General features: G+C 47.6%; 1 protein-coding gene across 1 annotated transcript; it reads left to right on the forward strand.

The window, feature by feature from the left end:
• Window positions 1-15,005: 15,005 nt before the first annotated feature.
• Window positions 15,006-53,876, forward strand: PRSS56 (serine protease 56; the record flags this gene model as incomplete). The annotated part of the gene is made up of 16 exons (XM_081956288.1): window positions 15,006-15,135; window positions 17,171-17,332; window positions 21,028-21,081; window positions 26,864-27,053; window positions 29,572-29,680; window positions 30,976-31,135; window positions 33,506-33,648; window positions 34,560-34,719; window positions 35,738-35,926; window positions 39,622-39,783; window positions 42,260-42,362; window positions 42,948-43,092; window positions 44,929-45,064; window positions 46,692-46,781; window positions 50,875-50,999; window positions 53,122-53,876. The coding sequence occupies 16 exons, from the start codon at window positions 15,006-15,008 to the stop codon at window positions 53,293-53,295; spliced, it is 2,232 nt and encodes a 743-aa protein (XP_081812414.1). The 3' UTR covers window positions 53,296-53,876.
• Between the last annotated feature and the right edge of the window lie 1,346 nt (window positions 53,877-55,222).

Raw genomic sequence — 55,222 nt, forward strand, 5'->3', positions numbered from 1 at the left:
CCGGAGGCATCCTTGAAGCCTCAGGAACATAAAAAACTGGCCCTATGGGCAAACTGGAAGTTCAGGAACGGACTTCCGACCTCCGGAGCCTTTAGGGAAGCCTCCTGAAGGTCCCTGAAGGAGGTCTAAAGTCAGCCCTACGGACAAACCGGAAGTCACCATTCCCGAACTTCCGGGTTCCCCGTAGGTCCATGTTTCGCCCTCCGGAGCCTTCAGGGAAGCTCCTCCGGATGGCATCCGGGGGAGGGGGAGGCTCTTTTCGCCCTCCCCAGGCTCCTAGAAAGCAGTGGTGGGTTCCGGATCCTGTTCCAACCGGTACGGTAGTAGACCTAAAAGACCGGTAAGGAGCTCGGGCAGGCGGGTGAGCTCTCCGGAGCAGTGTACCGGAATGGTATCCGTTGCTCCGGGCTGGCTCCAGTACGCCCATACCAGGGCATACTGCCTGCAACCCACCACTGCTAGAAAGCCTCTGTAGCCTGGGGATGGTGAAAAAACTGTGCCAAAAATGGGTATGGTGGTGCCGGGCACATAGCCTTATGGGTATGGCATGCCTTCGCCGCCCCTCCCCCCGTGCTCCCCCCCCACTTTTGGCACGGGAGCCAAAAAAGTTTCGCCATCACTGGACTAGGTGGTAATTAATTCGTCTTTGAAGGAGGAGGTCTAATTGAGGTCATAACTCAAGGACTACCTATCAGGTTTGCAGGCCCTTTGCATCTTCAGGTATCAAAGTACAGATCGTCCTCGACTTACAACATTTCGTTTAGTGTCCATTCCAAGTTACAACGGCACTGAAAAAAAGTTATGACAGTTTTCACATTTACGACCCTTCCAGCGTCCCGAAGGTCACTTGAACAAAATTCAGACGCTTGGCCATTGACTCGTATTTATGACGATTGCAGTGTCCCGGGCTCACGTAATCCTCTTTCACGACCTTCAAGTCAACGGGGAAGCCAGATTCACTTAGCAACTGTGTTACTCACTGAACAACTGCAACGGTTCCTTTCACAACTGGTTGCAAAATGGGTGAAATTCACTTAAGTGTTTCGCTTAGCAACAGAAATTTGGGGTTCAGTTGTGGTCGTAAGTCGGGGACTACCTGTAGCGTCCTCAGGGAAGGGCAGGCTATTGATGACCACTAGATGGCAGCCAAGGCACTTGTTACATGCCGGTTTGGCGCCTCCTTGTGGTCATTTGAGCTTTGCAGCCCACATCTGGTGGCTTCCCCTATGTTAGCTAGGCGTTGCGAAGGGCAATGTAGCCAGGCAAGGGTTAATTTCTCCCAACCCCTCCTGCTGCAATGACATCACTTCTGCCATTGATAAGTAGCTGGACCTCTTTATGTGCTGCTTTTAATAAAAAGGCCGGATGCCAAGGGATCATGAGCTCCATAGATCAAGATCGGGAGAGAAAAATTTTAAAAGCGTGTTTTTTTTAAAAAAAGCATGAAAGCCTGTCGAACGGCATTAACCAGGAGTTACCAAAAGGGAGATTGTTCTGCTGGCCCTCTGGGGAAAAGAAACAAGAGGATGGGCTCCTTTCAAACAATACCCAGAATTATGTCAGGGAAACAGTGGCCTGCTGTGTTTGGCCCCCAAATGCTAAAGTCGGTTAGGAGTGATTCTTGGTTAATTCTTTCTCCTTATTCCCGGAGGCTTCGTGGTCGATTAGTGGAGGGCTCAGTCAGTTCTTTGGGGAAACCCGGGAAATGAGTGAATTTGGTAACCAGGTTAAGTGGGTTTTGTGAATGTGTTCTTTGGGAAATTGTCCGCCTGCTGATGGGAAGATCTTTTTTTTTTTTGTCTTCATAGAAAGATAGGAAAGTGACAGCAGAAAGAGCCCTAGTGGCCCATTGAGTTTGCCCTGCCCTCCTTTTTCTTTTCTTTTCCTTCTTTCCTTTCTCTCTCTTTCCCTTTCTTTTTCTTCCTTCCTTCCTTCTTCCTTCCCTCCCTTTACTTTCTTTCTTTCCTACCTTTCTTTCTTTTTTTCCATTTCTTTCTTTCTTTTCCTTCCTGCCTTTTCTTTTTTCTTTTCTTTCTTTTTTCTTTCTTACCTGCATCCTCTCTTTCTTTTCCTTCCTTCCTTTCTCTTTTCCTTTCTTTTATTTCCTTCCTTCTTTCCCTCCCACCTTTTTTTCTTTCCTTCCTTGTTCTCTTTCTTTCATTCCACTTTTTTTTCATTTCCTTCCTGCCTTTTCTTTCTCTTTCTTTCTTTTCTTCTTCTTTCTTTCTCTCTCTTTTCCTTCCTTCTTTTCTTTCTTTCTTTCCCTTTTTTCCTCCTTCCTTCTGCCCTCCCTCTTTATATCTCTCTTTTTTCCCTTTCTTCCCTCCATTCTTTCTCTTTCTTTTCCTTCCTTTTTCTTTTTCTCCCTCCCTTTTCTTCCTTCCTTCCTTCCTTTCTCTTTCTTTCCCTTTCTTTCTTCCTCTCTCTTTCTTTTCCTTCCTTCTTTCTTTTTCTTTCTTTTTCTTTCCTTCTTATTTTTTTACTATTATTTTAAAGTTTTATTTATTTTTATTTCTATTATTTTATTTCAATTTTTTAAATTAAGGGATCAGATCATTCCTCTCGAATCAGAAATTACATCATTCCTCTCCCATCCGGAGTTAGAAACGTCCTTTTCAGCAGATTCTCAAATCAGTCTAGCTGAGTCACCAAGTTCTGTGCCAATTATTCCTGTGGATCAGGTCAGAACTCGGAATGCAGAGAGTGGAACATTTAAATGTTCAACAAAGATGATTAGGGGACTGTAGACTAAAACATAGGAAGAACAGTTGCAGGAACTGGGTATGTCTAGTTTAATGGAAAGAAGGACCAGGGGAGACAGGATAGCATTGTTCCAATATCTCAGGGGTTGCCACAAAGAAGAGGGAGTCAAGCTATTCTCCAAAGCACCTGAGGGTAGAACAAGAAGCAATGGATGGAAACTAATCAAGGAGAGAAGCAACCTGGAATTAAGGAGAAACTTCCTGACAGTGAGAACAATTAATCAGTGGAACAGAAGTTGCCTCCAGAAGTTGTGAATGCCCCAACACTGGAAGTATTTAAGAAGATGTTGGATAGCCATTTGTCTGAAATGGTATAAGGTTTCCTGCCTAGGCAGGGGGATGGACTAGAAGACCTCCAAAGTCCCTTCCAACTCTGCCATTGTATTGTATAAGAAGCAATGGGTGGAAACTAATCAAGGAGAGAAGCAACTTAGAACTGAGGAGAAACGTCCTGACAGTGAGAACAATTAATCAGTGGAACAGAAATTGCCTCCAGAAGTTGTGAATGCCCCAACACTGGAAGTATTTAAGAAGATGTTGGATAGCCATTTGTCTGAAACGGTATAAGGTTTCCTGCCTAGGCAGTGGGTTGGACTAGAAGACCTCCAAGGTCCCTTCCAACTCTGCTATTGTATTGTACTGTACTGTATTGTAATTGTTTAGAGTACCATAAACGCAGAGATACCTCCTCTCTGTTTGGCTGGGGAATTCTGGGAGTTGAAGTCCACACCCCTCAAAGCCTCTGAGGTTGAGAAAGACGGCCCTGCACACTGGGCCTCTGCAGCTCCCAGAATTCCATAGTAGAAATTGCTCCAGAGGATTGTGGGGGATGCAGTCCTGCAGGCTGCTAACCAGGCAACAGTTTGGGGATGCACAGTAGAGCAGCTTCCTCTCCAGGACCTTCTCCAGAATATGGCAGAGTCAGAGCGCCACCTTGAGGAATGCCCTGAAATGATTTCAGCATGATCCCAAAGAGGTTGTCCTCAACTTACAACAGTTCACTTAATGACCGCTCAAAGGTATAACGTCACTGAAAAAAGGACCGTTTTTCACACGGCCATTGCAGCATCCCCATGTTCACGTTTGACGCTTGGCAGTTGTCTCATATTTATGACGGTTGCAGTGTCCCCGGCATCACGTGATCCTCTTTTGCGACCTTCAGACAAGCAAACTCAATGGGGAAGCTGGGCTCACATCACAACGTAACAATTGCAGCGCTTCACTTAGCAGCCGTGGCAGGAAAAGTCGTAAGATGGGGCAAAACTCATTTAACAAATGTCTCACTTTGCAACATGAATTTGGTGCTCAATGGTGGTCGTACCTTGAGGACTACCTGCACTCACCGTATTGCACCAGTGTTTTTCCAACTTTTAAGATGTGGGGATTTCAATTCCCAGAATCCTCCATCCGGCTTGCTGGTGATTACATAATTCGGGGACTCTGTGACCTTTATCAATACATGTTGGTCAGTTTTAACACGTGACCACAGAGATACTGTGACAGTCGTAAGAGCGAGGACCAAACGGAAGTCACTTTGTGTAATGCTGTTATAACTTCAAATGGTCACTGAACGAATGGTTCTAAATTGAGGATTTCCTGTATTGTTGACACCCATTTGCGGGTTGCCCCAAAGAAGAGGGAGTCAAACTATTCTCCAAGGCACCTGAGGGCAGAACAAGAAGCAATGGGTGGAAACTAATCAAGGAGAGAAGCCACTTAGAACTGAGGAGGAATTTCCTGACAGTGAGAACAATTAATCAATGGAACTCCTTGCCTCCAGAAGTTGTGAATGCCCCAACACTGGAAGTCTTTAAGAAGATGTTGGATAGCCATCTGTCTGAAACGGTATAAGGTTTCCTATCTAGGCAGGGGATTGGACTAGAAGACCTCCAAGGTCCCTTCCAACTCTGCTATTGTATATATTTATATTATATTATATTATATTATATTATATTATATTATATTATATTATATTATATTATATTATATTATATATTATTATATATATATTATATATTATTATTATATTATATTATATTATATTATAGTATATTATAGTATAGTATATTATATTAGTATAGTATAGTATAGTATTGTATAGTATAGTATTGTATTGTATATTATACTATACTACACTACACTACACTACACTATACTATATTACACAAATACACACTCACATACTGTATGTAATATCACAATATTATGCTGATGCGGAAAATGCATGATTTCACAGACAGGTTAAGGGTGTTGTGTGAACCATGAGGCTGTGTATTGCACCAAGGTCAGGAGCATGAAAACGCACGTTCCTTATGCCATGTCAGACAAGGGACTCACTGTCTAGTCTTTTCTTAAAAACCTCCAGTGTTGGGGCATTCACAACTTCTGGAGGCAATTTCTGTTCCACTGATTCATTGTTCTAACTCTCAGGAAGTTTCTCCTCAGTTCTAAGTTGCTTCTCTCCTTGATTAGTTTCCACCCATTGCTTCTTGTTCTGCCCTCAGGTGCTTTGGAGAATAGCTTGACTCCCTCTTCTTTGTGGCAACCCCTGAGATATTGGAAGACTGCTATCATGTCTCCCCTAGTCCTTCTTTTCATTAAACTAGACATACCCAGTTCCTGCAACTGTTCTTCATATGTTTTAGTCTTCAGTTCGCTATTCCAGGATCTGTATATAATAGGAATAGGAACGGAATAGTAATTGGAATAATAGGAATGGAATGCGCATGCAACCCCAAAATGCAATGCAAGCGCCCCCCTGCGCATGCAACTAACCCCCCCCCCCTGATTTGTCTTCCAGGTTGGTGCAGGTGGCTTTACAGGCTCAAAATGGGGCATGGTGGGGGAGGGGCACGCACAGGGCACCAAAATGCAGCATGCACCCCACCTCCCCATTCATACACAGCAGAGACCCGAAGACCAGCTGGCCAGCATGAGGCATGCATGCATGCGTATTGGAGCTGGGCTGGGGCAACGGCTGGCGTGCCCGCACAGAGGGCTGTGCATGCCACCTGTGGCATGCGTGCCATAGGTTGCCATCACAGCCCTATACCATCTCAGTTAAATGCTTGTCCAGTCTCTTCTTTAAAACCTCCAGTGATGGAGTGCCCATGATTTCTGGTGGCAAGCTGTTCCACTGATTAATTGTTCTCACTGTCAGGAAGTTTCTCCTCAGTTCTAAGTTGCTTCTCTCCTTGATTAGTTTCCACCCATTGCTTCTTGTTCTACCCTCAGGTGCCTTGGAGAATAGTTTGACTCCCTCTTCTTTGTGGCAACCCCTGATATTGAAAGACTGCGATCATGTCTCCCCTGGTCCTTCTTTTCTTTAGATTAGCCAAACCCAAATCCTGCAGGAATCAAATTCACGTAATCAAAATTAGATGCTTGCCAAATGACTCATATGTAAGACGGTTGCAGTGTCCCTGAGTCATGTCAAAGTCAACAGAAGCCAGATTCGCTTAATGGCCTCGTGATTCACTTAACAACTGCCGTGATTCCCTTAACAACTGTGTGTGTGTGTGGGGGGGGAATGCCGGAACTCATTTAACAACTGCCTTGCTTAGCAATGGAAATGTTGGGTTCGATGCTCTGTGGAGATTCTCAGTCCTCCAGGTCACGATTGTCCCAAAGGTGCCTTTTTCTTTGAGAGGCAACTGGACTTTGTGGTTTTTCGCTTGAAAACATTTCGCTTCTCATCCAAGAAGCTTCTTCTGCTCTGGCTGGATGGTGGTGAATGGAAGAATTGATACTCCTTGCAGAAAGCTGGTCATTTGCATCCTTTTAAAGCAGGGGTGTCAAACACAAGGCCCACGGGCCAGATCCGGCCCACGATGTGGTCAGATCCGGCACACGGCTGTCCTGGAAAATGTAAGGGGCCGGCCCTCGTCACTTCAGTCCATTCTACCCAATGGGAAAAGGAAACATTCCAGCAGTTTGGGGAGTGGCATCAAGCTGGCCACACCCACCCAGTCAGCCACAGTGAGTGGTGTCAAGCTGGCCACACCCACCCAGTCGGCCACACCCACCCAGTCAGCCACACCCAGTGAGTTGTCAAGGTGGCCACACCCACCCAGTCGACCACACCCACCCAATTGGCCATGCCCACCCAGTCAGCCACACCCAGTGAGTGGTGTCAAGGTGGCCACACCCACCCAGTCGGCCATGCCCACCCAGTCATCCACACCCAGTGAGTAGTCAAGCTGGCCATGCCCACCCAATCAGCCACACCCATCCAGTTGGCCATGCCCACCCAGTCAGCCACACCCAGTGAGTGGCATCAAGCTGGCCACGCCCACCCAGTTGGCCACACCCACCCAGTTGGTCATGCCTGCCCAGGCCCCCAAAGTCAACCATAGCCCTGATGCGGCTCTCAATGAAATTGAGTTTGACACCCCTGTTTTAGAGGGTCGCTGAAGCACTTCCTCAGGGTTACCTGAGTAACTGGAAGTTGGATTCAATTATGGTCATAAGTGGACGATTACCTCTAGGACATTTGTAAGTGTCAATTTACTATTTAGATCAAGATTAAGCTTCAAGCCATGCTCAGAAGACTCAAAGGAACCCCATGCAGGGATAGAATTCTGCCGGTTTGGGCTGGTTTGGGCCGGTTCGGACCAGTTTGGGTGAACTGGATGTTAATTTTAATCTCGTTTGCCGAACCGGTACTTCTGATGACCGGCTGGCTCTGCCCCACCCCTCCCTGCCCTCCCCAAGAGTCTCCCTGTGGCCCCCTTTGGATGCCAGGTAAGTGCAGGCCCCATGCGGAGGCTCTGAGAGGGCGAAAAATGGGCCTACTGGAAGTACCAGAAGTCTGGAAACGGGCCTATTTCCTGCCTCTGGAACTTGGGGGTGGCCGTTTTTGCCCTCCCGGAGGCTCAAAGAAAGCCTCCGGAACCTGGGGAGGGTGAAAACGCCTCCCCCCCCACCGTGGTGCAGGAAGCTGACTAGGCCAGGGGTCAGCAATCTTAAACACTCAATGAGCCATAAACGGCCTAACCAGAAGCTCTCCGTTCAGTTCTGGAGCTGACCGGAAGTCCGGTTCCCCCACCATAGAGTCTACTCCTAGCACAGCATCCTTTTTCCTCTACCTGTCCTAACCGAAAGCCCTATCAATGGTGGAGCCGACCGGAAGTCCGGTTCCCCCACCATAGAGTCTCCTCCTAGCACAGCATCCTTTTTCCTCTACCTGTCCTAACCGAAAGCCCTATCAATGGTGGAGCCGACCGGAAGTCCTGTTCCCCCACCATAGAGTCTCCTCCTAGCACAGCATCCTTTTTCCTCTACCTGTCCTAACCGAAAGCCCTATCAATGGTGGAGCCGACCGGAAGTCCGGTTCCCCCACCATAGAGTCTCCTCCTAGCACAGCATCCTTTTTCCTCTACCTGTCCTAACCGAAAGCCCTATCGATGGTGGAGCCGACCGGAAGTCCTGTTCCCCCACCATAGAGTCTCCTCCTAGCACAGCATCCTTTTTCCTCTACCTGTCCTAACCGAAAGCCCTATCAATGGTGGAGCCGACCAGAAGTCCGGTTCCCCCACCATAGAGTCTCCTCCTAGCACAGCTTCCTTTTTCCTCTACCTGTCCTAACCGAAAGCCCTATCGATGGTGGAGCCGACCGGAAGTCCTGTTCCCCCACCATAGAGTCTCCTCCTAGCACAGCATCCTTTTTCCTCTACCTGTCCTAACCGAAAGCCCTATCAATGGTGGAGCCGACCAGAAGTCCGGTTCCCCCACCATAGAGTCTCCTCCTAGCACAGCTTCCTTTTTCCTCTACTTGTCCTAACCGAAAGCCCTATCGATTGTGGAGCCGACGGGCGAGAGGGAGCCGCAGCAGAGGGATGAAAGAGCCACATGCGGCTCCAGAGCTGCAGATTGCTGACCCCTGGACTAGGCCATGCCCCCATGGCCACACCCACCCAGCAACAGGGGCAAGGTGCCTCTACTTTCCTATCCTCATTTCGCTGCAGCAGCTCCCATTATAGGCTTAAAAGCGGCTTAACGCTTTTTTTTTTTTTTTGCTTCCCGGGTGGGGAATTCTTCAATATTGTAATCTGGAGCCAGGCTCAGCAGTCTAGTGCTTCACATCAAATCAAAACCGTGTTCCCACTTGAGATAAACTGAATGGGCTAATGCAGGGACGGGAAAGTGGGAGAGAAGACACAGAAAGAGAGAAGAGGGAAGAGGGATAGAGGAGAGAGAGAAGCGAGGAGAGAGAGAAAGAGAAGAGAGAGGGGAGAGAAAAAGAGGAGAGAGGAGAGAGAGAAGTGAGAAGGAGAGAGAGAAAGAGAAGAGAGAGGAGAGAAAATGAGGAGAGGAGAGAGAGAAGAGAGAAAGAAAAAGAGTGAGAGAACAGAGAAAAAAGAGAGAGGAGGGAGGGAGGAGAAAGAGAAAAAAGAGAAGAGGAAGAAAAGAGAGAGATGAGAGAAAGAGAAGAGTGGGAGAAAAGAGAGAGAGAGAGGAGAGAGAGAAGAGGGATAAAAGAGATAAAGAGAACAGAGAGGAGAGAGAAAAGAGAGAGAGGAGAGAGAAAAGGGAGAAAAGAGAAAGGGAAGGGAAGAGAGAGATGAGAGAAAGAGGAGGGAGAGAGGGAGCGAGAAAGAGAGAGAAAAGAGGAGGGAGAGGAGAAAGAGAGGAAAGAGAAGAGAGAGAAAAGAGAAAGAGGGGAAGAGAGAGAAAAGAGAAAGGGGAAGAGAGAGAGAGGACAGAAAGGGAAAGGAGAGAAAAGAGAAAGAGAGGAGAGGAAGAAGAGAGATAAAGAGAAGAGAGGGAGAAAAGAGTAAGGGAAGGGAAGAGAGGGAGGAGAGAAAATAGGAGAGAGAAAAGAGAAGAGAGAAAGAGCTGAGAGAGAGAAGAGGGAGAAAAGAAATAAAGAGGAGAGAGAGGAGTGACAAAAGAGTGAGAGAAGAGAGGAGAGGGAGAAAAGAGAAAGAGAAGGGGAGGAAGAGAGAGAGAGAAAGAGAGACAGAAAGGGAGGGAGAGAAAGATACTAGAGGTGCTTCTCTCTGAAGTTCAGATTGTAGCTCTTCATTCCCTTTCCGCACTCAAAACTTTGGTGAACTCCAGCAAATTATCGCTGCCCTTCAGACCACCCCTTCCCCCCCTTCTCCCCCCCCCATTCCTCCTTTCAAGCGATCCTCGTTCACCCGCTCTTGCTTGGAGACGCCTGAAAGAAACGCCGCTCGCTCAGCGTCTCCCCTCTCCTGAAGTGGCGGAGCTCGAGAGGGGGGTTTGCTGTGGAAGGGGGCCCCGCTGGGGTGAGGGCGCCCGCCCCACTCCTGGGCCCGTCGCCTCCCTCCCTGCTGCCAATTGTCCCTTCTCTCCCAGGGCCCTTAATTGTCGCATGGAGCGTTTTTGACAATTGCCGCTTCTCCAGTGGATCAAAAGGCCGTAATTGCAAGGAGCACGGGCTCTAAAGAGCTGGCACTAGCGGGGCAGACAAAGGCGAAGATGAAAAGCAGCGGTCTCTTCTCTCTTCTGTCACACGCATGCACAGCCCCCCCCCTCAGCCCAGAGCAACTGCCAAGAGGGGAGACCCCTTTCCCCAAAAGCAAAGTGTAGGCGCCACGTTCACACAACGCCTGGGTCCCGACAATCAAATTATTCTAAATTATTATCAAATTGTGACCCAACAGTCTAGAGAAAAGAGAACAGAGAGAAAAGAGAGAGAGAGAGGAGGGAGGGAAGAGAAAGAGAAAGAGAGGAGAGAAAAAGACAGGAGAGGGAGAAAAGAGAGGAGAGAGAGGAGAGGTAGAAAAGAGATATAGAGAAGAGAGAGGAGAGAAAAAAAAGAGAGAGAAGAGAGGAGACGGAGAAAAGAGAAAAAGAAGGGAAGAAAGAGATGAAAGAAAGAGAGGGGGAGAGAGGGGGTGATAAAGAGAGAGAGAGAAGAGAGGGGACAGAAAGAAAAAAGAGAAGAGTGAGAGAACAGAGAGGAAAGAGAGAGAGGAGAGAGAAGAGGGAGAAGAGAGAAAAAGGGAAGAGAAAACAAAGAGGGAGAAAAGAAAGTGAGAGAAGAGAAAAGAGAGAGCAGTCTTCCAGTATTTGGGGGGGGGGGGGGGTTGTCCCAGAGATGAGGGGAGGGGGTCAACTCAGTGCTGGGCTCCTACTAGTTCGGCCCGGTTCAGTCAAACCAGTAATGGTTTGGCAGTCTGGGTCACTGGAACCGGCACCAACCCAGGCTGGCCACGCCCCCGAACTGGTTCTCCGGTTGGTATCGTTGGCGCCGCCATTTTGTTTTTCAGCTGCACATGCAGCAAAGCGCGCACACGAGCGAACTGGCAGTAGTGCTGGCCGGACCCCACCCCTGGGTCAACTTATTCTCCAAAGCACCTGAGGGCAGGACAGGAAGCAATGGATGGAAACTAATCAAGGAGAGAAGCAACTTAGAACTAAGCAGGGGGTGGACTCGAAGAACTTTAAGGTCCCGTCCAATGCGGTTATTCTGCTATTCTAATGAGAAACTTCCTAACACCGAGGACAATTAACCAGTGGAACAGCTTGCCACCAGAAGTTGTGGATGTTCCAACACTGGAAGTTTTTGCGAAGAGATTGGACAGCCATTTGTCTGGAATGGTATATAGGTGTCTTGCTTGAGCAGGGGGCTGGACTAGAAGACCTCCAAGGTCCCTTCCAGTTCTATTCTATTCTAAATATAGATTCTAAAATTGTGAATGCTCCTTCACTGGAAGTTTTCAAGAAGGGACTGGAGAGCCATTTGTTTCAAATTGCATAGGGTCTCCTGCTTGAGCAGGGGGTTGGACTAGATGATCTCCAGGGTCCCTTCCAGCTCTATTCTGATTATCCCGTCAGCACGCAAGGCTTGTTCAGGCTTGTTAGGCTCGGACAAAAAGTGAAATTAAAAACAACCAAGGTTAATCCTAACCAAGCCTAGTTTATAACCCTAAGTTAAGGCCAACATTTCCATCGCTAAGCGAGATAGGGGTCAACTGACTTTTTGCCCCATTTTATGACCTTTCTGGCCACCGTTGGGAAGCGAATCGCTGCACATTTCAATCCGTAACCTGGTTGCTAAGTGAATCTGGGCTCCCCCCAATTGACTTTGCTTGTCAGAAGGTTGCAAAAGGTGATCACGTGACCTTGGGACACAGCGACGGTCATAAGTATGAACCGGTTGCCAAGTGTCTGAATTTTGATCACGTGAGGATGCAGGGAAGGTCGTCAATGGTGAAAAATGGTCATAAGTCACTTTTTTTCAGTGCCGTCGTAACTTTGAACGGTCATACGTCACCTCAGGACTGAGCATGAATCAGTTGCCAAGCATATGATCATGTATTAGCATGTGATCATGTAACTCTGGGGATGTTGGAAAAGTTGTAAGTGTGAAAACCCATCATAAGTCACTTTTGTCAGGGCAGTTGTAACTTTGAACGGTCACTAACTGAATGGTTTTAAGTTGGGGACTACCTGTAGAAATTGAATAAGCCAACAAATCTATCTTATCTATATATATATAAAAGCCAAGTACCACCACTCATCACGAAATCTCCAGAACCGTAAAGCCCACAAACGTGAAATTTGGCACATATTTTCCTCTTGGCTTCTAGGTGCTCGCTAAGAAAGGATTTTTCAAAATGACTATCAGATCATTAGTATTTCTTATACAGTAATTAACATGCTCTGATGCTAAGGCATTCTACTCCCCCTCCCCATCTGAAAAGAACTCTGTTCCAACTGCCAGTTGCCTCACATTCCGTTACCTCAGTTCAAACTGGCAGGCGTTCCACTCCTTCACTCAGGAGTGATCTGGGGCTCCTTACAGGACTAAACGTCGGTACCTCACCAAAATATCTACGCCTTCCACCTATGGAACTGCTTCCGGACTAAAGGCGGCGGGAACGATATTTCCTTATGTGTTTCAATCACCGTCCACCACGGAGCCAACGGATTGAACTGGAGTGAACCAGATTTCTCTTGCATTGCCCGATCACATGGTTTCGTCGCGAAGCACAAGTATCCAGCTAGTAAGAAATAAATGAATATTAAATAAACCTCCGTAATGTAATTCGTATTGAGTATTTAGTTTATTTTGCAATGGGATGTAAAGAAGGCTTGAAGGGCAGCAGAGCCAGGAAGATGGCGGCTGCAGGTCAGGTGACTTTTCTAAGGGAGGGAGGGGCCTTAGAATGGGTGGGGCATGAACCTTTCAAGCTACTCCTCCACGGCTTCTCCCATGAGGATATGCTGGGAAAATAAGGGGAGCATTATTTTCTATGGTCTTTCAACCTATATTTTATTCTTTCTTTTGCTGACTGTTCCCTCACTATAGTCCTCAACTTACAACAGTTTGTTTAGTGACCGTTGAAAGTTAGAATACTAAGAAATGTAACTTGGGACCTTTTTCAAAGTGACGACTTTTGCAACCTCAGATCGTATGATCAAAATTCGAACGCTTGGCAACTGACTCCTATTTATGACGGTTGCAGGTCCTGGGGTCACGCAATACCCTTTTGCGACCTTCCGACAAGCAAAGCGAATAGGGAAGCCAGATCCTATTAACAACCAGGTTACCAATTTATCAACCGCAGCGACTCACTTAACAACAGTGGCAAGGAAAGTTGTAAAATGGGTCAACACTCACTTAACAAATGTCCCACTGAACAACATAAATTTTGGCCTCGTAAGTCGAGGATTACCTGTATCCCAGCACTACACACCCCGCGGTTAAAGAAACACCCACTATGCAAAGCTAACCGAAGCTCAGCTTGTTGTGTGAATGTGTTAAATGGGCTGTTTCCTGATCTCAGTTTTAGGTTTCCTGTGAATCTGCAAAAAAGGGAGAACTGAATTCTTTGACCAGGTTAGGAGTGGTGTTTGAAGGCCTTGAAAGCTCAAACTGCCCAAGGAGCTGCTGATTCTGTTCTATAGAGGAATTATCTATCTGTCTTCTGCACCTTTAGAATTATCTGGTTTGGCTCTGCAACCCAACAAGACAGACAGAGACTTCAGAGGAGAATCAGAACTGCAGAAAAAACAATTACTGCCAACCTGCCTTCCACTGAGGACCTGGACACTGGACGAGTCAAAAAAGAGGGTCATGAAAATACCTACAGACCCTTCACATCCTGGACCTAAATTGTTTCAACTCCTACCCTCAAAACGACCCTATAGAGCACTGCACACCAAGACAACTAGACACAAGGACAGTTTTTTCCCCAAACGCCATCACTCTGCTAAACAAATAATTCCCTCAACACTGTCAAGCTATTTACTAAGATTGTATTACTATTCTTCTTCTTCCTCCTAGTACCTGTTTCCTCTCACTTATGACTGTATGATTATAACTTCGTTGCTTGTAGCCTTAAGATTTATATTTGTATTGTTTCCTGATTGCTTATTTGTACCCCGTGACTATCATTAAGTGTTGTACCTTATGATTCTTGATGAATGTATCTTGTCTTTTTATGTACACTGAGAGCATCTGTACCAAAGACAAATTCCTTTTGTGTGTCCAATCACACTTGGCTAATAAAGAATTCTATTCTATTCTATTCTATTCTATTCTATTCTATTCTATTCTATTCTATTCTTCATTCAAATGTTCTATTCTATTCTACTCTACTCTAATTCTAATTCTAGCTCTAATCTATTTTCCACTCCATTCCAATTTCTATTCATTTCTATTCCTTATTCTATTCTATTCGTTCTGTTCTGTTCCTATTCCTACTCTACTCTATTCTAAACTAAACCCGGGTCTCGAACCCCGGAGCCCCTGTGCCTGGAACCCTCCATCTTCCAGGGTCCACGCATCCCCCCACCCCAATAAAAGGCACCAACTGGGGCAGAGGCCCCCCAAGCCTTGCGTGCCGAAACGGAGGTCGGCTTTGAAGCAAGCGGGTCGGCTGAGCGGCCGTGTGAACCCATTTCACCCCCCCTCCCCATGCTGGCTCTTTCGCGGACCCCCGGAATCCCCCCTCCCCTCCGCCACCGAGGGCAGCTGCCCCCATTGAAAGCGATCAAGGGCGGCGGCCGCCTCTGATCTGGCGGCGGGGCCGCCTTTGATGGGCCCGGGGGGACAATGGGTCCCATTCAGCGGCGGGCAGCAGCGCCCGGCTCCCGTCCAGGGAACTAATGAAGCGCAGCCGGGGCTGCCCCTCCGCGCGCTGGGAAAAGGCAGGCGCCCCCCGCGCTCCCCCGGGGATATATAGAGCCGCTCCCGTCGCCCCGGGAAGGCAGGCAGGCAGGCGGGGAGCCCAAGCCCTGGTCCTCCTTCGGCCGCCCCGGGACATGGAGCAGCCGCCCCTGCGCCGCCTCCTCTTCCTCCTCCTTCTCCTGCTGCTGCTGCCCCGCCGGGCGGACCCGGCACCCGCCGCCCCCGGCAAGGAGCTCTTCCCCCTGCCCGCCAGCGTCTTGCGAGGTAAGAGTGGCTGGAAGGCAGCTAGTCCTCATTGAGGCCACCTGCATGCCCCCCCCAAAAAAAGCTCTTCCCCCTGCCCACCAGAGTCTTGGGAAGTAAGAGTGGTTGGAAGGCAGCTACTCCTCATTGAGGCCACCTGCATGCCCCCCCCCCCCCCAAAGCTCTTCCCCCTGCCTACCACTGTCTTAGAATAGAAGGACAGGAATAGGAATAGGAATACAGCTGGAAGGGACCTTGGAGGTCTTTTAGTTCAGCCCTTGTGAGGCAAGAGTGACAGACAACCTTCTAGTCCTCATTGAGGACAATTCACGCAGCTTCCTGCCCAGGAAGAGCTCTTCCCACTGCCCACCAGACTCTTGCAAAGTAAGAGTGGCTGAAAGGCATCCAGTCCTCATTGAGACCACCTGCATTCCCCCTCCCCTGAGCTCTTCTCCCTGTCTGCTAGTATCTTGCGAGGTAAGAACTGGAGCAGCCTTCTAGTCCTCATTGAGGCAGATCCACGAGGCTCCCCTCCCTGCAATGAGCTTTGCCCCATGCCTGCCAGTGCCTTGCTAGGTAAGAGTGGCTGGAAGGCTTCTAGTTCCCATTGAGGCCACCTACATGCCCCCCCCCCCCAAAAGCTCTTCCCCCTGCCCACCAGAGTCTTGCAAAGTAAGAGTGACTAGATTGCTAGAAGGTGTCCAGTCCTCATTGAGGCCAATCCTACAGCTCTCTCTCCCTGACAAGGAGCTCTTCCCCTTCTCACCAGCCTCTTGTGAGGTAAGAGCAGCCTTCTAGTCCTCACTGAGGCCAAACCATGTGATTCTCCCCCCAAGAAGTTTTTCTCCCTGCCTATCAGCATCTTGCCAGACAAGAGTAGTCCTCATTGAGGCCAATCTGTATGGGTTTCCCCATACACACACCAGTGAGTTTCCCCTACCTGCAAGGTAAGAGCAGCTGGCAGCCTTGTAGTCCTCATTAAGGCCAACCCTTGCGGCTCCCACTTCAGCTAGGACCATTTCCCCCTGGCCCATCAGTGTCTTGTGAGGTAAGAGCAACTGGCAGGCTTCTAGTCCTCATGAAGGCCAATCTGGGCTGGCCCTTTAGACCAGCTTCTGGGACCAATGTCCTCCAGCTGTCATTTAGGCAAGATCAGTCCTGTCTTCAGTAGAGCAAAGTGACCTGGGTTGTGGGATTTTATTAACAAAAAACCCAAATTTCCCTTCTTTTTATTGGTTTGTTGCAAGTTTTTTTTAAAAGAAGAAAGATTAAGTGGATTCTAAGTGTGTTTGCCAAAGAATTACAATCAGGGCGCCAAAAGGAGCTGAGAGGTCCAGAGGAACTATCTCATTTAGCCCCCTGCCTTAAACCCAACATTTGTAACCTGGGAAATGTGGGAGGTTTTTTATTTATTTAATTATTTTGTTTTGTTTATACAAACATAACATCTTTGCAACACGTTATACTTTTTACAGGTGTGCTGTGTTCCTTTTATCTGTACATATAAATCATGACTAGCCAATCATAGCATAATACCCATATTGCGTAATATTCAGGAAATGTGGTTTTAGCTAGACCAGACTTTCCCACCCTTATGTTCTGACCGAGGCTTCCCCAGAGCCTGAAGCAAACTCCTGGTCCCGACAAAAAACCCTTTTATTAGTTTACTGTGAATTCTCCTCATTCACATCCAGCAAAGTCTTTCAAGGGAGGATTTATGGTCACAGACCTTCTCTGGCTTGGAAGCTGCCAGGCTCTCCAAAACTCTGCAGAACTTGGCAAGGAGCCTCGGAGAGTCACAAACCAATTAAGCGAACTAATGGTCTCCTGCAAACTCCACTCCCCTTTCGCCCCTCTTCTATTTCCTCTGGGAGGGGCCATTCACCGTCCACCTGTGGCCTTGCTGGCTGGGGAATTCTGGGAGCTGAAGTCCGCCCGTCTTAAAAGTGGCCAAATTAGGAGAGGCCCGGCTGTAGGATATATTTCCCCCTTTGAGCTGGTGGGCAGGGAAGCTGGTGGCGCCCCACACACTGCTGCTTTGTCCCCCTCTCCCCAGTGTTGTCCAACCGCGGGACCTTGGTGCTCGAAGCTGCCATGAAAGCCGCCCTGCTTTCGCTGGAGGAGGCCCTGTTGGAGCACAGCTGGCGTCTGCAGGAGTGCAAGGGGTGCGGATCCTGCCTCTCGGGGGACTGCGGGAATTGGAGCAGGCCTTGTACCCGTAAGCTGAGAGTTCCTTCCTTCCTCTCTTCCTCCCTCCCTTCTTCCTCTCATTTCCTTCCTTTCTTCAATTCTTCCTTCTTCCCTTCTTTCTTTCCTTTCCTTTCTCCCTCCCTCCTTTCTTTCCTCTTATTTCTCTTCCTTCCTTCAATCCTTCCTTCCTCCCGTCTTTCTTTCCTCTCATTTCCTCCCTCCCTCCTTTCCTCTCCTTTCCGTCCTTCCTTCAATTCTTCCTTCCTCTCTTCTTTCCACTCATTTCCTTCCTTCTTTCCTTTAATTCTTCCTCCCTCCCTCCCTCCTTCCTTTCTTCTCATTTACTTACAATATAATAGCAGAGTTGGAAGGGACCTTTGAGGTCTTCTAGTCCAACCCCCTGCCTAGGCAGGAAACCCTATACCGTTTCAGACAAATAGCTATCCAACACCTTCTTAAAGACTTCCAGTGTTGGGGCATTCACAACTTCTGGAGGCAACTTCTGTTCCACTGATTAATTGTTCTAACTGTCAGGAAGTTTCTCCTCAGTTCTAAGTTGCTTCTCTCCTTGATTAGTTTCCACCCGTTGCTTCTTGTTCTGCCCTCAGGTGCCTTGGAGAATAGTTTGACTCCCTCTTCTTTGTGGCAACCCCTGAGATATTGGAACAATGCTATCATGTCTCCCCTGGTCCTTCTTTCTCTTAAGCTAGACATCCCCAGTTCCTGCAACCGTTCTTCATATGTTTTAGTCTCCAGTCCCCTAATCCTCTTTGTTACTCTTCTCTGCACTCTTTCTAGAGTCTCCACATCTTTTCTACATCGTGGCAACCAGAACTGAATGCAGGATTCCAAGTGTGGCCTTACCAAGGCCTTATAAAGTGGTATTAACCCTTCACGTGATCTTGATTCTCTCCCTCTGTTGATGCAGCCTAGAACTGCGTTGGCTTTTTTGGCAGCTGCTGCACACGGCTGGCTCCTATTTAAAGGGTTGTCCATTGGGACTCCAAGATCCCTTTCACAGTTACTACTGTTGAGCAAGCTACCACCTATACTGTACCTGTGCATTTCGTTTTACTTGCCTAAATGTAGAACCTTACTCTTTTCACCATTGAATTTCATTTTATTAGATTAGTGCCCAATGTTCAAGCTTGTCAAGATCCTTCTGTATCTTTAGCCTGTCTTCTGGAGTGTTGGCTATTCCTGCCAGCTTGGTGTCATCTGCAAATTTGATGAGTTCCCCATTTATCATTGATGAAGATGTTGAAGAGTCCTGGGCCTAAAACAGAGCCTTGGGGTACTCCACTGCATACCTCCCTCCATGTAGATGCAGTTCCATTGAGGACTACACGTTGAGTGTGATTGGTCAGCCAGTTACGAATCCATCTGGTGGTGATGCTGTCTAACCCACATTCTGTCTAACCCACTTGAATTTCTAATTCACCCTGTTTATTCCTCCCTTCAATTCTTCCTCTCTTCTTTCTTTCCTCTCATTTACTTCATCCCTTCAATTTTTCCTCCCTTCTTTCTTTCCTCTCCTTTCCCTTCCTTCAATCCTTCCCCCCTCCTTTCTTTCCTCTTATTTACTTCCTCCCTCCTTCCTTTCTTTCCTCTCATTTTCCTTTCTTCAATCCCGCTTCCCCCCCTTCTTTCTTTCCTCTCCTTTCCTTCCTCCCTCTCTCCCTCATTTCTTTCCTCTCCTCCCTCCTTCCCTCCCTGTGTTTTAATGCTGCCCCGTGCCACAAAGACTGCTGGCTGTGTGCCATCAAAGCACAACCCAGCTAACAAGAGTCCATCGCGGCATCGCAAGAGAACGTCATGGGTTCTGGGGAGCCTTCTGGTCCTCCTCCCATTCACAGCAGGGTGCAGGGATGTTCTGCGTTCTGATGACGCCAAGACTTTCTGGCACGCTTCCAATTTTGCAGATTTTCAGAAAGGCCAAAGAGCCGATGCCAGCCCTCCGGCTTCTCCATGGCACGCGGCCCCAAGCGTAGCAGCCACTTCCCCTCTAAGACCTCAAATTCTTGCCCAAAACACTCCCTGTCCCTGCTGAGACATGTACACTCAACAGGCCAATTTGCTCCTTTTGTGAGTGCAAGATCTTTCCCTGCCCTGGGACTGTGCCAGGGGAGGAGGGGCGTGCAAATCCCACCTCCCCTCGAGCCAGCCAGCAATGTGGACTGATTCCCCATGGATAAAAGTACAGGTGTGGACTCTCACAGGATGGGCAGCAACTATCTAATAAAATGAAATTCAATGGTGAAAAAAGTTAGTAAGGGTTTACATTTAGGCAAGAGAAACGAAATGCACAGATACAGTATAGGTGGTACCTTCTTCAATAGTAGTAACCGTGAGAGGGATCTTGGAGTCCTAGTGGACAACCATTTAAATATGAGCCAGCCGTGTGCAGCAGCTGCCAAAAAAGCCAACACAGTCCTAGGTTGCATCAACAGAGGGATAGAATCAAGATCACGTGAAGGGTTAATACCACTTTATAATGCCTTGGTAAGGCCACACTTGGAATACGGCATTCAGTTCTGGTCGCCACGATGTAAAAAATATGTGGAGACTCTAGAAAGAGTGCAGAGAAGAGCAACAAAGAGGATTAGGGGACTGGAGACTAAAACATATGAAGAACGGTTGCAGGAACTGGGGATGTTTAGCTTAAGAGAAAGAAGGACCAGGGGAGACATGATAGCAGTCTTCCAATATCTCAGGGGTTGCCCCAAAGAAGAGGGAGTCAAACTATTCTCCAAAGCACCTGAGGGCAGGACAAGAAGCAATGGGTGGAAACTAATCAAGTAGAGAAGCAATTTAGAACTAAAGACAAATGTTCTGACAGTGAGAACAATTCATCAGTGGAACAGAAATTGCCTCCAGAAGTTGTGAATGCTCCAACACTGGAAATTTTTAAAGAAGATGTTGGATAGCCATTTGTCTGAAGTGGTGTAGGGTTTCCTGCCTAGGCAGGGGGTTGGACTAGAAGACCTCCAAGGTCCCTCCCAACTCTGCTATTGTAAATTGAACTGTACCGTACCGGTAGGAACCCACCTTTGGTATGTACCCCAAGACCCTCAGTTCCTCTCTTAAAATTATTTCCATTTAACGAATGCAATATTCCAGGGAAATTAAATTAAAGCCAGTTTAGGTTTCCCTCTGAATGTCCTCTTTTCCAACCTTACCCCTTTGCTCTCACTCCCCAGCAATAATTAATCCAGGGAGTCCTCGACTTACGACCACAATTGAGCCTGAAATTTCTTTGGCTGAGTGAAACATTGGCTCAGTGAATTTGGATCCATTTTACGACCCTTCTCGCCGCAGCTGTTAAGCGCATCCCTGCAGCTGTTAAGTTTGTCACACGGTCGCTAAGTGAATCTGGCTTCCCCACTGACTTTGCTTGTCCGAAGGTCGCAGAAGCGGGTCACGTCGCCCGGGGGGACACTGCAACCGTCATAAATACAATTCAGTTGCCGAGCGTCTGAATTTTCGATCACATGATCACGGGGATGATGCAACGGTCATAAGTGTGGAAAAACGGTCCTAAGTCACTCTTTTCAGTGCTTTTGTGACTTTGAATGGCTACTAAATGAACTGCTCTAAATGGAGGATTACCTGTACATAAAAATTGTGGTTTGTGCATTCTTGTCCCGGAATTAAAAGCCGATTGCGTAGGAGGGCTGCAAGGAGACGTTGTTGATTTTGTGTTGTTTCCTTATTCACTTGCAGAGCTGGGAAATGATGTGGAGGATTCGAACTCGGTGGCCGATCAGCCTATTCCAGGTTAGAGCATCTTTGGCACGAATGACACCTGTCCTCAGAGTACAGGTATACCTCGACGTACGACCGCAACGGAGCCCAGAATGTCCCCGCTGCTAAGCGAGACACTCGCTCAGTGAGTTTTGCCCCATTTTACCACCTTTCTGGCCACCATTGTTAAGCGAATCGCTTACGGTGGATAAGCGAATAACCCGGTTGATAAATGAATCTGGCTTCGCCATTGACTTTGCTTGTCCGAAGGTCGCAAAAGGGGATCACGGCACGACCCCGGGATGCTGCAATGGTCGCAAGTCTGAATCAGTTGCCAAGCCCCTTTATTTTGATCACATGACACCCGGGACATAGGAACTGTCATAACTATGAATCAATTGGCAAGCATCTAAATTTCGATCCCATGCTGCAAAGGTTGTGGAAAACGGCCGCAAACCACTTTTTCCCAGTGTCGTCGTAACTTTGGACGATCGCCAAAGGAACTGTTGTAAGTCGAGGACTACCAGTAATAGGGAGTATCGCCCAGTGGGTGGAGGGGCATACGAGCATCCCGCGTCATTCGTCTGCTTGTGTGCGTGTGAGGTTGGATCCCATGCGGTGCGATGGCACCATTTCCCTTTCGCAACCTCGAGCCCTCAGCGGGGATCTGGAGAAACAGACCGGGCTGATGCGCCAGTTTTGCTTCCCCGCTGTTTTCGTTTTAGGAGCGAGGTCAGCGTTGGGTCTGAAGGGGCCGCCAAGCTGAAGGGCTGACCTCACGGGACAGTCCAGTTACCCTCTTAATGGGGATTAAGCTTGACAGAGGAGGGCAGCAGAAGGAGCCTGGCGCTCAGACACCGTCCGGCTGTTCTACAGCTTTCCGTCTCGGAGCCAAACATTTACTATCTTTAGTATTTACTAAAAGCAGCGTCTGGAACAGGGATGGGCGATTAATTTTCCTCACATAGGAACAAAGAAGGAGGTGACTGGATGGAGTCACCAAAGCACTCGGCGTGAGCTAAAATGGACTCCGGAGGATGGTAGAGGACAGGAAGGCCTAGAACAGTGGTGGGTTGCAGGCGGTATGCCCCGGTACGGGTGTATTGGTGCCTGCCGGGAGCACCGGGTATCGTTTTGGTACAGTGCTCCAGAGGGCCCACTCGCCCACCCTTGTTCCTCACCTGCCGAGAAGCTGGAGCATCGCGGAGGTGTTGCAGAGCGTTGCAGGAGGTAAGGATGCATATGCGTGCTGCGTGCATTCATGTGGTTGCTGGGCCCCGTTGCACCGTACCGGTTGCAACAGGTTCCGGAACCCACCACTGGCCTAGAGGAAGGTTGTCCATGGGGTTGCGATGGGTCGGACACGACTTTGCAACTAACAACAACAAGGCAACAGGAATAACTTTCAGGCTTGTCTACAGGCATGTTCTGACCCAGCTCCCCAAACATGACCAACCTTCTGAAGTGAACTCAAAGATTCCTTTATTAGGAGTGCCGGCAGCCCCGGCAAAAAGTTTTCCTCTCACCGCAGGCTAAGAAGTTTGTCCGGCATGGGAGATGAATAGTTGTCTGTCCCATCTATTCATTGCCATCTCCTGCATTTTATTCCCAGAGCTAGGTTTTTTTTTTTTTTGCTATTTTGTCCCAAGGACCGGCCCATAGATTTCCACTGCTCTCCTCTCCTCTCCTCTGCTGTCTGTGGATCCAAGCATCAGGCACTGGACCCAGCTGTTCCTCCTCTTCCTCCTCAGCCACCTCCAGACCTGGGGGCTGTTGACTCTCCGTCTGAGGGCTGACGGACGGCCCAGGCTCCCCCCCTTCTCTCTCTCTCTCTCTCTCTCTCTTTCCATTCCCTCTTCCCCCTCAGAGCTCTCAGGTTGCCCTGATGTTGACCCTGACCCCCATTCCACTTCCTCCTCCTCTGATTCGGCTGCTGGAGGGGCGGTGGTCAACAGGGCACAACAGGGTATTCCTCAACTAGCGACCACAATTGAGCCCGGTGTTTCTATGGCTCAGTGAGATATCTGAGGGGATGTTGAAATAGCCGTAAGTGTGAAAAAAACCCGGTTGTAAGTTCCTTTTCCCAAGGCCGTTGTAACTTTGAATGGTCACTAAGTGAAGGGTTGTAAGTTTTCGATGATCTGTAAAGCAAAATATTGTGAAACGGATTACGGACAGGCGGTTGGATCTGTCCCTCTGCAAACTTAATGCTGAGAGTCCTCGACTTAGGACTGCAATTGAGCCTCCAGTTTTCTGTGGCTAAGTGAGACATTCGTAAAGTGAGCTTTGCCCCATTTTACGACCTTTCTGGCCACAGTTGTTAGGTGAATCGGTGCAATTGTTCAATGAGTAACACCGTTGTTAAGTGAATCTGGCTTCCCCGTTGAGTTTTGCTTGTCAGAAGGTCGCAAAAGGGGATCACGTGACCTCGGGAAACAGTCGTAAGTGTGAAACAATTGCCAAGCGTATGGATTTTGATCTCAGGATCGTGGGGCTCCTACTAAGGCCGTAAGTGTGAAAAATGATCACAAGTCGCTTTTTTCAGTGTTGTCGTATCTTTGGTCACTAAATGAACTGTTGTAAGTCGAGGACTACCTGCAATGCAGTTGTAAAGGCAGTCCTCGACTTACAACCATTTATTTAGTGACCAAAGTTACAATGGGAATGAAAAAAATAACTTCTTTCACATTTACGACTGTCGCAAAATCCTCCGAGCCATGGGCTCAAAATTCCGACACTTGACAACTGTCTCATATTTACGACGGTTGCAGTGTCCCAGGGCCGTGTGATCCCCTTTTGTGATCTTCTGACAAGCCAAGGGGAAGCCAGATTCACTTAACAACTAGGTCACCAACTTAACACCTGCAGCGATTCACTGTACGACGATGGCAAGAAAGGTCATAAAACAGGGAAAAATTCGCTCAACAACTCTCTTAGCAACAGAAATTATGGGCGGTCATAAGTCGAGGACTGCCTGTATAAAGCCTTACTGGGATCTGTAGATGCGTATGTATTTATTTATTTTTCAAATGTCTACCTGCACACTTCCAATCTAGGAATAGTCCTCAACATCACCACAATTCTGCCCAATTGTGAGACATTTGTTCAGTGAGCTTTGCCCCATTTTACGACCTTTCTCGCCACGGTTGTTAAACGAATCAATGCATTTCTTAAAGTAGCAACACGGTTGTTAAGTGAATCTTCTTTCCCCGTTGACTTGGCTTGTCAGAAGGTCGTAACTCTGAGTCAGTTGCCAGGCACCCGAATTTTGATCACGGGACCATGGGGAATGCCGTGTGACGTAACGGCCGTAAGTGTGAAAAATCATCCTAAGTCCCCTTTTTTCCAGGGGTGTCGTTGAGATCGGGGTAGATTGGGGTAGATTGGGGTGGATTGGGGTGGATTGTAGGGATGATGATACCGAAATATAATTTTATCATCTTTTATTTATCTCTCTATATTAAATTATTGTATTTTGTCCCAATTTCATTTAAAACTGCATTTTATTCCCATTTCATTTGAAATTGTTTTCATCACTTTTTTAGTAATAACTAGCCAATAAGCCGCCGTTGCCTGGGTATTTATTTATAGGGGTAAAATGTCCAGGCCGAACGTAATTTTTAACGTTGGATTTTCCCCCTTACCAGAGGGAGCCCCCTTGTGGAGTACTGTGAAGCTGTTACCATGGCAACTCCACAGCGCTGCACAATAGAAGCCATTTTAAGGCAGTACGGTAGAAGCCATTTTAAGGCATGACAGGCTGTATCTTAACAGAACACACACCCTGAGGGGTGTTAGGGGTTTCTTACCCCCACAGTATTTGTTTCCAGAGAGTAAGTCATCTGTGTACCGAGTTTGGTTAAAATTGCTCGAGGCGTTCCAGAGTTATGCTCGTACACACATACACACCCACCCACATGCACGCACAGAGCCATCTCTCTCTCTCTCTCTCTCTCTCTCTCTCTCTCTCTCTCTCTCTCTCTCTCTGCTGGCTGGGGGATTCTGGGAACTGTAGTCCACCCATCTTAAAATAATTGTGGGAATCATCTCAAAATAATTGTGGGAATTGTAGTCCACACATCTTAAAATAATTGTGGGAATCATCTCAAAAAAATAATTGTGGGAATTGTAGTCCACCCATCTTAAAATAATTAAGCTTGGGAAATACTGCTCTAATCTTAATTCATTCCTATTACTTACTGGTTGTACAGGTAGTCCTCGATCTATAACAGTTCATTTAGTGACCGTTCAAAGTTACCACAGCGCTGAAAAAAGTAACTTATGACCGTTTTTCACACTTACAACCGTTGTGGCATCGAGTGATCAACAGTCAGACCAGGGTTGGGCTGTTGCCGGTATTACTGCCGTTTCGGTGCGCACTCCGCGTGTCTGCGCATTTGCACAAAAACAGGTCTGTGCATGCTCAAAATTTGTGCAATGAAAATAGTTCTGCGCATGCAAGGAACTGAAAATCAAGATGGCGCCGCTGTAGGAGAAACCGTTCGGGGGCATGGCAGGCCTGGGTCGCTGCCTGTACCACCGACCCAGGCCAATAAACCCACCACTCAGTCAGACGCTTGGCAATTGGTTCATATTTACGACCGCTGCAGTGTCCCGGGGTGATGTGATCCACTTTTGCGACCTTCCGACAAGCAAAGTCCAAGGATTCGCTTAACAACCGTGTTATTAATTTAACATGTGCAGGGATTCAGCTGTGGCCAGAAAGGTCGTAAAAATGGGGCGAAACCCGCTTAACAAAGGCCTCGCTTAAGAACAGAAACGTTGGCCTCCATGGCGGTCTTAACTCGAGGAAGCCAGATTCACTTAACGACTGTGTTGTTCACTTCCCCACCGCTCTGATTATTCACTTTACAACCCGTGGCGAGAAAGGTCGTAACCTGGGGCAAATCTCATTTCACACGCGTTCCGCTCAGCAACATACACTTGAGGCTCAATTGTGGTCATAAGGCAGGGGTGTCCAAACTTGGGAACTTTAAGACTTGTGGACTTCAACTCCCAGAATTCCCCAGCCAGCATGGCTGGCTGGGGAATTCTGGGAGTTGAAGTCCACAAGTCTTAAAGTTCCCAAGTTTGGACACCCCTGTCATAAGGGGAGGACTACCTGTATTCTGCAAGGCCGGAACATGGGTTAATTCTGACACCCAGTCCAAGGGGTTGTGTGAATGAATGTGAATGTTTAGCTTGGGGATCTGAAAGCTGATTCTGACATCCTTTCACCCAGTGATGGCTAGCCTTTTGGTTGTTGCGTGCCGAAAGCACGCCCGTGTGCACCCACAACCATAATGCAATGTACGTGTGACACCCCCATGTCCCTTCCCCCTTGCGCATGCCTACACAACCAACCGTGCCCCCCCTCGCGGCCTTTTTTGGGCCTAGTAGGCCTCCCTAAAGGCTCCCGGGAGCAAAAATGTGCCGTGGGGGGTACATGCTCCCCCCTGTCCCCCCACATTCCCTCACACACACACCCACTCATGCGCAAGAGTGTCCTCCATGCACCCCTTTCCCGCACATGTGCAGCAGAGACCTAAAAATCCCGCCTGGCGCATTGAGGTGAGTTCCGGCTGCTGCTACTGCCGGTTGGTTGAGGTTGGCACTGCCGAGAAAAAACACTTTGGGGGCATGGCAGGCCGAACCGGTAGGAACCTGCCTCTGGGGCACATGCGCGGTGGAGCTGAGCTGGGGTGACTGCTCGTATGGCCGCAGAGAGGGCTGTGGGTGCTACCTGTGGCCCGCATGCCATAGGTTTCGCCATCGCGGCTTTAGCTGGTTACTGGAATCTAACCTTTTCTCGCAGAATCCTGTGGGCGCCGCACGGTCCCTGCCCCCAACGCGACTCTGCCGAAGGGGAAGATCGTGGGGGGCCGCCGTGCGAAGCCGGGGGCCTGGCCGTGGCTGGTGTCGGTGCTGCTGAACGGAGAGCTGATGTGCAGCGGGGTATTGGTGGGCAGCGCTTGGATTGTGACGGCTGCCCACTGCTTCACCGGGTAAGGACAAGGGCTCCCGTCTCTACGGAAAGGGTCGGGGAGGTCATCCAGCCTGACCCACGCCTAGACCGGCTCCATAAAAGTCTCTCCGACTTCTCTTTGAAGACCTCTAGTGAAGCACTCATTGCTTTCATGTGGCTGGCTGTTCCACTGGCTCCTTCCGTCGCTTGCCTCTATTTCTTATTCTGTTCTCCCCTTCTTCTCTCTTCCCTTCCTTCCCTTATGTGGTGTTATAAGGCCTTGGGAAGGCCACACTTGGAATACGGCATCCAGTTTTGGTCGCCACGATGTAGAAAAGATGTGGAGACTCTAGAAAGAGTGCAGAGAAGAACAACAAAGAGGGTTAGGGGACTGGAGGCTAAAACATATGAAGAACGGTTGCAGGAACTGGGTATGTCTAGTTTAATGAAAAGAAGGACTAGGGGAGACATGATAGCAGCCTTCCAATATCTCAGGGGTTGCCAGAAAGAAGAGGGAGTCAAACTATTCTCCAAGGCACCTGAGGGTAGAACAAGAAGCAATGGGTGGAAACTAATCAAGGAGAGAAGCAACTTAGAACTGAGGAGAAATTTCCTGAGGAGAATTCTGGGAGTTGAAATCCACCAGGCTTAAAGTTGCCAAGGTTGGAGTCCCCTGCTCCAAAGCACCTGAAGGCAGGACAAGAAGCGATGGGTGGAAATTAATCAAGAAGAGAACCAACCTAGAACTAGGGAGGAATTTCGTGACAGTAAAGGCAGTTAATCAGTGGAACTACTTGCCACCAGAAGCTGTGGGTGTTCAATAAGGCTTTTAAAGAAGAGATTGGACAACCACTTGTCTGAGATAGTGTAGGGCAGTGGCTGCGAACCTTTTCAGCACCGAGTAGTTAAACGGAAATGTGTGTACATGTGCGGGGAACCGGAAGAGCAGCTGCCCCATGCACGCATGGGGGAGTGCCAGAAACCAGAAGCTCAGTTTCCTGGCGCGCACATGCAAGGCCAGCAACCGGGTCTTCCAGTTTCTAACATGCATGCATGCGCAAAGACCCGCTGGCCGGCGGGCACATGCACGCCGAGGAGCTGCTCTTTAGTTTCTGGCGCTCCCATGTGCACGCCAGAACCCAGAAGAGCAATTGGGCGGCGGCTGGTGTGCCCGGAGAGATGGCTCTGTGTGCCACTTTCAGCACACCTGCCATAGGTTCGCCAGCACAGGTGTAAGCTTTCCTGCTTGAGCAGGGGGTTAGACTAGAAGACCTCTAAGGTCCCTTCTGTTAACCGAAGACCACCCAACTTTTAATTCCTGGGGAATTCTGGGGGTTGAAGTCCACAAGTCTTAAAATGGCCAAATGTGGAGGCCCTCTAGTTTAGGGGAATATAATGACTGTAGGCTGATGACTTACTTAACGGCGACCTCAGCTTTGCCTGCTTCTTCTCCTACACCTTGTGGCATTTCCTCGTGGTGCTCATCCAAATAGTAAACAGGGCCCAACCTGTTTCACCTGCAAGAGCAGGTGTTAATTTGGAGCAGGGGGCATCTCTCAGAGACCCTAAGGCAGGGGTGTCCAAACTTGGGAACTTTAAGACTTGTGGACTTCAACTCCCAGAATTCCCCAGCCAGGCTGGCTGGGGAATTCTGGGAGTTGAAGTCCACAAGTCTTAAAGTTCCCAAGTTTGGACACCCCTGCCCTAAGGCCATGATGGCACGGGTGCTAGAGGTGGTACCCAGAGCCTTCTCTGTGTGCCATTGCCAGTTGCTCTTCTGTTTTCCGGCGTGCGCTGGCTGTCAGAGTGCCAGAAAATGGCCTAAAAACAGCCAAAAAACAGGGCTTGCTTTGGGTCATTTCTGTGCTGTTTTCAGGCTATTTTTGGCCATTTTTCAGGCTGTTTTTCCATGCTCCGGCAGAAAAAGCAAAAATGACCTGAGAATGGCCTAAAATGGGCCAAAACCAGCCAAAAAACTGGCATGCGCACCAGCCAGCTGGTGTTCCTGTTTCTGGCACTCCATCATAGGTGCCGAAAACTGCCCTAAGCTCAGAGTATTCTATAGGGAGAGAAATACAGGTAGTCCTCGACTTACAACAGTTCATTTAGTGACATTACAATGGGATGGAAGAAAGGGACTTATGACTGTTTCTCACACTTAGGACTGTTGCAGCACCCTTCCGCGGTCATGGGATCAAAATTCAGATGTGGTTCACATTTACGACGATTGCAGTTTCCGAAAGTCAGGCGATGACTTTTTTTTTTTGCAGCCTTGTGTTAAAGCAAAGTCAAGATTCACTTTAACGACCCTGTTTACTGACTTGACCACTGGAGTGATTCGCTTAACAACGGTGGCAAGAAAGGTCGTAAAAAGGGGGACAAAAACTCACTTCACACATGTCTCGCTTAGGAACAAAAAGCTGGGGATCCATTGTGGTCGTACGTCGAGGACTACCTGTATCCCTGTTAACACCTGCGTCAGGGTGGAGAAGTAAGGGAAGGAGCAGGGTTATGGGGTGCCGCATTTGACAATTTCCGGGTTTATCTCCTGCCGGTAGAAGCCGAAATGAACTGGCCTGGTCCGTGGTCCTGGGGGACTATGATCTAAGCAAGCGGGATGAAGGTGAACAGGTGGCGCCCGTCAGACGCATCCTACTACACCCCAAGGTGAGCCTGCTGTCTGCTCCTGGCCATCATTTGCAGTGGAGTGGAGTACAGAACAGAACAGAACAGAACAGAAATTATAGCACAGAAACTATAGAATAGAGTAGAGAAAATAAGCAGAATAGAATAGAAATTATACAATAGAGAAAATGAGTAGGATAGAATAGAATACAATAGAGAAAATGAATACAACGAGAAGAGAAGAGAAATTATAGAACAGAAATTATAGAATAGAGAAAATAAGTAGAATAGAATAGAAATGATAGAATAGAGAAAATGAGTAGGATAGACTACAGTACAATACAATAGAATACAATAGAGAAAATGAATAGAACTAGAACAGAATAGAATAGAAATAGAATAGAGTAGAGAAAATAAGTAGAATGTAATAGAATAGTAATGATAGAATAGAGAAAATGAGTAGGATAGAATAGAACAGAATAGAATAGAATACAGAAAATGAATGGAACTAGAACAGAATAGAATAGAAATTATAGAATAGAGTAGAGAAAATAAGTAGAATAGAATAGAATAGAATAGAAATTATAGAATAGAGAAAATAAGTAGAATAGAATAGTAATGATGGAATAGAGAAAATGAGTAGGATAGAATAGAATACAATACAGTAGAATACAATACAATACAGCACAATAGAGAAAATGAATATAGTAGATTAGAATGGAAATTATAGAATAGAGTAGAGAAAATAAATAGAATAGAATAGAACAGAAATTATAGAATAGAGAAAATAAGTAAAACAGAATAGAATAGAAATTATAGAATAGAGTAGAGAAAATAAGTAGAGTAGAATAGAATAGAAATGATAGAATAGAGAAAATGAGTAGGATAGACTAGAATAGAATACAATACAGAAAACAAATAGAACTAGAACAGAATAGAATAGAAATTATAGAATAGAGTAGAGAAAATAAGTAGAACAGAATAGAACATTAGAATACAATACAATACAATACAATGGGTGAAAATGAGTGGAACAGAACAGAATACAATACAATAACTTTATTGTCACTTTGAATGTACTCTAATCAGCATACATTAAAAATGAAATTTTGTTGCATGCAGCTCACCACCTCCAATTTTACACTACATAAACATGGCAAGATAAATAAATAAATACAAAATTATGCAGATCTCTTATATGACACAGAGAAACCTACCCAGTCTAGTTCGGATGTCTCCAGGCACATGGCGAGAAAGACCCCGCTCCCAACCCTGATCCCCGTGGCTGCTTGATGCTCTTTCCCCCCCATAGCAACGACCGGTTTCTCTTTCCGTAGTTCGACCCAAAGACCTTCCAGGCGGATGTGGCTTTGCTGGAACTGAGCGCTCATGTGCGCCCCTCGGCCTGGGTGACACCTGTGTGCCTCCCGGAAGGGGCCGCGGCGATGAGCCATGAGGTCGTCTGCTACATCATCGGCTGGGGCTCGCTCTATGAAGGTAAGGCTGGGGCTGGGGGACTCGGAGGTCGAGACCTCTGCTCCCTTTGAGATGGCTTGAATTAAGGCTACAAAGCCTGGCAGCGTTTGTGTCCCGACAAAAAACCCCTTTCATTAATTTGCTGTGGATTTTGCTCATTCATACCCAGCAAAGTCTTTCAAAAGGAGGATTTACAGTCACAGACCTTCTCTGGCTTGGAGAGCTGCCAGGCTGAGATCTGCAGAACTTGGCAAGGAGCCTCGGAGAGTCAGGAACCAATGAAGCGAACTCATGGTCTCCTGCAAACTCCACTCCCCTGTCGCTCCTCTTTTATTTCCTCTGGGAGGGGCCATTCATCGTCCCCTTGTAGCTTTACTCCCAAGTCGACCCCTGTTCTTTAGCTCTTCCCTTCGTCTGGCAACTCTGCGCTTGAGCATTTCAGGAACAGGCTCCAGCTGTTCTTCTGCCTCACTGATGTCTGACTCCGAAGGCAGCTGATAACTGGCATACGGCCCTGGCCCCCTCTCTGCCTCCGACACAGAGCCCTCACCAGAGCCTTCCCCAGACTCCAGGACTGGCCCATCTTCCTCCCCAACCTCCTCGCTGTCCGAATCTGCTGCCAGCTCTGCTAGCCACTAGCGGGCCACAACAGGCAGGCCAGGGAATTACAGGTAGTCCTCGGTTTACGACCACAATTGAGCCCCACATTTCTGTTGCTAAGCAAGACGGTGATGAAGTGAGTTTGGCTCCAATCTACACCCTTTCCCCCACCATTGTTAAGTGAAGCGTTGCAGTCAGGAACATGGTTGTTAAGTGAATCTGGCTTCCCCATTGACTTTGCTTAGCAGACGGTCACAAAAAGGGGACCCCGGGACATTGCAACCGTCATCAATACAAGTCAGTTGCCAAGAGTCTAACTTTTGATGACGTGACCATGGGGATGTTCCAAGGGTCGTAAGTGTGAAAAACGGTCACAAGTCTCTTTTGTCATTTCCGTTGTAATTTCTAACGGTCGCTGAATGAACCATTGTAAGTTGAGGGCTACTTACAAAATCCAAAACTTTGGAAAAGTTGATTGATTGATTGATTATCTGCCATCAAGTCACTTTTAGTTCCTAGCGGTTACATGTTTATTTATTAAAAGTAGTCCTTGACTTACAACCAGTTATTTAGGGACCAGTACAGTGGTGGGTTCCGGGTCCCGTTCCAACCAGTACGGTTGGAAGCGGCCTGGTGGCATCCACATGGATGCGCTCATGTGTCTTACCGCCTCTGCAATTCTCCAGCTGCTCAGTGGAGCGTCGCGCAGGCGCTGTATGTGGAAGCCTTAAAAGATAAGTAAGAAGCTCGGACGGGCAGGTGGGCCCTCCGGAGCACCGTACCAGAACGGTATCCGGTGCTCCGGGCAGGCTCTGGTATGCCTGTACTGCCTGCAACCCACCACTGGACCATTAGAATGGCATGTTCTGACTGAGGCTTCCCCGCAAAGCCCAAGGCAGAGTCCTGGTCACAAGAAAACCTTTTTTATTAAAGGAATGTAAATTCCCCTCCTTCACCTTCAACAAGGCCTGGCAAACAGTCTTTCAAAGGCGTATTTATGACCACAGACGTTATCTAGCTTGGAAAACTGCCATGTCAATATTGTCCAAATGAGGTGCTGTGCAAGGAAAGGCTGGGCACAGAGCCTCTGAGATTCACGGACAGATCTTCACACTCCCGAAACGAATCTAACGAACGAATTGTTTCCTGCAAAAGCCCCCTCCCCTCTCGCTCCTCTTTTATTTCCTATGGGAGGGTCCAATCACCTTCCACCTGTGACTTTACTCCCAAGTCTATCCTGATTTTTGAGTTGTTCTTTTCTTCTGGCAGCTCTGCGCATGCGCACACTGGGAACAGGCTCCAGCTGTTCCTCTGCCTCACTGCTGTCTGACTCCGAAGGCAGCTGAGAACTGCCAGACGGCCTCGGCCCCATTTCTGCCTCCGACGCAGCGCCCTCGTCCGAGCCTTCCCCAGCCTCCAGGGGAGGCCCATGCTCCTCCCCAACCTCCTCACTGCCCAACTCTGCTGCCAGCTCCACTGGCCACTGGCAGACCACAACACAGCATTAAAAAAAAAACATGATCATTTTTCACACTTATGACCGTTGCGGCATTCCTATGATCAAACTTCCGAGGCTCGGCCAATGAATCGTATATATGAGAGTTGCAACGTCTCCGGCTGCTCATAAAATCCGGATCTGGATCAAAGGAGGAAGGGAAGAGCTGAAATTGTCCTCTTGCAGCGTCTCATCTGGGGCCCAGTTGACCTTTTGCCTGCCAAGGGGGAGAGAATCAGCAGGGAGGGTCCCTGGGTGGTGGCGGCCATTCATACATCCGTCTGCTTCTCTCCTAGACGGGCCGCCTGCTGAAGTCGTCATGGAAGCTCAGGTACCGATCCTGGCCCAAGACCTGTGCCGAGGGGCTCTTGGGAGCCAGCGGGTGAGCAATGCCATGTTCTGCGCTGGGTACCTCTCTGGCGGCATCGACTCCTGTCAGGTGAGGGTCCGAGAGGGAGAGGGGCCTGCAGGGAAGAGATGGGACGGTCACTCCCTGCCCGGTGAGGGGCTGATGGAGACAGTGGCAAAGGTGATGGGCTAGGACGGGTTAGCAAACTAGGCTCTGGAGCCGACTGGCTCAGGAATTCTGGGAATTGAAATCCACAGCTCATGAAGGGGCCATACCGGTAGTTGCCCAACCTTGGTCTAGGACAGTGATGGCGAACCTATGACACGCGTGCCACAGGTAGCACGCGGAGCCATTTGTCAGCTGAGTTCACCCTTTTTTAAAGCCATTTTTCGCTCTCCCCAGGCTCCAGAGGCTTTATAGGAGCCTGGGGAGGGCGAAAAGAGCCTCCCCGCCCCCCCCGGAGGCCCTCCGGAGGCTTCATGAGCTTCCCTGAAGCCTCCGGAGTGCAAAAAAACGGCTCTATGGGCAAACCGGAAGTTCAGGAACGGACGTCCGGTTTGCTCAGAGGTTCATTTTGATGGCTTCAGGGAAGCGTCCTGAAGGTCCCTGAAGCCTCCGGAGGGCTTCGGGGGGAGGGGAGGCTGTTTTTGCCCTCTCAAGGCTCCTATAAAGCCTCTGGAGCCTGGGGAGAGCGAAAAAAGCATGCAAAAAATGGGGTGCTGCGCATGTAGTGTGCGCATGCACACTGGGGGAGGGTTGCACATTGCATTATGGGTGCGGCAAGCCCGCACACGACCCCCCCTGTGTTCCCTCCACTTATGGCACGCGAGCCAAAAAAGGTTCGCCATCGCTGATCTAGGATCTGAGTCTCTATGACCCTCTCCTAGACTATTCTCAGCCATGATGTTCTGACAGCATTCATTTGTACAATTTGAGATTAATTCTTGGGGTGCAGTCCTGTTCTACTTCCGCTTTGGACATGCAATTTTTTCTGCTTTCAGGGGGACTCCGGAGGGCCTCTGATGTGCTGGGACCCTTCACTGGAGCGCTACATCTTGCACGGAATCACCTCCTGGGGCTCCGGCTGCGGAGAGCGTGGCAAACCGGGAGTGTACACTCGCATCACTGCCTTTGCAGGCTGGATCCGACAACAGATGGAGAGTGAGTGCCCAGGGGGGGGCTGCCTTTCTCCAACTTCACCAATAGGGGGCAGAGTAGAACAAAGGGCTGGATCGAAGCGTAGACTTCAAGTCCCAGAATCCCCCAGCATAACAGAATAACTGGAGTTGGAAGGGGTCTTGGAGGTCTTCTAGTCCAACCCCCTGCCTAGGCAGGAAACCCTATACCATTTCAGACAAATGGCTGTCCAATCTCTTCTTAAAGACTTCCAGTGTTGGGACATTCACAACTTCTGGAGGCAATTTCTGTTCCACTGATGAATTGTTCTCACTGTCAGGAAGTTTCTCCTTAGATCTAAGTTGCTTCTCTCCTTGATTAGTTTCCATCCATTGCTTCTTGTCCTGCCCTCAGGTGTCTTGGAGAATAGCTTGACTCCCTCTTCTTTGTGGCAACCCCTGAGATATTGGAACAATGCTATCATGTCTCCCCTAGTCCTTCTTTCTCTTAAGCTAGACATACCTAGTTCCTGCAACCGTTCTTCATATGTTTTAGTCTCCAGTCCCCTAATCATCTTTGTTGCTCTTCTCTGGACTCTTTCTAGAGTCTCCACATCTTTTCCATATCGTGGCGACCAAAACTGAATGCAGTATTCCAAGTGTGGCCTTACCAAGGCATTATAAAGTGGTATTAACTCTTCACGTGATCTTGATTCTATCCCTCTGTTGATGCAGCCTAGAACAGTGTTGGGTTTTTTGGCAGCTGCTGCACAAGGCTGCATTTAAGTACAATACAATACAATGCAATACAATAGTAGAGTTGGAAGGGACCTTGGAGGTCTTCTAGTCCAACCCCCTGCCTAGGCAGGAAACCTTATACCGTTTCAGACAAATGGCTATCCAACATCTTCTTAAAGACTTCCAGTGTTGGGGCATTCACAACTTCTGGAGGCAATTTCTGTTCCACTGATTAATTGTTCTGTCAGGAAATTCCTCCTCAGTTCTAAGTTGCTTCTCTCCTTGATTAGTTTCCAAATGGTTGTCTGCCCCTTCCTCCCACTCAGGATCTCCCTCCAGTCGGGAGCCCAGCTGTTCGGAGTGGCTGTCTGCCTCGGGGAAGCCGGGAGACCAACAGCTGGCAGAAACCCGTCGCTTATGTGCCTTCTATGCGCAGCCCTGCGCCCGATTACCCAGCCCAGCAGCTTGTGCTCAGGCCGCTGAGGAGAAGTGCAAGGGGAAGAGAGAGCAATGTGGTAAGTGGCATGTGGCCCCTGAAGAAACTTACACAGGTACTCCTCGACTTACAACCACAATTGAGGCGCAAACTTTCCGTTGCTAAGTCAGAGGATTGTTAAGGGGAGTTTGGCTCTATTTTACAAGCTTACTTGCCGCACTGGGTTAAGCGAATCACTGCAGTTGTTAAGTGAATCATCTGGTCGTTAAGCGAATCTGGCTCCCCTCATTGACTATGCTTGTCGGAAACCGGCTGGGAAGGTGACAAATGATGATCACATGACCCTGGGACGATGCAGCCGTCATAAATACACGCCAATTCCCAAGTGTCCAAATTTTAACCAGGGGTACGCTGCAACAGTTGTAAGTGTGAGAACTGGTCACAAGTCACTATTTTCGGTGCTGTTGTAATTTGGAACGGTTATTAAACAAAGGGTTGTAAGTCGAGGATTGCCTGTTCACCAGTCGTATGTCATGATGGTCATAAAATGAGCCACTCATATGACCAACCTGTAGGAGATAAGCAGACTGAGCCTGAAGGAGGGGTCAAACGTGTCATAAGTCACGAGTCCCTGAGCACCCACAAGAGATCTAAATCCAGCCCTCCTTGAATTCCTTTCTTATCTCTCGCTCATTTCCCTTGACTGTTAGTTGGTCAGATTCTTGTAGAGAGTTTAAGCTCACAAGAAATCTTTATACAATACTCACTTGTATTGCCTGAATCTCCTGATTTTCCCGGTGCTTGACATTAATCCAAGAATCTGACCGACTAACAGTCACGGGAAATGAGCGGGAGATAAGAAAGGAATTCAAGGTGGGCTGGACTTAAGTCAGGTGAGCAGGGACTCGTGACTTATGACACATTTGACCCCTCCCTCAGACTCCGCCTGTTCCTCCCCTACACAACCCCATTTTATGACGGTTTTTTAAGTCCAGGACTACCAAGGAGCAGGGTGACTCAAGTGGTTGGAACTCTGGGCAGGAGGTTAGCAAGCAGAGATGGTATTCAGCCGGTTCTGACCGGTTCGGTGAACCGGTAGCGAACATTGCAAGGTGTATATGCAGTGTCTCGACGCTCCGGAGACCGGTATTTATGCTTGGGTGGTTTAGGGGTGGGGAATTTTGAGGAGGGTGGGCTGCATGCGGGAATTATCCTGTGTGTTGGGCCTGGTTCTGGGTGTTAAGTGAATTTCGTTGTATGAGTATACTGTGTCTGTACGTACAATGACAATAAAGTAAATCTAAATTTTGAGTAGTTCGGAGAACCGGCAAATACCACCTCTGGCCGGCCCCCATCTATTTGCTGCCTCTCAAGTCTGAATCACAGCTGATTGGCTTAGTGGGTTAGTGGGGTGGGGAGGAAATGGGGATTTTGCAGTATCCTTCCCAGTGGTGGGATTCCAATTATTTGACTACCGGTTTTCTGGGCGTGGCTTTGTGGGTGTGGTGTGGCTTTGTGGGCGTGGCTTTGTGGGTGTGGCAGGGGAAGGATACTGCAAAATCCCCATTCCCTCCCCATCCCGCTTACCTGCTTTCCAGCTCTGTTTTCCTGCTCAGGGCAACAAAAGAAGATCAGCTGGGAGGCAGCGGGGGAGTGGCCAGCCTATTTGCCGGTTCTCCGAACTACTCAAAATTTCTGCTACCGGTTCTCCAGAACCTGTCAGAACTGGCTGAATACCATCTCTGATCCTTCCCCTGCCACGCCCATCAAGCCACGCCCATCAAGCCACGCCCATCAAGCCACGCCCAAAGAACCGATAGTAAAAAAGTTTTCAAGCCCACGTTTGAGACCCAGGAGCTGCCATGGGCCAGGGTTGAACTCTCATCCTTCCCTCCAGCTTCTTGGGGGACACGGAAAGAGCCCCCAACTGGGGGTCCCCAGGGCAGCGGTGATGTCACCGACTAATCCTTTTGACCTGGAAGCTTCGGTGCTTCTGACTCAAATTCCAAAAATAAAAAGTCCAAGGACTACCTGTAATCATAGAGTTGGAGGCAGTGCTGAAATTCAATTTTTTTTACTACTGGTTCTGTGGGCGTGTCTTGGTGGGCGTGGCAGGGGAAGGTTACTGCAAAATCCCCATTCCCTCCTGATCAGCTGGGACTCAGGAAGCAGAGAATAGATGGGGCGGGGCCAGCCAGAAATGGTATTTGCCGGTTCTCCGAACTACTCAAAATTTCCGCTACTGGTTCTCCAGAACCTTTCAGAATCTGCTGGATTTCACCCCTGGTTGGAGGAGACTTTAAAGGTCATCTAGTCCAGCCTGGGATCTGGTACTGGCCATCTACGGGGGAGATAAAGATGACGGATTAAAACCCCACTGTGGGGTTTGTTGGTTTTTTTTTGAGCTTTCATGGCTTCGATTTTGTGATTGGGGAAAGGAGGATTACAGGAAACAGTTTGAATTTTTCTTTTTTTTTAGGACTAACCTCCCTTTTCTTCTACTGTACAGGTAGTTTTCTGTTCTTTTCTGCACAGTGAAACCGTGATTTTCAGGGTGGTAATTTGCCATCAGGGATACGGCAAAATGGGGAAATAATGAGTTTTGTACGCGACGTTTATTCTTACGTTTATCATTTTGGCGTGTTGGGAAAATGAGTGGTTCTGTATGAAATCCATTAGCCGCTTTTTACGTAAGGGTTTTGGATAATAAGCTAATTTCCCCATAAATGCGACTCTCCTTCCTTGTTTTGAGCCCCTCGGAAACACCTGAATCAGGCACTCAGGCTACTATTCCTGCTATTTAGCCTCTTTTTTTAAATTGGCTGATTTTAATAGCATTAGTCTGAATAAGGCAAGAATCCCTCTTTCTCGGTTGCAAGGAATAGAAGCTCTCGTCTTTCTTAATAAGGATGGGATTACAATAGAAGGAGATGAGGAACAAGAACCCACCTTCTTCCATCCATGGCATTTAGTTTAAAAAAAACAGGTTATGAAGCTTGGAAGGGAAGGAAAAGAAAGGAAAGGAAAGGAAAAGGGAAGGAGGGAAGGGAAGGAGGGAAGGGAAGGGAAGGAAGGAAGGAAGGAAAGAAGGGAAGGGAGGGAGGGGAGGGGAGGAAAGGAAAGAAGGGAAGGGAAGGGAAAGGGAAGTAGGGAAGGGGTGAGGGGAGGAAAGGAAAGAAGGGAAAGGAAGGAGGGGAGGGGAGGAGGGGTGGAAAAGAAAGAAGGGAAGGGAAGAAGGGAAGGAAAGGATAGAAGGGAAAGGAAGAAAGAAGGGAAGGAAAGGAAAAGGGAAGGAGGGGAGGAGGGGAGGAAAAGAAAGAAGGGAAGGAAAGAAGGGAAGGAAAGAAAAGAAGGGAAGGGTAGTAAGAAGACAAGGGAAGGAAAGGAAAAGGGAAGAAGGGAAGGGAAGGAGGGGAGGAAAAGAAAGAAGGGAAGGGAAGAAAAGAAGGGAAGGGTAGTAAGAAGAGAAGGGAAGGAAAGGAAAAGGGAAGAAGGGAAGGGAAGGAGGGGAGGAAAAGAAAGAAGGGAAGGGAAGAAAAGAAGGGAAGGGTAGTAAGAAGAGAAGGGAAGGAAAGGAAAAGGGAAGAAGGGAAGGGAAAGAGGGGAGGGGAGGGAAGGAAAGAAGCCAAAAGGAGGGGAAGGGAAAGGAAAGGAAGTGTGAAAAATTGTCATGTCACATTTTCCAGTGCCGTCGTACCTTCAAACAGTCATTAAACGAACTGTTGTAAATCAAGGACTACCTGTATAACAACCATAACCATCCTATCTCCCCAGAACTTCGTTCCTACCTCCAGACGCTGCTGGATTTCCTGCGCCAGGCCGAAGAGTTCTTCCGTACCCAGGTCGACTTTTCCTTCTTCACACATTCTGTCCCCCAGTTTGTGGAACAAATTTACGGGTATCTCTTCTCCCCTCGAGGGCACCTGGACGCCCAAGGTACTCGATGGGCCTCCCCTGGTGAATTTTGGGCAGCAGAGTAAGGGGAAATGTAGTTGTGCCTGTGGCTGACCCTGTTCTGACGGAGGCTTCCCGAGAGCATGAAGCAAACTCCTTGTCCTGACAAAAAACCTCTTTTATTGATTGACTGTGAATTCTGCTCATTCACATCCAGCAAAGTCTTTCCAGGGAGGATTTATGGTCACAGACCTTATCTGGCTTGGAGAGCTGCCAGGCCGATATCTGCAGAACTTGGCAAGGAGTCTCAGAGAGTCACAAACCAATGAAGCGAACTCATGGTCTCCTGCAAACTCCACTCCCCTGTTGCTCCTCTGTTATTTCCTCTGGGAGGGGCCATTCATCGTCCACCTGTGGCCTTACTCCCAAGTCGACCCCTGTTCTTTAGTTGCTCCCTTCGTCTGGCAACTCTGCGCATGCGCACACTGGGAACAGGCTCCAGCTGTTCTTCTGCCTCACTGCTGTCTGACTCTGAAGGCAGCTGATAACTGGCATATGGCCCTGGCCCCCTCTCTGCCTCCGACACAGAGCCCTCATCAGAGCCTTCCCCAGACTCCAGGACTGGCCCATCTTCCTCCCCAACCTCCCCACTGTACGAATCTGCCGCCAGCTCTGCTGGCCGCTGGTGGGCCACAACAGGCCAAGTTTAATAGTAACCAAGTTTAGCGTGTTGTGTGAATGCAGTGGTACTTTACCTGGCTTGAGGAAATGTGTCATGGAAACGGGACTGCATTTAAATAATTCAAATTATGACCTTTCTTGCCACACTTGTTAAGTGAATCAAATGCCGTTGTTAGGTTAGTTATTGCGGTTATTGAGTGAATCGGGCTTCCCCCCCTTGACTTTGCTGGTCAGACGGTCGCAAGAGGGGATTGCGTGACCCCAGGACACTTCAACCGTCATAAATACGAGGCAGTTGCCAAGTGTTTGAATTTTGATCGTGTGACCACGGGGTCCTTATTCACTTTTTTCAGCGCTGTTGTAACTTTGAAAGATCTCCAAATGAATGCAAGTCGAGGACTATTGGTAATAGGAAATATCGCCCAGTGGGTGGAAGGCATGCGAGAATCCCGCATCCCTCTGTATCTTTGAACGGTCGCTAAATGCATATGGAGGACTGCCTGCATTTAAAAAACCCGACTCTTTTGTACATTTTTCCGAATAGCTTTCAATGCTTTGAATGATATTTCCCCACCGTGATGGATCTTGAAGATGGGTGAACTTCAACTCAGCTGGCTGGGGAATTCTGGGAGGTGAAGTCCACCCATCTTCAAGTTGCCAAGGGTTGTGGCCCACCAGTGGCCAGGTTCACTTAACAACCGTGTTAACTAACCTAAGCACGGCAGCCGATTCACTTAACAAGGGTGGCAAGAAAGGTCATAAAACAGGGCAAAACTCTAATTCAACACCTCTCAATTGATTAAGAATTTCATCCTTTTTTTTTTCTTGCTTGCAGGTCAGCCTGCAAAAAAAGTTGGGTACTTTTGTCGTTAAGAGAGCTCTGAATATGAAATTTGGTCTCATTTTATTTTCGTGAAATCTGGGAGAATGGGAGGCTCAGAAAAATCAAAATTTTTTGGTTGGGCAAAAAAGTTTTTTTTTTTTAGTGCATCTTCCCAGCCGCCATCTTAACTTTTCTGACCCTAACCCTAACCCTCCCTGGCTATCTTTGCTGAAAACTAATTTGAATTATTTAAATGCAGTCCTGCTCCCATGACACATTTCCTCAAGCCAGATAAAGTACCGCTGCATTCACACAAGTTAAACTTGGTTACTATTAAACTTGGCCCGTGACAGCGGCCAGCAGAGCTGACAGCACTGTCAGACAGTGTGGAGGTTGAGGAGGAACATGGGCCAGTCCTGGGGGCTGAGAAAGGCTCATATGAGGGCTCTGCGTCGGAGGCAGAGAGGGAGAACTAGACAGCAGTGAGGCAGAGGAACAGCTGGAGCCTGTTCCCAGCGTGCCCATGCGCAGAGCTGCCAGAAGACAAGAACAACTAAGAAAGCAGGGTTGACTTAAGTGTAAAACCACACCTTGGAGGTGATTGGCCCCTCCCAGAGGAAACAAAAGAGGAACGAAGGGGGAGGGGGCTTTTGCAGGAAGCCATTCATTCATTCGATCGTGTCAAGAGTGCAAAGTTCTGTTTGTGACTATAAGAGATTCTGTGCCAAGTTTTGCCTTAGTTATCTGGCAGCTCTCCAAGCGAGATAAGGTGCGTGTGGATAAACATTCCTCTGAAAGACTTGCTTGCCAAAGCCTTGCTGACTGTGAATGATTCATGTAAATAAAAGAGGTTTTGTCGGGACCAAGATTTTGCTTCTTGCTTTCGAAGGAAGCCTGGGTCAGATCACCAAGATTGAGAAACACTGGCTAAAATCTAGACCAATCTGCTCCAGTTTTCAAATCTTGAGATGGCACCTTTTTTCCACCCAAACTGACACTTGTGTTACTTTAAAGACCAGGTTGCCAATCCAGAAGCTGGAATTGCAAGAGGAAAAGGAAATCCTTTGTCCCAGTTCCGGAAAATGCAAAAGCGTGAGGCCCAGACTTTTATTCAAAGGTAAGGCGTCTTTCTTGGGTGTGTCTATACAACTAGGGACACCTGTCGGTTGAGAAGCAAGGGTGAAATGCTACCGGTTCGAACCAATTCACCTGAACCGGTAGCAAAGATGCCAGCTGTATGCTCGAACCGGTCGTAAATAAAATGCTACCGGTTTCGGCCGAACCAGTTTTTTTCCGACGATCAGCTGTGCCGCGCGATTTATATTAGCTAAAAAGCAGGATTTCCCGCTTCCTAGCTAATCTAATTTGTGTGGCACAGCGGATTCCCCCTCCCCTTCGCTTACCTCGCTGTTCGCTTACTAGCTTGGCAGGTGCGCTCGGTTGTAAGAAAAGCGAATGGCGAACCTATAGTAGAAAGAGTGGCAGAAGCTGGGGGTGGCGTTAAAAGAGGAATTAGCGTAGAATTCAGCGATTCACTAAACGATGGTGTAAAGAAAGGTCATGAAATGGGGAAAATGTACTTAACGGTCTGCTCGGCAATGGAAATTTTGGAGCTCAGTTGTGGATGTAAGTTGAGGACTATCTCTTCTGTTGATGGAAGATAGAAAGCAAGATCCTGACCCCCTTTTCCTCAATTTTACAGCCATCCTCCGCCCCATCTCCCTTCCTTTGCCTCCTTATTCCAAGGCACCGGGCCCAAACTGGCTGACTGGGTGCAGGAGCTGAGCACCCCAGCTGAGCGTTTTGCAGCTGCACCTGTTGGACAGGAGACCCGGCATTTCCTACAGGTATGGGAAAACTAAGATCATGGCATCTGGCCCTCTCAATTCCTGGCAAATAGATGGGGGGAAGAAATGGAGGGAGTAACAGATTTTATTTTCCTGGGCTCCAAGATCACCGCAGATGGAGACATGCAGCCAAGGAATTAAGAGACGCTTGCTCCTGGGGAGCAAAGCTATGGCAAATCTAGGCAGCATCCTAAAAAGCAGAGACATCACCCTGCCAACACAAGTGTGTATAGTCAAGGCTACGGTTTTCCCACTTGCAATGGATGGCTGTGAAGGTTGGACCATAAGGAAGGCTGAGCGCCAAAGAATGGAGGCCTTTGAACTCTGGTGCTGGAGAAGACTTCTGCATTGAGTCCCTTGGACTGCAAGGCCATCCAACCGGTCAGTCCTATAAGAGATCAACCCTGGCTGCTCTTTAGAAGGCCAGATCCTGAAGAGGAAACTCAAAGACTTTGGACACCTAATGAGAAGGAAGAAGGACTCCCTGGAGAAGAGCCTCATGCTGGGAACGATGGAGGGCAAAAGAAGAAGAAGGGGACGACAGAGAAGGAGGTGGCTGGATGGAATTACCAAAGAGCTATCTATCTATCTATCTATCTATCTATCTATCTATCTATCTATCTATCTATCTATCTATCATCTATCTACAGTATCTATCTATCATCTATCTATCTATCTATCTATCTATCTATCTATCTATCTATCATCTATCTATCATCTATCTATCTATCTATCTATCTATCTATCTATCTATCTATCTATCTATCTATCTATCTATCTATCTATCTATCTATCTATCTACAGTATCTATCTATCTATCTATCTATCTATCTATCTATCTATCTATCTATCTATCTATCTATCAATGATCTTCTAAAACTCACCTAATGAGAAGGACGGACTCCCTGGAGAAGAGCCTCATGCTGGGAACGATGGAGGGCAAAAGAAGAAGAAGGGGACGGCAGAGAAATGGCGTTGGTACTTACCTGATACGCCTCTTCTAATAAAGTGGAGATAGCATCCATACATGGCTGACATTGTCTGCCTTCTGATTGGACTGAGTCTGATAAAAGTTAGTTAAGACACGCCCCTTGTTGCTAGCCTTCCCCAGCTTTTCGACTCAGTCCACTTCATGGACGGTCGTGTCATCGTGTATCTCCTGAGCACTTTGCTGATTTCATGATTGGTTGAAGAATTGATTGATACTGACTTCTTTCCTTATACTGTGAGTGGGACTGGCTGGATGGAGTCCCCGAAGCAGTCGGCGTGAGCTTCAATGGACTCCAGAGGAAGGTAGAGGACAGGAAGGCCTGGAGGAACGTTGTCCATGGGGTCGCAATGGTTCGGACATGACTTAACAATTAAGTCACATCAATTAACAATTAACAACAACAAGGGGAATCGGAGCCACAGAAGCAAAGATGGTGGGCATTGTGCCTTGAAAACAAGAGGGAAAAATAGATTGCAACTCAAACGACTGGAAGAGCAGGGCTTGTTGAAGCATTTAAACTTATGTGCCACTTCACAGTGCTTTCGCAGCCCTCTCTAAGCAATTTACAGAGTAAGCCTATTGCCCCCAACAACCTAGGTCAAGTCTCCACTCAGACCGATTGACAGCTGCATCAATACCCTCACCTATGACGTGGCCCAACTATTTATTCCCCAGCCAGGGGAATAAGCTGAAGAAGCTCCTTGGATGAGAGGCGAAACGTCTTCAAAGCAAAAACAAAAAGACCCGTTGCTTCTTGAAAAGAAAAAGAAGAAGAAGAAGAAGAAGCTTTGGGACTTTTTTCAGGTCTGACCTCTGAGTCTCACATTTCCTTTTCCTTCCCACAGCTGACAGAAGAAGAGGTGGATGAACTGCGACTCCAAGGCCAGATGTTCCTTCGGCAGCTGCAGAAAGAACTGCACCGGGATGTTTTCCCAGATGTGCCCTCACCCGAGAGAGAGGCCCCCACGCTTGGGTTGAATGGTACGTGGCTGAGATGGGAGCGGGGGGTGGGGATGGGAGAACAGGAGACAGATGGTGTTGTGGCCCACCAGCTGCCAGCAGAGCTGGAGGCAAACTCGGACGATGAGGAGGTTGAGGAAGAACTTGGGCCAGTTCTGAAGTCTGGGGAAGGCTCTGATGCATGCTCTGTGTCGGACGCAGAGATAGAGCCAGGGCTGTCCGACATTTCCCAACCATCAGAGAGGCAGTTGCCTTTGGAGCTGAGATAAGTGAGGAGAACAGCTGGGCCCTGTTCCAGATGCATGTATGCGCAGAGCGATTAGCCGTGAGCAACAGAGCATTGTGTTGATTTGGGAAGCAAAGCACCCGTGGATGCCGAATGGCCCCTCCCTGGCTGGGGAATAAATAGAAAGAAAGGGGAGTGGTGGTCGTAGGAGACAACAGTTCGTATTTCTGAAGATTTTGCTCATTGTGTTTCGTGCCACAAAGGCTGCTTGCCACAACTTAATTTGCAGCCTTTCAGGCCTGGCAATTATCACAAGGAACTGATAAGATCTGTTACTGCAGTTAACCCTTTGAAGGACTCTTGCCTGGACTTTTCGGTGTGTGAATGGTAAATAAAGAGGTTTTTTTTTTCGTGACCAGGAGTCTGTTTCTTGCTTCTGCTAAGGCGGTGTCAGAACAGGTGGGTTATGCCGTGGCTTGAAAATTTGAGGAAAGAAACCAACTGCACACCTTGATTTGACCAAGCAGTGAGCAGGATTTCCTTTAAAAAAAAAAAATTACTGGTAGTCCTCGACTTACGACCTCCCTTGACCCCAAATTTTCTGTCGCTAAGCAAGACAAATGAGTTGCGTCCTGTTCTTTTGCCCCCGTTGTTCGCTACAGTTGTTGACACAAATCTTGCGATCGTTTAACACAAATCTGCTTGCGGCTTGGATATATTTGGGAAAGTTCTGAGGCTGGGTGGTGGGGAACATTAATAAACTCTCTCAAACTCATTATGTTCAGATATTAGCAGCTGCAATTGATCTATTTACTTATTTATTTTTATTTAATTTGTTGAACATGTACTAGATAGCAGGTATAAGTATAAAGATGAACAAGGAATGAATACAAGTAAATGGGCATAGTAGGAGACGCACGCCCCCTTTACGGACCTCTTAGGAATGGGGTGAGGTCCACGGTAGACAATTTAACGTTGAAGCTGTGGGGGTTTGAGGATGTAACAACGGAGTCAGGTAGAGCATTCCAGGCGTTGAGCACTCTGTGGCTGAAGTCGTATTTTCTGCAATCGAGTTTACCTTGAGTTTGTATCTATTGTTTGACCATGTATTAGTGCGGTTGAAGCTGAAGGAGTCGTTGACAGGTAGGACGTTGTAGCAGACAATTTTGTGTACTACACTTAGGTCAGACCGTAGGCGGCGTAGTTCCAGGTTGTCCAGGCCCAAAATTTCAAGCCTGGTGGCATAAGGGATTCTGTTGTGAGCAGAGGAGTGGAGGACTCTTCTCGTGAAATACCTCTGGACTCGCTCTCAATTGCGTTAATGTCCGATATGCAGTGCAGATGTCCAGAATTCATTCCTAGAGGGTTAAACTTTGGGACAACAGACCAAATTTATCTCTTTCCTTCTTCGCTTTGTGACAGATTCTCTGGTGAGCGAGACCCATTCTCAGAGGGAGAAACGCAGCTTGGGCATTGACCCCATGGAAGAAAAGGAGAATCAACTGCCCAGTGGTATCTATTTTTTATAAATAATAATGATGATGATGATGATGATGATGATGATGATAATAATAATAAAAGAAGTAAAAACTATTGTCAGGAGAGAGTACACCAACAGAGTTAGGAAAATTTTGAAATCTAAATTAAATGGTGGAAATACAATCAAGGCCATAAATACCTGGGCAATACCAGTTATAAGATACACAGCTGGTATAGTTAACTGGACACAAGCTGATTTGGACATTTTGGACCAAAAAAACAGGAAACTAATGACAATGCACTACAGTTTACATCCACGCGGTGACACTGATAGACTATACCTGCCCCGAAAATCAGGTGGCAGAGGATTATTACAAGTGAAGCAAATAGTTGAAGAAGAAAAACATTCACTGGCTGATTATTTAAAAGAAAGTCAAGAACATCTATTAATCGAAGTAAAGAACAAAAATCTACTGAAGGCCCAACAGACGAAACAAGAATACAGAAAAGATGTGATAAAATCAAGAATGGAGAGTTGGCAGAACAAAGCATTACATGGTCAATTTCTGGAAAAAATAAAAGATAAAGTGGACAGTGAAAAAACGTGGTTATGGTTAACAACAGGTACATTGAACAAAGAAACAGAGTCACTAATCCTGGCTGCGCAAGAACAAGCTATCCGAACAAATGCCATTAAGGCCAAAATCGAAAAATCCTCTGATGATGCCAAATGCAGACTCTGCAAAGAAGTTGATGAAACTGTTGATCACATACTCAACTGCTGTAAAAAAATCGCGCAGACTGATTATAAATTGCGGCACAATTCAGTAGCACAAATGATCCACTGGAATTTGTGCAAAAATTATAATATTAAAACAAGAACAAACTGGTGGGAACATAAGCCTGAAAAAGTCACCGAAAATCAGATGGTCAAGATCCTATGAGATTTTCGCATACAAACAGACAAAATACTGGCGCATAACACACCAGACATCACACTGGTTGAGAAAAATAGGGTTACAATCATAGACATCGCAATACCAGGTGATAGCAGGGTCAACGAGAAGGAATATGAAAAAATCGCGAAATACCAGGACTTAAAAATCGAAATCCAACGATTATGGCACAAACCAGCAGTGGTAATTCCAGTGGTCATCGGCACACTGGGTGCTATTCCAAAAGCACTGGAATTACATTTAAAACAGTTAAAACTTGACAAAATCACCATCAGTCAAATGCAGAAAGCTGCACTGCTTGGATCTGCACGGATATTACGAAAATACGTTATGACGTCCTAGGCCCCTGGGTGGGGCCCGACTAGTAATCAATGCCAAATCCGGCGGATCAGAGTGCAAAGGTGTTCCCCCCTGCCCCCCGCCGCAAAAGGCAACTGGACTTTCTTGGTTTTCTCCTTGAAGATGTTTCACGTCTCCTCCAAGAAGCTTCTTCAGTTTCTGACTGAAGGGTGGAGGTGGAAGGATTTTTATTCCTTGCAGCCCTCTGGTCATTAGTAGTCTCTCTGAGAGTCCTTGAGGTTTATCTCTGTCACCTGAATAAAAGTAGTCCTCCACTTATGGACTCAGTTGACCCCAAAATTTCTGTTACTAAGTGAGGCTTTTGTTAAGTGAACTTTGCCCCGTTTTACGACCTTTCTTGCCACCGTCGTTAAGTGAACCACTGCAGTTGTTAAGTTGGTAAAACAATTGTTGAGGGAACCTGGCTTGACTTGGCTTATCAGAAGGTCACAAAAAGGGTCACAAAAAGGGATACCGCAACCGTCATGAATATGAGTCACTTGCCAAGCGTCTGAATTCTAATCATGTGAACATGGGGATGCTGCAGAGGTCATAAGTGTGAACATTGGCCATAAGTCATTTAATCAGTGCTGTTGGAACTTCAAATGGTCACTAAATGGACTGTTGTAAGTCGAGGACTACCTGTATTGCAAATGGGGGTGGAACCTTCTTGGAACTAAGAAAAGTTCAGTTGCTCTTTGAAAAAAAAAAGGAGCACTTTTGGGTCAACTATGAACAAGATGAGTGAGAATCTCCATAAATGATCACAGCACAAAGGATAACCAATAGAAATGGTACCTGCAACATTAAAAGTATTTAATGCAAAACAGCAACAACATTAAAATTAAAGCAAACCAAAAAGAAAAGGAAAGGAAAGGAAAAAAGAAAGGAGAAAAGAAAGGAAAGAGAAAGGAAAAAAGGATAGGAAAGGAGAGGAAAGGGGGGGAAGGAAGGAAGGAAGGAAAGGAAAAGAAAGGAGGGAATGGGAATGGGGGAAGGAAAGGAAAGAAGGAAAGGAGAGGAAAGGAAAGGAAAAGAGAAAAGAAAGGAAAGAAGAAAAGGAAAAGTAAGGAGAAAAGAGGAAAGGGGAAAGGAAAGGAGAAAAGAAAGGAAAGAAGAAGGGAAAGGGGAAAAGAAAGGAAAGAGGGAAAGGAATGGAAAAGAAAGGAGAAAAGAAAGGGGAAAGGAAAAAAAGGAAGGAAGGAAGGAAAGGGGGGAAGGAAGGAAGGAAAGGAAAGAAGGAAAGGAAAAGAAAGGAAAGGAGAAAAGAAAAATACCACCATGTTTTAAGGATTCTAACAGAATTTAACAAACTGCTACCCTAAATATTTAATAATATATGTTAAATAATTTGCTGCCCCTGCTGTACAAAAGACACCTTATTCCACCGTATTATTGTAAAATATATAGAGATAAAAAGGAAATTATCTAATAATACCACCGTATCATTGTGAAATATCAAAGCAGAAGATATTGCTTTCTTCTTTCATAAGATGAATATGAATTTTGCTTTTTCTGAAATGGGAGAATGGCACGTTTCTAAAAGCCTATCTCTAATGTATGAGAATGGCAGGTTTTGTGTTTGTTGTGTTGTATTTGTTGTGATTGTATTTCTTGTGGTTTGTTGCATTGAACAGCAGATCCAAGGGTTGTTCCTGGGAGAGATTAATCAGTCAGTCAGTCAGTCAGTCAGTCAATCAATCAATCAATCAATCAATCAATCAATCAATCAGAATAGAGCTGGAAAGGAACCTTGGAGGTCTTCTAGTCCATCCCCCTTCTCAAGCAGGAGACCCTCTACCATTGCAGACAAATGGCTGCCCATTCTCTCCTTAAAAACTTCCAGTGTTGGAACATTCACAACTTCAATCAATCAACCAACCAACCAATCAATCAGAATAGAGCTGGAAAACAATCAGTTTGTTATGTTGTATTTGTGTTTCTTGTGGTTTGTTGTGTTGAACCCAGCAGATCCACTCTCCCCTTAAAAACGTCCAGTATTGGAACATTCACAACTTTAATCAATCAATCAATCAATCAATCAATCAATCAATCAATCAGAATAGAGCTGGAAATCAATCAGTTTGTTGTGTTGTATTTGTTGTGTTTGTGTCTCTCGGGGTTTGTTTTATTGAACCCAGCAGATCCAAGGGTGGGGGCAAAGGGATGTTCCTGGGAGAGATCAATCAATCAGCAGTCAGTCAGCCAATCAATCAATCAATCAATCAATCAATCAAACAAACAGAATAGAGCTGGAAAGCGACCATGGAGATCTTCTAGTCCAGATTGATTGCTTGGTTGGCTTCTTAGAAACCTCCAGTGATGAAGCTCTCATAACATCTGGAGGGAAGCTGTTCCACTATTCCAGGGGTGTCCAAACTTGGCAACTTTAAGACTTGTGGACTTCAACTCCCAGAATTCCCCAGCCAGATGGCTGGGGAATTCTGGGAGTTGAAGTCCACAAATCTTAAAGTTGCCAAGTTTGGACACCCCTGCACTATTCAAACCAGTGGTGGGTTCCTACCGGTTTGGTCTGGTTCGGCTGAACCGTTAGCGGCATTCCGGCCTGAGTCGCAGAACCGGCAGCGACTCAGGCTGGCCATGCCTCCGAACCGGTTCCCCGATCGCCGGAGTCTCTGCCGCCATCTTGTTTTGGAGTTCTGCGCATGTGCCGAACAATTTCTATTGAACTGTGCAGGCGCCCTCAGTGTGAATCCAGTGCGCACATGAAGCGCGCCCACGAGCAGTAACGCTGGCTAGAACCCACCTCCGGTTCAGACATTGCTTTTTCCCCTCTGAGAGATTCACCCCACAACTTTCTTCTCCCCCAGCCCCAGCTATAGATTCCAGCTGCCGGGGAGTGAATGAATCTGCCCAGCGGTTACATTCCATGCGGGAAGACTTCCGTTGGATCCTGCAAGTACCTGACCAGGATCTCATCATGAACTTCCAGAAGGTGAGGCTATCGGTCACCCCTCTGCCCTCCCCATCCACCACCAAGAAGGAGGGGGGGTGATACACTTATGATCCCAGTGGAGCCCATAATTTCTGTGGCTAAGCGAGACAATTCTTTCTTTAAGATAATTTTTATCAAACAGTTGTATTTTTTTAAAAAAAAGACAATTTTGTAATTGCAATTTCCTCCTGTACAACATTTCCACCTCGGTGTACATCCATTGTAAATACACTTCTCCCTCCTTCTTTCAGTTTCTCTTTGTCTGTACGTAGGATACTATAATATATCGTATTTTTCGGAGTATAAGACGCACCCTTTTTCCTCAAAAAAGAGGCTGAGAATTTGGGTGCGTCTTATACACCGAATACAGCATTTTTTTGCCTCCCGAAGCCCCGCCCCTTCACCAAAATGGCCATGCATAGCCTTTGGGAGGCTTTCAGAGTGCTCCTGGGGGCTCTGGAGGGCAGAAATGAGCAAAAAATGGGCCGTTTTTTGCCCCCCCAGCCCCCAGCAGCATCTGTAAGCCTCCATAAGGCTACGCATGCAATTTTTTTGACACAAAACGGGCCTGTTTTTGTGAAAAACAGGCCGTTTTTTGCCCGTTTTTGGCCCCCCACCCCCCAGGATTTCTGGAGGCAAGCTGTTCCACTGGCTAATCGTCTTCACTGTTAGGAAGTGTGTCCTTAATTCCAGGTTGCTTCTGTCCTTGGTTAGTTTCCAACCATTGTTTCTTGCCTTGCCTTAAGGTACTTTGGAGAATAACGTGACCTCCTCTTCTGTGGGGCAGCCCCTCAAATACTGGAATTCTTTTCTCTAAACTAGCCAAACCCAAATCCTGCAACCGTTCTTCATGTGTTTTACTCCCTTTAATCATCTTAGTTGCTTTTCTCTGCACTTTTTCCAAAGTCTCAACATCTTTTTTGTAACGTGGTGAGCAGAACTGGTTGCAATATTCCAGGTGTGGCCTTACTAAGATTTCATAAAGCAGTACGAATACTTCATGTGATTTTGTCAGAGTTGTTTTGTTGACAACAGCACATCCAGCAAGCACACAAGTAAATGAACCTCAGCAGGATTCAATTCTATATAAGAAACTTCTTTATATACAACACCAAATAGTAGAATTCAGCATACAAAATCAGGAACACTGAAGCAATATTCATAGAAGCAAGTTGTTACAGAGTAGAGAGATACAGAGGCCTATATCCGTGATGGCGAACCTATGGCACGCGTGCCACAGGTGGCATCTGGAGCCATTTGTCAGGGCACGCGAGGCGTTGCCCTGTCAGCTCCACTGTGCTGGCCAGCTGGCTTCGGCCTTCTTTTGAGGCCATTTTTCGCCCTCCGAAGGTTTCCTTGAAGCCTCCAGGGGAGCAAAAAAACAGCCCTACAGGCAAACCAGAAGTTCGGGAACGTACTTCCGGTTTGCGCGTAGTGTCCTTTTTTGCCCTCCGGAGCCTTTAGGAAAGCCTCCGGAGGGCTAAAACCAGCCCTATGAGCAAATTGGAGGTACGAACTTCTGGTTTGCCCGTAGGCCCGATTTTTTGCACTCCAGAGGCTTCAGGGAAGCTCCTGAAACCTCCGGAGGGCCTCTGTGGCAGCGGGGGAGGCTGTTTTCACCCTCCCCAGGCTCCTATAAAGCCTCTGGAGCCTGCGGAGGGTGAAAAAAGCATGGCAAAAATGGGGGGGGGCGCGCTGGTTGCGCGTGTATGCGCGCTGGGGTCGTGAGCATAGCATTATGGGTGTGGCACTCCCGTGCATGCCCCCCCTGTGCTCGCCCCGCTTTTGGCACACGAGCCAAAAAAGGTTCACCATTACTGGCCTATATATTGTACAGAAGCTGAGGTAAAGTTACAGAGGCCAAACCAGCTCTTGTATACAGTTCAGCAAATGTAAGCCACACCCAGACACCAAACTGTATCTTATGGCCCCATACAAACAAATACTATGTTTCGCTATTCAAACAGTCCCCATTGGCTGACTTGTTACCATGTCTATTCCAGTCTATGAAGATACTCTGACAGATTTTGATTCTATGCCTCTGTTTGTACAACCCAGGATTGTACTAGATTTTTTTTTAGTTACTGGCTTCCTGTTCTCTCTTCACCCATGTTCCCCCCAGATCCTGGTGGACTTGTCCTCCAAGAACGCCAAGGGCCTCTACCGAGCTCACATCCAAGCCATTGTTGGTCAGAAGGCCACCAGCTTCTCTGGCCTGGTGGGCCTGGAGCAGGACTCTCTCTACCGGAGCATGCCTGAAATCATCGCTCTCGCCTTGGGGACTCTGAAGACCTGAGGGCACTGCCAGGAAGGCCAAACCAGGGGACGTTCGGCCAAGCAAGCCCGGAAGGCAGAAGGCCATGGTGGACATTCGGGGGAACAAGGCTGACTCCTGAGGAGACCTGGCTGCTGGAAGTGGAGGGGTCTAGAACAGGGGTTGGCAAGCTTAAACATTCAAAGAGCCACAAAGGTTCTAACCAGAAGCCCCCCATTCAATTCTGGAGCCAACCGGAAGTCCGGTTCCTCCATCATAGAGTCTCCTACTAGCACAGCACCCTTTTTCCTCTAGCTGTCCTAACTGAAAGCCCTTTCAATTGTAGAGCTGGAAAACCCGCTCCTTGCCATAGAGTCTCCTCCTGGCGTGCTGTGCTCCCCCCCGACTCCTCTCAAAATTATGGCACCGACCGGCGACAAGGAGCCACAGCAGAAGGATGAAAGAGCCAACCCCCTGGTCTAGGGATACCTGCCTGTTCTTCAGGATGGGACCTCGGATGTTCTCTTCAGGATGGGACCTCAGCATGTTAGTTGGGGTGGTAACCAAGAACTTCCTTCCAATGCCTTTAGATCAGTGTCTGTCAGCCTTGAGAACTTTAAGATATGTGGACTTGAACTCAGAGTCGCTGGGAGAAATACATTTCATAAATTATTATTATTATTATTAACAACTGCCAGATGTCTATGGAGATTCTCAGTCATCCAAATCCTGGTTGTCCCAAAGGTGCTTTTTTTCCCCCCAAGAGGCAACTGGACTTTCTGGTTTTTCCTTTGAAGACATTTCACTTCTCCTCTAAGAAGCTTCTTCAGCTCTGACTGGATGGTGGGGAATGAAAGGATTTATTCTCCTTGCAGACAGCTGGTCATTCGCCTCCTTTTTAGAGGGTCGTTGAGGCCACTTGGAGGTTTGTCTGTGTCCTCAGGGTCACCTGAGTGGGGCAAATGGGGGTGGAGCAGTGGTGGGATTCAGATCTTTTTTCTGTGGGCATAGCTTGGTGGGCGTGGCGTGGCACGGCTTGGTGGCCGTGGCAGGGGAACAATACTGCAAAATCCCCATTCCCTCCCCACCCCACTAACCTGCTTCCCAGCTCCGTTCTCCTGTGCAGGGCAACAAAAGGAGACCCAGATGATCAGCTGGGACGCCGCCGGTCAGCTGGGACTCGGGAGGCAGAGAATAGATGGGGACGGGGCTAGAGGTGGATTCCTACCGGTTCGGACCGGTTCAGCCAAACCGGTAATGGTTTGGTGACCTGGTCTCTGGAACCAGCAGTGACCCAGGCGTGCCATGTCCTATGGGAACGCCATCTTGATTTTCAGTTCTGCGCATGCAGTAATTAATGCCAGGAGAAATCCACCCCTGGGCGGGGCCAGAGTTGGTATTTACTGGTTGTTGTTGTTGTTGTTGTTGTTGTTGTTGTTATTATTATTATTATTATTATTATTATTATTATTATTATTATTATTATTATTATTATTATTAATTGAATTTATAGACCACCCCCTCTCCCCGAAGGGACTCGGGGCGGTGTACAGACAGAGCTAAAAAACCGTATACACAACAAAAAATACATTAGATACCCCTTAAAAACGAATTAAATATAGAGTCTACAATAATAGTAAAAATTAAAAACAGCTTAAAAGTCTACCCCTAAAAATTTAAAATACCGGCCAGGAGGATTGAAAATTAAAAACTACGATTGGGCCAGGCCAGCTGATTGGAACAGGTGGGTCTTGAGTTTCTTGCGGAAGGAGCGGAGATCGGTGGTAGTTCTGATGTCGGGGGGGAGGTCATTCCAGAGGGTCGGGCCCATCACAGAGAAGGCCCTACTCCTGGGCGCCGCCCGCTGGCATTGCTTAGTGGACGGCACCCGGAGGAGTCCCTCTCTGTGAGAGCGAATTGGTCGCAGGGATGTGTGGGGTAGGATGCGATCCCGCAGGTAGCTAGGTCC

Source organism: Natrix helvetica (genome assembly GCF_964273705.1).
Source record: "Natrix helvetica genome assembly, chromosome: 5".
Classification (NCBI taxonomy): domain Eukaryota; kingdom Metazoa; phylum Chordata; class Lepidosauria; order Squamata; family Natricidae; genus Natrix; species Natrix helvetica.